Raw genomic sequence first — 72,089 nt, forward strand, 5'->3', positions numbered from 1 at the left:
ATATAAAGCCAATATTTGCAAGGATGCAAAAGGTCTAGTTCATATACATGATGCTGATCCAGCTGGGGCTCCCGAGTGGCTGAATGAATGTATTCTATTTAAGTAGGCATCTTATCTCTCTACACAACCTTAATTTCCCTAAATGAAGTATGAAATCTTATCCTACATTGCAGATTCTGTTGAATATGCTGATGGACAGGAAAGGTATCGAAATGACTTTCTATGGTGGCTCTCTCACCCTGTGCAGAGGAAGCCCTCAGAGGTAGAAACCATGGCTGACGGTTAAGGGGAAAAGCTGCATCTGGATTCAACCTCCCCTCGGACTCTCTCTGCCACTGAGGAAGCGCCATTTTAGGTTCTCTGAAGAACCCTTTGCAGAAGGTTGAACCTAGAACTTCTATGGAGGAGGGTTCTTCCTAAAAAACGTTTATGAACGTAACACAATTTCGCTTAGGGCCCCCAAAAGGCGAGGGCCACCGCAGCCTCTCGAGTTCAGATTTCTTTTGTGGTCTGCCTGTTTAAAAGCAGCCTCAGACCCCTTTCTATTGTACTCTCTGCTCAATGATATCACAGAAAGCACTGATTTGAAATGAATAAATATTAGCAGTACGGTAAATGTACAATTATTAATTAAGGGAATGCCAGATGTACAAATATTCCAATATAGGGAAAGTTTAAAACACACACCTATCTTGCTAAACCTCAACTCCTGTTAAAGTTTAAACACTAATGCTCAGGCACTATTTAAAAGAAAGGAAATGACAAAAAGGAATATTCAAATTCAGATGGGTTCTATGTACAACCCTTCTTGCCTAAAAAAACAACAAAGAACTTTGGTCTCCCAAAAAGGTGTCTTCAGATCAAAACAGTTCTTGGTAGAACCCTATACCTCAGCAAATAACCCTTTTTTTTCCTTAGTGTAGGGAAGTCCAAGGTAGCATAGAGCATAATCGCACTCAACGTTCAATCTCTAGCATACACAACACATAACACACACATTAATAATGACGAGAATCATCATGGTGACTCGTGTTTCATTACTACCACAGACAATTACATATAACCCCACAGCACAACCTAGTGGACAAAATGCAAACATGCAGAGCTTGAATTACAAAACATTCCACACTGTGCAACTCCAAAACCTAAAAATATCCCACATGTGCTGCTTTGCAAAAGACAGGATGAATTCCATGTTGAAAATGGAAGTCTTACTCACAGTCCACACAACACATCAAGATTAAAAAGAATGAAAAGCTTATTTTGCCAGGAAAATATGCATCTTAATTAAGGTATTCCAACTACAGCTTGGTATTTCTACTAAACGTTTCCCTCCTCAAGTTAAATAAGCAATACTGTGCTCACAGTGAAGCAATCACAGTGCTTTGGCTCTGTACTCCATTAGTTTAGATATGAGATCAGATGATGAATATGAGGCAAATGTACAAAATGTCAGCTTTTATTTGAGGTTAATAAAATGGCTTTGAACATTTTAGGGAACCAAAACTGTTTGCTGACAGGCTGACAGGTGTCTCTTGTTGGTAGGGTGTGTCCTGTTGCATTGATTGAGCATGCTTGGAAGAGGTGATAATGTTAACCTACTAAACTCAGCAAAAAAAAGAAATGTCCTCTCACTGTCAACTGCGTTTATTTTCAGCAAACTAAACGTGTAAATATTTGTATGAACAAAACAAGATTCAACAACTGAGACATAAACTGAACAAGTTCCACAGACATTTGACTAACAGAAACGGATTAATGTGTCCCTGAACAAAGGGGGGGAGGGGGTCAAAATCAAAAGTAACAGTCAGTATCTGGTGTGGGCACCAGCTGCATTAAGTACTGCAGTGTATCTCCTACTCATGGACTGCACCAAATGTGCCAGTTCTTGCTGTGAGATGTTACCCCACTCTCCCACCAAGGCACCTGCAAGTTCCCGGACATTTCTGGGGGGAATGGCCCTAACACTCACCCTCCGATCTAACAGGTCCCAGACGTGCTCAATGGGATTGAGATCCAGGCTCTTTGCTGGCCATGGCAGAACACTGACATTCCTGTCTTGCAGGAAATCACGTACAGAACGAGCAGTATGGCTGGTGGCATTGTCATGCTGGAGGGTCATGTCAGGATGAGCCTGCAGGAAGGGTACTACATGAGGGAGGAGGATATCTTCCCTGTAACGCACAGCATTGAGAGTGCGCCCGCAATGACAAGCTCAGTCCGATGATGCTGTAACACACCGCCCCAGACCATGACGGACCCTCCACCTCCAAATCGATCTCGATCCAGAGTACAGGCCTCGGTGAAACACTCATTCCTTCAATGATAAACGCGAATCCGACCATCACCCCATGGTGAGACAAAACCACGACTCGTCAGTGAAGAGTAGTTTTTGCCAGTCCTGTCTGGTCCAGCGACGGTGGGTTTGTGCCCATAGGCAACGTTGTTGCCAGTGATGTCTGGTGACGACCTGTCTTACAACAGGCCAACATGCCCTCAGTCCAGCCTCTCTGCCTATTGTGGACAGTCTGAGCACAGATGGAGGGATTGTGTGTTCCTGGTGTAACTCTTGCAGTTGTTGTTGTCATCCTGTACCTGTCCCGCAGTTGTGATGTTTGGATGTACCGATCCTGTGCAGGTGCTGTTACACGTGGTCTGCCACTGCGAGGACGATCAGCTGTCTGTCCTGTCTCCCTGTAGCGCTGTCTTAGGCGTCTCACAGTACAGACTTTGCAATTTATTACCCTGGCCACATCTGCAGTCCTCATGCCTCCTTGCAGCATGCCTAAGGCACGTTCACGCAGATGAGCAGGGACCCTGGGCATCTTTCTTTTGGTGTTTTTCAAAGTCAGTAGAAAGGCCTCTTTAGTGTCCTAAGTTTTCATAACTGTGTCCTTAATTTCCTACTGTCTGTAAGCTGTTAGTGTCTTAATGTTCATTAATTGTTTATGGTTCATTGAACAAGCATGGGAAACTGTGTTTAAACCCTTTACAATGAAGATCTGTGAAGTTATTTGGATTTTTACTAATTATATTTGAAAAACAGGGTCCTGAAAAAGGGACGTTTCTTTTTTTTGCTGAGTTTATGTGTAGACTAAAGGTGTCGTCAGCCAGGTCAACTGGGTGGGGATTCCAATGGGTTGGGAGCGATCAGCCAATAACCAGAGCATTGTCTTTTTCTTCAAATTACGTTGCCTATGTTTAGTAAATGGCTTTAAGCTATATCACCACCACCAGTGGCTACAATGAAAAAATGACACACAAAAAAATATCAGGACTCCAGCACTGCAGGTGGTGGTAAACCACCAATATTAGCTTTACGCTTTTTTTCAAACACAAAAGAAAAAGAAAACTGACTACTTTGAAATGGAGATGGAATCAATAGACTGGTGAGGAGGAGCTCCACGTTATATTAATCAAGTCAGATTTAATCAACACATATAATAGTCAGTTTTAAAAATGGTAAGGGTACAAGACTGTGTACATATCTGGCTGTTTTGGCAAAATCACTACATTTCCCATCGAGCCAAGCAGGGAGAGGCTGTCACAGTTCCAATCAGAAACATACAGTCTACCCTATGCTAGTGGATCTCAAAACAGAACTTGGATCCGCGTTAAGTAGCAATGATATCCTTCGCCACTACCGTATTACTTCAGATATCTCTAACCAGCCATGATTATTCAACAAAACCATGAAAGTTATTTGTTTTATGGTTTTGTTGAATTAACTTAGGACACTAAAGAGGCCTTTCTATTTCCAGATAATTTCTTAGTTACATGATTGTTTAACAAGCAAAGGAGTTTTAAAGTTGAAGGTCTTTAGGAAGTTTGGCAATGAGGACGAAAACAATACTGAACAAAAATATAAACTCAACATTTTCAAAGATTTTACTGAGTTACAGTTCATAGAAGGAAATCAGTCAACGTAAATAAATTCAGTAGGCCCTAATCTATGGATTTCACATGACTGGGCACAAAAGGGCTTTATTACAGACAGAAATACTCACTTGACCAGGCGAACATGACCAAAGACATGACTGAAACAGTAACCAACTTTGTTCCGATTCATGTATACAGCGGATATCACTGGAGGCTGCTGAGGGGAGGACGGCTCATCATAATGGCTGGAAGGGAGTGAATGGAATGGTATCAAATACATGTTTAATACTATTCAATTCCCTCCATTCCGGACATTATTATGAGCTATCCTCCCCTCATCAGCCTCCAGTGGTGGATATGAATGTGATATTTGAGTCAATTCAATTCAAGGGGCTTTATTGGCATGGGAAACACATGTCAACATTGCCAAAGCAAGTGAAGTAGATAATATACAAAAGTGAAATAAACAATAAAAATTAACAGTAGACATTACACTCACAGAAGTTCCAAAAGAATAAAGACATTCCTAATGTCATATTATGTACAGTGCCTTGCGAAAGTATTCGGCCCCCTTGAACTTTGCGACCTTTTGCCACATTTCAGGCTTCAAACATAAAGATATAAAACTGTATTTTTTTGTGAAGAATCAACAACAAGTGGGACACAATCATGAAGTGGAACAACATTTATTAGATATTTCAAACTTTTTTAACAAATCAAAAACTGAAAAATTGGGCGTGCAAAATTATTCAGCCCCCTTAAGTTAATACTTTGTAGCGCCACCTTTTGCTGCGATTACAGCTGTAAGTCGCTTGGGGTATGTCTCTATCAGTTTTGCACATCGAGAGACTGACATTTTTCCCATTCCTCCTTGCAAAACAGCTCGAGCTCAGTGAGGTTGGATGAGCATTTGTGAACAGCAGTTTTCAGTTCTTTCCACAGATTCTCGATTGGATTCAGGTCTGGACTTTGACTTGGCCATTCTAACACCTGGATATGTTTATTTTTGAACCATTCCATTGTAGATTTTGCTTTATGTTTTGGATCATTGTCTTGTTGGAAGACAAATCTCCATCCCAGTCTCAGGTCTTTTGCAGACTCCATCAGGTTTTCTTCCAGAATGGTCCTGTATTTGGCTCCATCCATCTTCCCATCAATTTTAACCATCTTCCCTGTCCCTGCTGAAGAAAAGCAGGCCCAAACCATGATGCTGCCACCACCATGTTTGACAGTGGGGATGGTGTGTTCAGCTGTGTTGCTTTTACGCCAAACATAACGTTTTGCATTGTTGCCAAAAAGTTCAATTTTGGTTTCATCTGACCAGAGCACCTTCTTCCACATGTTTGGTGTGTCTCCCAGGTGGCTTGTGGCAAACTTTAAACAACACTTTTTATGGATATCTTTAAGAAATGGCTTTCTTCTTGCCACTCTTCCATAAAGGCCAGATTTGTGCAATATACAACTGATTGTTGTCCTATGGACAGAGTCTCCCACCTCAGCTGTAGATCTCTGCAGTTCATCCAGAGTGATCATGGGCCTCTTGGCTGCATCTCTGATCAGTCTTCTCCTTGTATGAGCTGAAAGTTTAGAGGGACGGCCAGGTCTTGGTAGATTTGCAGTGGTCTGATACTCCTCCATTTCAATATTATCGCTTGCACAGTGCTCCTTGGGATGTTTAAAGCTTGGGAAATCGTTTTGTATCCAAATCCGGCTTTAAACTTATTCACAACAGTATCTCGGACCTGCCTGGTGTGTTCCTTGTTCTTCATGATGCTCTCTGCGCTTTTAACAGACCTCTGAGACTATCACAGTGCAGGTGCATTTATACGGAGACTTGATTACACACAGGTGGATTGTATTTATCATCATTAGTCATTTAGGTCAACATTGGATCATTCAGAGATCCTCACTGAACTTCTGGAGAGAGTTTGCTGCACTGAAAGTAAAGGGGCTGAATAATTTTGCACGCCCAATTTTTCAGTTTTTGATTTGTTAAAAAAGTTTGAAATATCCAATAAATGTCGTTCCACTTCATGATTGTGTCCCACTTGTTGTTGATTCTTCACAAAAAAATACAGTTTTATATCTTTATGTTTGAAGCCTGAAATGTGGCAAAAGGTCGCAAAGTTCAAGGGGGCCGAATACTTTCGCAAGGCACTGTACAGTGTTGTAACGATGTGCAAATGGTTAAAGTACAAAAGGGAAAATAAATAAACATAAATATGGGTTGTATTTACAACGGTGTTTGTTCTTCACTGGTTGCCCTTTTCTTGTGGCAACAGGTCACAAATCTTGCTGCTGTGATGACACACTGTGGTATAGCTACTGGGTGAAATGGGAGTTTATCAAAATCGGATTTGTTTTGAAATTCTTTGTGTATCTGTGTAATCTGAGGGAAATATGTGTCTCTAATATGGTCATACATTTGGCACGAGGTTAGGAAGTGCAGCTCAGTTTCCACCTTGTTTTGTGGGCAGTGTGCACATAACCTGTCTTCTCTTGAGAGCCATGTCTGCCTACGGCGGCCTTTCTCAATAGCAAGGCTATGCTCACTGAGTCTGTACATAGTCAAAGCTTTCCTTAAGTTTGGCTCAGTCACAGTGGTCAGGTGCACTGTGTACTCTCTGTTTAGGGCAAAATAGCATTCTAGTATGCTCTGTTTTTTTGTTAATTCTTTCCAATGTGTCAAGTAATTATCTTTTTGTTTTCTCATGATTTGGTTGGGTCTAATTGTCCTGTTTGTGAACAGAGCCCCAGGACTAGCTTGCTTAGGGGACTCTTCTCCAGGTTCATCTCTCTGTAGGTGATGGCTTTGTTATGGAAGGTTTGGGAATTGCTTCCTTTTAGGTGGTTGTAGTTGGTTATAGTTTTTTGTGTGCTCTATGGCAGTGGTTCTCAATCCTGGTCCTGGGGACCCAAAGGGGTGCACATTTTTGGTTTTGCCCTAGCATTACACTCCTGATTCAAATCATCAAAACCTTTTGATGAGTTAATCATTTGAATCAGCTGTGTAGTGTTAGGGCAAAAACAAAAATGTGTACCACTTTGGGTCCCCAGGACCAGGATTTAGAACCACTGCTCTTGTGCAACATTTCTAGATGGAATTTGTATTTGTGGTCCTGGCGACTGGACCTTTTTTGGAACACCATTATTTTGATTTACAGTCAGGGCCCAGGTCTGCCAAAATCTGTGCAGAAGATCTAGGTGCTGCTGTAGGCCCTCCTTGGTTGGTGACAGAAGCACCAGATCATCAGCAAACAGTAGACATTTGACTTCAGATTCTAGTAGGGTGAGACCGGGTGCTGCAGGCTGTTCTAGCGCTCTCGCTAATCCGTTTATACATAAGTTGAAGAGGGTGGATCTTAAGCTGCATCCCTGTCTCACCCCACAGCCATGTGGGAAGAAATGTGTGTTTTTTGCTAATTTTAACCGCACACTTTTTGTTTGTGTGCATGGATTTTATAATGTTGTATGTTTTTCCCCCAACACCACTTTCCATCAATTTGTACAGCAGACCCTCATGCCAAATTAAGTTGAAGGCTTTATTGAAATCAACAAAGCATGAGAAGACTTTGCCTTTGTTTTGGTTTGTTTGTTTGCCAATTAGGGTGTGCAGGGTGAATATGTGGTCTGTCGTACGATAATTTGATAAAAAGCCAATTTGACATTTGCTCAGTACATTGTTTTCACTGAGGAAATGTACGAGTCTGCTGCTAATGATAATGCAGAGGATTTTCCCAAGGTTGCTGTTGACGCATATCCCACGGTAGTTATTGGGGTCAAATTTGTCTCCACTTTTGTAGTTCCAAATATTGGGTTAAGATGCCAGATCTAAGGATGATGTTAAAAAGTTTTAGTATAGCCAATTGGAATTTGTTGTCTGTATATTCTATCATTTCATTGAGGATACCATCAACACCACAGGCCTTTTTGGGTTGGAGGGTTTTTATTTGTCCTGTATTTCATTCATGGTAATTGGAGAATCCAGTGAGTTAATGTATATGTTTTTGCTGTTTGTTCTTTGTTATAGACCCAAAAAGATTGGAGAAGTGGTTTATCCATACATCTCCATTCTGGATAGATAATTATTTGTGTTGTTTGTTTAGTGCTTTCCAATTTTCCCAGAAGTGGTTAGAATCTTCAATTTCATTGAGCTGATTTCTGACGTGCTGTTCCTTCTTTTTCCGTATTGTATTTCTGTATTGTTTTAGTGACTCACCATAGTGAAGGTGTAGACTCAGGTTTTCTGGGTCTCTATATTCTTGGTTGGACAGGTTTCTCAATTTCTTTCTTAGGTTTTTGCATTCTTCATCAAACCATTTATCATTGTTGTTCATTGTATTCGGTTTTCTGTTAGAAATGTTTAGATTTGATAGGGAAGCTGAGAGGTCAAATATACTGTTTAGATGTTCTACTGCCACGTTTACACCTTCACTATTACAGTGGAACCTTTTGTCCAGGAAGTTGTCTAAAAGGGATTGAATTTGTTGTTGCCTAATTGTTTTTTTTGGTAGGTTTCCACACTACATTCCTTCCATCTATAACATTTCTTAATATTACTCAGTTCCTTTGGCTGCCTCATGATTGAGTATTACACTGTTCAAGTAGACTGATTTTGCTGTGATCTGATAGTGGTGTCAGTGGGCTGACTGTGACCGCTCTGAGAGACTCTGGGTTGAGGTCAGTGATGAAGTAGTCTACAGTACTACAGACAATAGATGAGCTATAGGTGTACCTACCATAGGAGTCCCCTCGAAGCCTACCAATGACTATGTACATACCCAGCGTGCGACAGAGCTGCACGAGTTGTGACCCATTTTGTTGGTTATGTTGTCATAGTTGTGCCTAGGGGGGCATATGGGGGAGCGAATGCTGTCACCTCCCGGCAGGTGTTTGTCCCCCTGTGTGCTGAGGGTGTCAGGTTTTTGTCCAGTTCTGGCATTTAGGTCGCCAGACTAGTACATGTCCCTGGGCCTGGAAATTATTGATTTTCCCCCTCTAGGATGGAGAAGCTGTCATCGTTAAAGTATGGGGATTCTAGTGGGGGGGATATAGGTAGCACACAGGAAGACATGTTTCTCTGTTAAGATCATTTCCTTTTGAATTTCTAGCCAAATGTAAAATGTTCCTGTTTTGATTAATTTAATAGAGTGAGTTAGGTCTGGCCTATACCAAATGTTGTGTTTGATTGGTTGGGGTGTGGATGTATGTCCTCTCAGCGTGGGTCCTCTATGTGTAGGTCCAGGGGAGGGTCCCGCAAGTCTGGGAGAGTGTCTCGCTGGTCTGGGCAGGGTGTCTAATGATCTGTTGCTCCTGTGTGAAGTGTTGGGGCTGCGTTTGAGAGCGATATCTTTTAGGGTTCGGGCGAAGATGGGCACTGCTGCCTGGTATAGGTGGACCTGGTCGTAAAGTCCAGGGTGGAGTGGTGGGCCAAGAAAACATTTGGTTTTGAGGCAAAGTCAAGGGAACTACTTGGGTTTACCCGCTGTATGGGAGCAGGGTGGAAGTGCTGTGAGTGCTGTGGCCACCCTTTCCTGCTGTGTTCTCAGGTTGTTTGTGCCTGTGTATATTATTTTGTGGCTAGGTGACCCTAGTTGGTCCTCAGACAGAAGGTCTAGGGCGCGCTGGGTGTTTGGACACCAGAGTTTAGACACCAGAGTTTAGACACAAGTTTTTTTCTTATATATATTTCCCGTTTGAGTCCATAAGGAGTACAATCTGTGTCTTGTGTATGTCCTCAGTGGGTGTGTGTGTGTGTGTGGGGGGGGGGGGGGGGGGGGGTGCTCAGAGGGGGTGAGATCCCCTGGGCTTGGGGTTCTTAATTTGTCCGTCCCGTTGTGATTTTGACGCTATGGTCAGGGGTGGACTGTTCTGCCCTGGTGTCTAGACTTTTGTCGGGAGCTGAGGTGGGCTGTTCTGCTGGCTTCTCTGTGGGGGTGGCCACCTCTCTAGTAGGTTGTTCTCTGTCACACGCCATCCCCCTCAACCTCTCCTTCAGCAGTCTGATCCTCTCCTCTAGTGCTCTGTTCTGCTCCTGCTCTTTCTCCTGATTATGTTGTTTCACTACAGTCCAGGGTGTAGATATGTCTCTCTCCACCTCCAGCTTTCCAGGTCTAGCTAAAGGGGATGTTGTTGTGCTGGACTGTTGTCTGGGTCTGTGCTGACTGGAGTGTAATCACCTGCTGTTCCAGCTCCACCTGCCTTACCTCCAGCTGGGGGAATTTATCCTTCATTTCAATTAGGGAGTAGTACTCTGTGCTGGGAGGTTGACTTTCCGCTTGTTGTTGCTCGTCTGTGGGGTTATATAATGAAGAGGTCTGGTCTGACCCGCTCAGGGTAGGGGTATCTTTCTTTAGGGGTATCTTTCTCTTAACAGAGGGGTAGTGTGTTAATATAGCACTGTGCCATGCCAGGGGATGGTCTGTGTTAATATAGCACTGTGCCATGCCAGGGGATGGTCTGTGTTAATATAGCACTGTGCCATGCCAGGGGATGGTCTGTGTTAATATAGCACTGTGTCATGCCAGGGGATGGTCTGTGTTAATATAGCACTGTGCCAGGGGATGGTCTGTGTTAATATAGCACTGTGCCAGGGGATGGTCTGTGTTAATATAGCACTGTGCCATGCCAGGGGATGGTCTGTGTTAATATAGCACTGTGCCATGCCAGAGGATGGTCTGTGTTAATATAGCACTGTGCCATGCCAGGGGATGGTCTGTGTTAATATAGCACTGTGCCATGCCAGGGGATGGTCTGTGTTAATATAGCACTGTGCCATGCCAGGGGATGGTCTGTGTTAATATAGCACTGTGCCGTGCCAGGGGATGGTCTGTGTTAATATAGCACTGTGCCATGCCAGGGGATGGTCTGTGTTAATATAGCACTGTGCCATGCCAGGGGATGGTCTGTGTTAATATAGCACTGTGTCATGCCAGGGGATGGTCTGTGTTAATATAGCCCTGTGTCATGCCAGGGGATGGTCTGTGTTAATATAGCACTGTGCCATGCCAGAGGATGGTCTGTGTTAATATAGCACTGTGCCATGCCAGGGGATGGTCTGTGTTAATATAGCACTGTGCCGTGCCAGGGGATGGTCTGTGTTAATATAGCACTGTGCAATGCCAGGGGATGGTCTGTGTTAATATAGCACTGTGCCATGCCAGGGGATGGTCTGTGTTAATATAGCACTGTGCCATGCCAGGGGATGGTCTGTGTTAATATAGCACTGTGCCATGCCAGGGGATGGTCTGTGTTAATATAGCACTGTGCCATGCCAGGGGATGGTCTGTGTTAATATAGCACTGTGCCAGGGGATGGTCTGTGTTAATATAGCACTGTGCCATGCCAGGGGATGGTCTGTGTTAATATAGCCCTGTGCCAGGGGATGGTCTGTGTTAATATAGCACTGTGCCATGCCAGGGGATGGTCTGTGTTAATATAGCACTGTGCCATGCCAGGGGATGGTCTGTGTTAATATAGCACTGTGCCAGGGGATGGTCTGTGTTAATATAGCACTGTGCCATGCCAGGGGATGGTCTGTGTTAATATAGCACTGTGCCAGGGGATGGTCTGTGTTAATATAGCACTGTGCCATGCCAGGGGATGGTCTGTGTTAATATAGCACTGTGCCATGCCAGGGGATGGTCTGTGTTAATATAGCACTGTGCCATGCCAGGGGATGGTCTGTGTTAATATAGCCCTGTGCCAGGGGATGGTCTGTGTTAATATAGCACTGTGCCATGCCAGGGGATGGTCTGTGTTAATATAGCACTGTGCCATGCCAGGGGATGGTCTGTGTTAATATAGCACTGTGCCAGGGGATGGTCTGTGTTAATATAGCACTGTGCCATGCCAGGGGATGGTCTGTGTTAATATAGCACTGTGCCAGGGGATGGTCTGTGTTAATATAGCACTGTGCCAGGGGATGGTCTGTGTTAATATAGCACTGTGCCAGGGGATGGTCTGTGTTAATATAGCACTGTGCCATGCCAGGGGATGGTCTGTGTTAATATAGCACTGTGCCATGCCAGGGGATGGTCTGTGTTAATATAGCACTGTGCCATGCCAGGGGATGGTCTGTGTTAATATAGCACTGTGCCATGCCAGGGGATAGTCTGTGTTAATATAGCACTGTGCCATGCCAGGGGATGGTCTGTGTTAATATAGCACTGTGCCATGCCAGAGGATGGTCTGTGTTAATATAGCACTGTGCCGTGCCAGGGGATGGTCTGTGTTAATATAGCACTGTGCCATGCCAGGGGATGGTCTGTGTTAATATAGCACTGTGCCATGCCAGGGGATGGTCTGTGTTAATATAGCACTGTGTCATGCCAGGGGATGGTCTGTGTTAATATAGCCCTGTGTCATGCCAGGGGATGGTCTGTGTTAATATAGCACTGTGCCATGCCAGAGGATGGTCTGTGTTAATATAGCACTGTGCCATGCCAGGGGATGGTCTGTGTTAATATAGCACTGTGCCATGCCAGAGGATGGTCTGTGTTAATATAGCACTGTGCCGTGCCAGGGGATGGTCTGTGTTAATATAGCACTGTGCCATGCCAGGGGATGGTCTGTGTTAATATAGCACTGTGCCATGCCAGGGGATGGTCTGTGTTAATATAGCACTGTGCCATGCCAGGGGATGGTCTGTGTTAATATAGCACTGTGCCATGCCAGGGGATGGTCTGTGTTAATATAGCACTGTGCCATGCCAGGGGATGGTCTGTGTTAATATAGCACTGTGCCATGCCAGGGGATGGTCTGTGTTAATATAGCACTGTGCCATGCCAGGGGATGGTCTGTGTTAATATAGCACTGTGCCATGCCAGGGGATGGTCTGTGTTAATATAGCACTGTGCCATGCCAGGGGATGGTCTGTGTTAATATAGCACTGTGCCATGCCAGGGGATGGTCTGTGTTAATATAGCACTGTGCCATGCCAGGGGATAGTCTGTGTTAATATAGCACTGTGCCATGCCAGGGGATGGTCTGTGTTAATATAGCACTGTGCCATGCCAGGGGATGGTCTGTGTTAATATAGCACTGTGCCATGCCAGGGGATGGTCTGTGTTAATATAGCACTGTGCCATGCCAGGGGATGGTCTGTGTTAATATAGCACTGTGCCATGCCAGGGGATGGTCTGTGTGGAAGATTAAGTTCGTTATGTTCCCATTTTTATTACAGTCAGCAAAAAGTTTCTCTCGATTTTCCATAAGGAGCTCCATTTTGTACACTTTTCTTACCTTGTCATTTTTTTCATTCAGAGGGTACTGTATTTTATTTACCTTTGAACATTGGGAGACAGCTTCAAAGCTCTCTGCATTTGGTTGGAGTAGCCTGTTTTATTTTCCTGCCATTGTTGGGCTAAAGGGCTCTGACTCCTCTCACTTGACACGTCAGTGCTAATTGAAACTGTATCTCCTTGTCCTAGCAGGCTTGGTAGTCCAACTCCTTGCCCTAGCAGGCTTGGTAGTCCAACTCCTTGTCCTAGCAGGCTTGGTAGTCCAACTCCTTGTCCTAGCAGGCTTGGTAGTCCAACTCCTTGTCCTAGCAGGCTTGGTAGTCCAACTCCTTGTCCTAGCAGGCTTGGTAGTCCAACTCCTTGTCCTAGCAGGCTTGCTAGTCCAACTCCTTGTCCTAGCAGGTTTGCTAGTCCAACTCCTTGTCCTATCAGGCTTGCTAGTCCAACTCAGCATTCAGTCCTCATAATGTAAAATATATAATTGTAAGGTGTTTTTCTTCTTGCCTTTTGAATATAAAACATAGCTTCAGACTAAACATTACTCACTCAGTTCCAGGTTGGATGGTGTTTTCAGTTTGTTTACAAGAGCATTTGCTGTACAGCTTGGGCCTTCCAGGTAATTCCATGGAGTAAATGTTATGCTGTGGAGGGTATAATGCTGTACATGCCTCTGCCAAAAAATCCAAGTTTATCTAACTCCAAATCTATATTTTTCCAAGAACATGCTGAAAAATGCAGGAGCTCATCTGCTCATGACCTCTCTCTCTCTGTCTCTTATTAGCTAGTCTCTCTCTCTCTCTCTCTCTCTCTCTCTCTCTCTCTCTCTCTCTCTCTCTCTCTCTCTCTCTCTCTCTCTCTCTCTCTCTCTCTCTCTCTCAATGATTGATTGTACAATGTAGGCCTAAACACAAATTATTTCAGTTTGTGAGTGTGTGATATGGGGGCTGGAGCCATGTTTATTTAGACAGTATAAAAAAAACTTTTAGAAACATTGGCAACACTACCATGTTGATCTGAGCCTTGCTGTTGGAGTGTCCCGGCTTGCGTCTACAATCTGTTGCTTTCGCCTTGCCACTCAAACGCGCCCAATGTCTTCTGTCAAATGGGAATAGGGAGCTCGGCGGAAAATCTGTATTGCTCCAGTAGGTGGTGTTTTTTTGTTGTTTCGCCCACCAGGCAAGTTTTTGTGTCGAGGCAAATTAGTGTCAAATGTATGGCTTATTTGCTATGTGAGGTTTACTTGATCGAATATAAGTTTCGTAATGCATACGTTGTTATGTCTGTACTGATATAAGTAGGACACTTGACATCCCATTAACTTTGAGAAAAAAAACTTTATATAGTAGTTATCTCGAGATGGCTATGTGTAACGGTGTAAATAAATTGTTACATTTCTGCATAAAATTGATATTATGCCACCTCGTGGTGGATTAGTGTGTTTACATGGTCTAATACGCCCAGTGATAAAGGTATGGGATTCTGGGTGATCCACAGCAGATTTATGGTGAATTGCTGTGTGTGAGTTGAAAATTGAATGGTCCCGGGATAGAAATGTATAAAGTTGACATTACATCATAAAATACACCTTTTACATCGTACATTATCAATTTAGGTTATTAGTAATTACTGTTGTTGGTTTGGTGTCAAATAAACCACTCTATATGTTATTTGCCAAATCTCAGTTTGCCATGTGGGTTTTACGGCTAACTAAATGTCACTCTTTGAAGTTGGTAGCTAACTCAAAAATGCATCTTCTTTAGGAGTGCTATTTATATCCCATCACTTCTCATCATTCATCCATACTGTGTGTGTCCCACGATTGCAGGTAATTTATGACAAATGTATAAAGTATATGTTTTATAAATTCATGAGCACCAGCTAGCAGCATATTATCCTGGTTTTGTTAGTTTAGGAAAATATGTGGCACATTCTATGTGTAATATATTTCTTCGCCACAAGAGTGCAACTTTGAGTATTGTTTCAGGGTCATTTTATATATTTTGAATACTAAAATGGATGATAGTTTATTCTGATGTTGTGAATATAAGATTACACATGGAAACAATATATTTTTATTATAGTAAATGAGGAATTATTAGAAATGGTTAAATCCACCATAGGATCACAATGACTTTGATAGACAGATTTTTGGAGAATTGCTGTGGGAGTGCTATTTATATCCCGTCGACATCATCCATCCATACTGTGTGTGTCCCACGATTGCATCTTTGGAAATAAATTAACTATCCATCCATTACTCCTTCCTGTGTTGACTCACTATGACCAGGAAGGTCACATATGCATATTCTTGGAATGAAGCTAGTAGCATAGTGTCTCATTGAATACAGGCAAACAACCTTCATACAATATTTTTTTAAAGATTACAACAATGAGATGTATCCACCAATTCAAAGAAAGGATAGAAGAGCCTCATTGTGGACAAAGACTTACATTGTTAGGGCGGAGAGACATGTGTCTGGTCTGGTGTCCATAATCTTTTCCTTCGTGCTATCTGATGGTCATGTCTAGATGGGATACAGCTTTTGTCAAATTGACGTCAAAAGTATATATTTTGTCTGTGTAATTTAGCTATCCCTAGCCCTTTTCCGAACCTTAACCTTATTCGCTAAAACTGCAACGAAACCCTGTATCCATTTAGACCCTTTCTGACATGAGACAAATGCGGGGTTGACCACTGAGGTATAGGACCAGGTAGACGGGAAAGGTTTTTCGGACACGCCTGGTGCCCTGAATGATGAAGTATGTCACGAAGCGAGTCGAGACGAACGGATTCGGCTCAGTCGTCCTACTGCCCTTCCCAGCTAGCGAGTTTATGCTTGTGCCAAGAAACTTCAGCGGGAATGTGAAACTTGTCAGCCAAAATTGGGACTTGGGAGTATTCAGAATAATTGGTTGCATTATTATTATTATTTATTTTTGGTTACTACCAATATTACAAGTTATTTTTATCGTGTAGGCTGCTATCCTACTCGAAATAAAATCAAGTGGGATGGAACAAATTGACCACGTTAGCTACAGCCATCGATATGTGCTAGCCTACATCTCACTGAGGTATAATAATAATGGCTAACGCTAGCTAATTGGCATGTCACGGTGACATCCAGATGGTGACCAATACTACAATCGAGAAAAAAAAAACAGCATAAACTAGCTAGCTGAGTAAGGGCTCATCAGGCCGACGGCCAAATCCATTCGTCTCCACATTCTACTCTCAGCTGCTAGACATACATCATCAATTTGGGCACCATGCCACAGGGTTAGTTATAAATATCTTTGAAACAACGTTTCCTTATAGGCTCTCGCTGTGTGGACTCTTGGTGCTTTCATGACAACTGGGAACTCGGATTAAAACGAGGTCAAATCATTACGTCAGTGATCTTCATGTCGGAAAGTTTACGATTTGATATTTGGTCGTACAAAATATTTTTCCGACTCTGAGCTCGTCTTTTTTCCGAGTCTCCAGCTGCCTTGAATGCTCGGAATTCGGAAATTTCAGAGTTGTCAGTTGTTTTGTCTACCAATGTCGTTTCTCATTTGCTCAAACCGGCTCTATAGCTCAGTGGCAGAGCACTGTTCTTGTAAACCGGGGGTCGCCAGTTCGATCCTCGCTGGAGCCTAAAATAAAAAATAATCTCCCTCACACGGTCGCTGAGTTCTTGCAGAAGATAACCAATAAAATTACAATGGCATTTATCTGATGTATTTTGCACTCACTTTAGGTGTCATTTTAGATGGATGTCGTTTTAGACACGTGTGGACTGAATTGCAAGTGTAAGAATGATACTCACATTGTTTATACTCAGCCAAGTGTGAAATGTCTTCTCTGTTCAGCTATGATGTTACTATAGGCCAGTCAAAAGTTTATAAACAATGTATCCATTGTTTGAATTGGGTCAATATGCAAGTGTATGGATGAGTATAGCTATCATAATTTTCACATGGTAGTGAAGAAGATTTAATCAACATTTTAGTTGACTAAAAGCAAGCGAGTGCTTTATTATGGTGCAATAATAACATGTGTGTAGCCCTATGTATGCTATGACATGTATATAAGACGGTAATAACAGGTCACAGAGATAGAAATGATCATGTTTTGAGTCTTTTGTGAGAGGAGTTCAGAGGAGCTCCAAGGAGACACAAAACTGCACTACTGATAAAAAAAGGCCTTTTAAAAGCTTTGTTCCAACTTCCAGCTTAATCAATTGAGAGAAGAGAGTATGACTCATGTGAATGTACTGGGTGCTCAAATATAACCTAGGCTTAACTGATGTGTCATAGATACGTGACATGCACTTGCTGCATTGTAAAAATCTGCTCATGCATTTCCCTCTAATAGAGTGTTAAGAGAGGTGAATTATAATGTTCCATGTCTCTGAACTTCTCATTGAGTTAGACCTCCATATCCTCTCATCCACAGTTAGGCGTGTGGGTGTGCGTGTGTGTGTGTGTGTGTGTGTGTTTGCGCGCGCGCAGAGGTGTGTGTGGGTATCTTTTCTCTGCCCATACATTGCGTTGAAATCTCATCTGCTCCAATGAAGAGGCAAGGAATTCCTTCTTTGGCTCAAAATAGGAGCATTGTTATGATAGCCAGGCGTAGAAGGGTGTATGTAGAGCTAACTAATCCCACACTTCACTGCCTAAGAACACCTATCCCTCTCGGTTGCAGAGCAGAGCGGGCATCCCTTAGAAATACAATTACACCCTGATGATGGGGTAATTGTGGGAGTCATTTGTGGGAGTCAACTGATATCAAAGTGAGTTCAAAAGTGAATTCAAAATAGCAATTCACTGTGGAGGAGGAAGCAGTGATGCACATGAACATTGTCAATGTGAAGGTTGAATAGTTCTGTACGTTCCTCTGACTATGTTTATATCTCCTTGTTGAATGCATTATGAAGTGCTGTCTCAATGTGTGGTTGTGGGGAGAAGAGAGGCAGGGGCACAGACAGTGGATGACTATGGATCTGTTGACAGGATATCAGGAGAGTTCTTGCTGTTTGTGATTCTTCAAGGGAATGAAGTTGATCACTTCTAATGTCTTCGCGCACCAGATTAAGAAAGTCATTGTTCCACAAGAGAGGCTCTCTGTTTCATAATAAAACCTGTAGCCTACCTACGACAAGTCATGATTGGTCATGGAAATATAATTATCATCCTTGCTTAGGATGAACTCTATTTTAATTTGTCAGCCACACACCAGGCAGAACAGTCAATTCAGGTGAAAAAGAAGCACAGTGTTTTCAGTTCAGATCACTATTAATAAAGGAGAGGAGAGGAGGAATCCTCTCTAGACTATTGAGATGCTCCCGAGTGGCACTGCATCTCAGTGCTAGAGGCATCACTACAGACCTTGGTTCAATTCCAGGCTGTATCACAACTGGCCGTGATTGGGAGTCCCATAGGGCGGCGCAAACCCTAACCAGCGTCGTCCAGGTTAGGGTTTGGCTGGGGTTGGCTGTCATTGTAAACAAGAATTTGTTCTTAACGGACTTGCCGAGTTAAATAAAAGTTCAATTAAAAAATAAATAATAATAATAAAAAAGATGCAGCCCATGGCTCAGTGATGCATTGAGGTATGTCCAACAGAGGACGCCTCACTAGACTATTGAGATGCAGCCCATGGCTCAGTGATGCATTGAGGTATGTCCAACAGAGGACGCCTCACTAGACTATTGAGATGCAGCCCATGGCTCAGTGATGCATTGAGGTATGTCCAACAGAGGACGCCTCACTAGACTATTGAGATGCAGCCCATGGCTCAGTGATGCATTGAGGTATGTCCAACAGAGGGCGCCTCACTAGACTATTGAGATGCAGCCCATGAGTCAGTGACGTATTGAGGTATGTCCAACAGAGGACGCCTATCTAAACTATTGAGATGCAGCCCATGAGTCAGTGACGTATTGAGGTATGTCCAACAGAGGATGCCTATCTAGACTATTGAGATGCAGCCCATGAGTCAGCGATGTATTGAGGTATGTCCAACAGCAGGGGTCACTCTATGTTAGGTTTTGAAGATCCTTCCTTCCTAGTGTCATGCTGAGGGCACTGCTTCACTTACATAGGTTAGTTAAGGCAGTGATTCTCAACCGTACCCTGGGGGGTACTTGGCCTATCCACAGGGGGTACTTGAGAAGACTCATTAGACCATAGGCCTACTGCTAAATTGCACATGAGGGGGTACTTCAGGGGTACTTCAAATGTACTTGGTGGTACAGTAACCAAAAAAGGTTGAGAACCACCGAGGTAAGGAATAGGATGAAGCTGCTCCCAGATCTAAGGTCAATTTCTCAATCACACAACTTCAATCAATCAGTAGCCTTGTCCCCAGGCTCAATTGAGTGAGCTGGCTGTTGAACGAGATTAACCAATGAGTTATTACCATATTTATTCATGTTTTATCAATCTTTTACAACCTCCCATAGATTGTAGATTTCCCCTCTCTGAAGAACTGTTTGTGTGTTGACATATCAATGATACGTTATCGGCCATACCCGCCATACAGGCTACTGGGTAGATCAAATGAAATCCAAAATTAACTCAGGCAGTATGTAGGTTATACTTCACCTTGAACTACTAAATCTCATTCTCCTCTATGCCAACTTCACACCTGTACATATTGTTCCCAATAACTTCAGTGGTACTCCGCTTTCTTTATTCACAGAGGGGAAAAAAGGAGCAATCATATTTTTGAACTGGTCCTTGGCTCAGTGTAAGGCTGTAAGCACCGGAGGCTGTTCAATGTTGTTATTGTTATGGCTGGCTCACTGCCGTCCCAGTAGTATCACTAGGCTGGCTTCTCTTCTCTAGGCAAGGCTGAGGCTCATCATGTTGCAGGGTATTGTCTTGGCTCGTCTTGTGGTTACGTTAACAGCCGACAGAGAGAGGCGGGGAGAGAGAGGAAGAGATAGAGAGAGACAGAGCAGATAACACTAAAGAGAGAGAGACACACAGAGAGAAAATGTATTAATCCCCCTGGAAAACAGCATCAAAACAAACGTTTCTGGAGTCTGATTCCACAGAGGAATTTGTTGGTCCTTTTTTGGGGGACTTTTTTAAGGAGGATATTGCGGTCCTCTATTGGGATCATCGTGCTGAAAATTGCTCAAACAATGTATTGGAATCACGCCACTGTAGGAAGTAATGCCACTATGTAGGTATGTCAATGTCAACCACAATTGCTTTACCAACTTCTCCAGAACTCATAGAATACATGGAATAGAATACAACTGTATTATCCATTGGTTAGAAAGGACACACGTTGAAAGGCACAGGATCAGCAGCAGTGCAGTGCCCCTGGATGGAGAGCAATTGTGGGGGGTTAAGTGCCTTGCCCAAGAGCACAATGGCAGGAGATGGTACATTGGATCAGAGACCATGTGCAATCATCTACCAACTTTGTCTGTTGGAAATGTGACCACAAGAGAGACCTCACACATACTCAACTACAACATTCTAACAACATGCAGGTTAAAAGGGATGTGAACCATTTTTATTTAAAAAAACAACCCCTGTTTCCTGTCTTTCTGTGTACCTTTGATTGACTGTGTGCGTTGCTATGTTTGTTTGTTAAATGCATGTAAATCATAAATCACTGCTCACAAGAAAGAAAGCATGTGACCGCCTCAGAGGCACACAGATGTTTACAGGTCTCCTGGGGTTACATATTAGCTGGAGTAGATCACTTCTGTATGACAGTCTCCAATGGCGTCAGTTCTAGTAATTGATCCGTATTTGTGTCTAAGTGTGTGTGCATGTGTGGCCTGTGTACTACTCTCATATAGGCGGGCTACTCACATAGGCGGGCCACAGTGTGTGTTGGGGGTTGGGGATTCTGTTGGGGATATAGGGAGTGTAGTGGTGGAGAACTTAGTCCACTATATGCCGGTCCTGGTCCACTGCGGTGCACTTAACATGCTGAGGAAATCTCATATTCCTGTCAGCCTAGCAGAGTTAACAGGAGCGTAACCACCAAGTCCTGGCTCTGGGCCTGGCCAGCCATGACTAAGACTGCATCCATATACTTTCACGTCATCCATCTGCACAGCTTCCTCTCCGATGCCTCACCTACTGTAACGTCGCTTTTACTAGTAGCCTTTTCTATTCCCCCTTATTCTTCGTCCACCCTTTGCTTCACAAGGATTTATCATGCGTGGTATTGTAAGATTGCATTACAGTGTACAGCAACTGCATAGTGAATTGTGTATTCTGAACTCAAGATCCATAAACGAATGTCTAGTTCTGTTATGAACATCTGTTTTTTGGTGAAATGTGGAAATGATAGAACCATGCCGTGAGATGATGTGCGTGTCGCGCTCATGTTGAGTTGAGCAAATATATGCAGCTCATTGAAAAACACCTCTTTCTTGCATGATTCAAGATTTCAGATAACATTTTTAGTCAGTCCCAAAAATGTCTCCAATCCTTTTTATGCTCTTTCCTTGAGCATTTTCTTTCTCCTTCTCTGTAGACCTGGGTTCAAATACTATTCAAAATCGTTCAAATACGTTGTGCGTTTGTTTTAGCCTGCCTAGAGTACCAGATGGGCAGGGATTACACTTGTGGGACTATTCTATTGGTCCATTAAACCAGGCAACCTCAGTCAAGCACAGATCAAGTATTTGAAATGATTTCAAAGAGTATTTGAAGCCATGTCTTCTTCTCTGTTCTGTCTTCACATCTGTGGATATTTATCTATTATTCAGAGAACAAACGTGGTCAGCATCTGTCTGGACGCATTCCACAGACAGCTCATCTTTAGTCAACTTAGAACTAGAACTAACTGTAAAATGCTATTTCTTTATAGTTAGACGATTCTACCGGCAGCTCAAATACATACAAATCTTCACATACTGCATTTATGTGTGCAAACTTTCACATACCAATTTTGGGTACAGCCGGAAAGGGACTGGTTCCTCTCTAGGTTTCTTTCTAGGTTTCTATGGTGTTTTTCCTAGCCACTGTGCTTCTGCCTCTGCATTACTTTCTGTTTACGGTTTTACGTTAGGTATCTGTAATACACTTTGTGACAACTGCTGCCATAGAAAGGGCTTTATAAATTAAAGTTGACTGATTGAATTTAGAAACTTGGAACAATATAACTGTAGAACACACACACACGCACGCACGCACGCACGCACGCACGCACGCACGCACGCACGCACGCACGCACGCACGCACGCACGCACGCACACACACACACACACACACACACACACACACACACACACACACACACACACACACACACACACACACACACACACACACACACACACACACACACACACACACACACACACACACACACACACACACACACACACACACTCAACTCCTTATTAACCAGTCCTGCATTTGTGTGAATGAGCAAACCAACACTGGTGTTTCTTCTTTACACTTTTCCTGCTTTTAATTATACATATTTAAAATCAGTATAGACTCAATTGCCACCCTGACCCATGAGCAACCTGATGTTCCGTTCTAGAAGTATCAGTGTTCCTCTGGTGTTCTCGTTTCTTACAGGTGACAGAGAGGCAGGAAAAAATGCTATGCTATGAATTATGGTGAGGACCTATAGGAATTAAGATAATCTAAAAATTGTTTTAAAAAAAAGAAATAATGTATACTTGAGGTACACTAGACAGACAAAAAAGTAGACGTAACAGAAAGTTCAAGACTGTTCCTTCCTTTAGAGAAGGAATGATACGCCTATGGATCTGCACTGCCCTGACCTCTGAATCTCCATTATTTAACCCCCCTGTAAGAGTATACGGAGTTACGGACAGACATGATTATGTACAGATTAGAGAACCGAGAACAACCCAGAAAACAGATGAGATTGTTGTCTATGATGCCATCTGTGAGTTATAGAATCAACAATCAATGCGGATTTGATGTGCCTTCCTCACCCTGTAACAAGTGAAACCACATTTTCATCCCTGCACTTGATACTTCCTTGTGTCAATAAGAAAGAGAACGAGGTTACTGTGATTTCTATAGTAATTAATAGGTCATCATGTTTTGGTCTAAGAAGCGTTCGTTCCGTTATTAACTCCGGCTTCTCCAAAATCTGGGTTGGGACTTTGAAAACAAATTGATGCCATCTGGAGAACACAGTCGACAAAGCAAATTGAGTGTGATTCTGTTGATGCATGGTGTTTCACTACGGTAATATAATAACGTAACCAGTCCGAGCACTCTTCATCCATATGTGATTGAATCAGGGTGCAAAGTTCAACCCTGCTTCTCATCATTTCAGTATAGAGTCAATAGTCACGACTAACGTGGCACAGAACTAACGCTTCATTTTGTTTCCAAAGAGGATCATTGAACTACATAATAAAGATGCATTTATGAGCCAATGTTGCTTCGTGTCTTGCAGCTCAAGTTCAGGATTTGGAGGTGGAGAATAGAACTCACCTCAATGGTCTACTCAATCATTCTCCAATCCCCCACTTACTGACAAAATCAACAACGACAGACAAAAGCCTCTTTGATCCTGCCTTTTTGTTTGCAGCCAACAGAACATAGAGGAGCTCGCTCCGAGAATAACCAAGATGTAAAAAACAAAACATTCTGCCTGTCCTAAAATGTATAACGTTTCAGGCCGTTTGGTCTCCAAGTGAAAGCAGATTGCTCCACACATGCGGAGGCTGGGGTTCAGCCTTGTAAGATCAGTCAGCAGGCCATGCCTGGACGACCCTGGTTAAGGCACAGCAAGTGGAAAAACAAAGACATCAAAACGCAGTCAGCTTCTCTTCTTCTCTGCCTGCCTGAGACCCTGGGAGAGAGAGAGGGCATGCTCCACAGATCAGGTTCTTGTGAAAACGTTCAATTTGGAAGTGATACTACTGAGTAAAACACAGGGCCGTTAAAAGTTCACCGATCTCGACTTTTTTTTTTTGGGGGGGGGGGTAGTCAACAGCCTTTTCTGATGAAGACCTTGGGCCAAAACATCAGTAAACTTAAGCACCTCTAGAAAGAAAGATTTGCGGCCAACTTTCCCTATGCTTTACTGTGTTTTGAAATCTAGTAGATGAGTTGTGGCTTTGTGTATGATGAGGAAGTCAACTACACAGAGAAACTACGCAGATTTCAAAGACATCTGATAGTATACAGAAGGACAGAACAAGGACAATTATGAGCCAGACAATCAATGCAAACGTCTTTATATTCCTCATTGTATTTGTCACAACATATTTTCATAGCACAGAAGTACAATAAAATGATAAAACGATACAGACACTTGATGGAGTTGCTGTTGGAGTGGTCATATCATGTGAGGCAGGTCGTTTCCCTTCTGACGTCACCGTGGAGTCAGAGTGTCTCAGTCCGAAGTAGGTTTTAAAGATTCCAGAACCTTTCCCGAAACAATTCCAGGAGTTTTCCAGAAATCCCAGTTGAAGAACTCCAGGTTGGATGATTCCCTCGCAGGTTATGCCCTGCTGATTCCACAAATATTCCAGCCAGGATTTTCTTTACCTGGGTATTTTGGGAAAGTGAATGTTGTGAATTTTGCATTCCTAGTAGCGCACCATGTGGGTTTTAGTAGAGTCATTTCAAAGCTTTAGCAGACTTAAAAAAACGGACAATAAATACTGTACAAGACAATATGGTACACTCTTAGACAAAAGGGTTACAAAAGGGTTCTTCAGCTGTCCCCATAGGACAATCCTTTTTGGCTCCAGGTAAAACCCTTTTTTTGTTCCAGGTAGAACCATTTTGGGTTCCACGTAGAACCCTCTGTTGAAAAGGTTCTATATGGAACCCAAAACCGTTCAACTTGGAACCAAAAGGATTCTACCTGGAACGAACAAGGGTTGTTCTGAGAGTTCTCCTAAGGGGACAGCCGAAGAACCCTTTTAGGTTCTAGATAGCACCTTTTTTCTATGAGTATAGTTATACTAGTTTAAGAAATCACAAAATATCAACCATGCTTTTAAAACAGAAACTCACATGATAATATACTTTACAAATGAACAATGCAGCATTTCTGGCAAGTTACCCTTTCACAATTATAACATTATAACATATAAACATTTGATTTTCATACATGCCATCGTTTGTATATATATATATATATATATATATATATATATACCTTAAATAAAGTGCCTTCCTTTAAAAAAACAACAACATGTGATTTCAAAATGTAATGCATGTTTGCACACATTAAAAAAAAAACTGAATTCCTGAAAGAGGTTTGGAGCATAAATGTTAAGACTTCAAGCCAACAGTTCCCACTCCTATGAAGTCTTTGCAAAAACAATGCAACATATCGCAATGGAATAGAACAGCTATTCAACTTTAATTACATTGACAGAAAAAATGGCTTGCCAAAAACCGCACAAAGAGCATCATTTCATAACTTTATCTGAATTAATACTGTATTTATCCGCTCTTCATCCATTTACACTGTAGATCCAACTTTTTCGTTTCCGTAACAGGTACCATTCTCATCTTTAATGTGCGCTCTGAAGTACAGTCCGAAGTGCACTCTGAAGTGCACTCTGAAGTAGTGGTTCCCAATGCTGCTCCACTGTTGAGGTACATATGGGCTATAATCTCTAACAATATGAGTCCCCCTGAGAAAACTGTAGAAACATCCATGATTGAAGGTTCTCAAACTGTCAATGTTGAAACAGAGGACGAGAAGTTCAGTCCAGACCAGAAGACTGTCTCCACCTCCAAGCTTCAGAGGATGAGAAGTTCAGTCCAGACCAGAAGACTGTCTCCACCTCCAAGCTTCTAAGAAGTTGTTCTGTTGGCATGTTATCAAGAATGAGCATGAGGTGCTGGGTGTGGTTGTTCGTGCTTGTAAACTTCTTTCTTTAGACCAAATTCTCTCCTCAGCTTTAGATTATATTTTTTAAGAATAACCTTTCAGCAAATTCATGTTTGTTGAATCATATATCCCCCTCCAGTACCTATTTAACTTCATCTTCTCATAGCAGCATAGTTATGACTATATTCATGTGTTGGGCATGACACATTCCACAATCCCCTTTTCAAAACAAGACTTACTACAGTATCAAACATCTCACACAGCAAAATCAAATCAGGAAGTACATTTGGGATGTTTATGTTGCCTTTGTCAGTCACACAGAGCCACAACACCTACAACAAGCCACCAACAGGCTAGACGACAATGTCATGGACAGACAGCGAGAGAGAGAGACAGAGAGCTTGGTACCATGCTGGATGCGAAACACGTCGGCAAGCATTGACAGGACTGCGTCTTTTTTAGTTGTTGTTCAGTTCAATGAAGTTCAGTTCTGTTCTGTTGGGTCTGGTCACAGGGTGTTTAATGTGCCAAATCCTAACTTGAAATCAACTTGCACCTCAACCTTGCAACCGCCATACCTCCTTATATGCAAAATGCAAAAAGCTATGCAAAACAGTCCTACAAGCGCTCCCTTCTCAAGTTAGGATTGGGCCCCACTGTACGGGTGAATTCTGGTTAGTGTAGTTTTGGCTGCTGTGTGTGTTCTCAGTATTCCCGGGCCTCCTCCAGCTCGTTCATGAACACGTCATGGTGGGGGTTCTCCGGGCAGACCAGGCCGTTGTTGGGCGGCCGCACCGCGTGGAAGCGGCTCCAGTCCCCTTTACACAGGATCCAGGGAAGCACGTCCACCTTGAAGTGGAGCTCCGGGGAGAAATCCGTGCTGATCAGGTTGGGCGTTCCTGCACCCTTACCCCGTGTGATCAGACAGCCACGGTCGTCGTAGCAACAGTGCTGGGCGCCGAGCGTAGCGACATCGCTGGAGAGGGCAGAGCGGATGCAAGTCCTCGCAGAGGGTTTGTAGATGTCCAGGCGTTCTTTAGGGCCACTGGCGTCATGCCAACGGAAGGTCCGGTCGTGTCCCTCGTCGAAAGCGCTGACCACGGTGTAGGCGGCGGCCGAGGGGTAGGCACAGGGGCAGCTGGGTAGTTCTGAAAGGACCTGGTTGAGGTATCTCTGGAGGAAGTCGCTCTTACAGTTCAGCCACTTCTCACATGTGTCCACATCTAGAGGGAGAGGAGAGAGAGACCATGTTAGATGTAATTCGATTAGTAGGTGCATTCTAACTGCCCATGTTTGCTAGTTTGACTAACCTATTTGCTTGACCATTTGCTAAGTGTACATTGATTCGACATACCTGTGCCAAACGGTTCAGTGCCGTTCTCCATCTCGAAGGGGAAAGGTTCAGCCACTGTGTTGACAGCGTCTGCAGAGATAGGAACGGTACCATTTAGTTAGGTCACGTCTCTAGCTCACATTCACAGATGATTCAGCTAATCGACTAGTCGACCAACTAACTTAAATTAGCTGGATTGGGTGTGTAAGTGCTGGGCTGGAGCAAAAGCCTGTACATCCTGTGGCTCGGGACTAGGAGTTTGTGACCGGAATCTAGAATAAACGTTGTGTGTGAAGTTCACCTGGACAAGGCTCCATGTCACATTTGGTGGCCTCTGTCAGGGTGCAGCTGTAACCACAGGACCGTGTTCTCTTCCTCTCTCCATGACCACAGGTGACTGAGCACAGAGACCAGGCACTCCACTCCTCCGTCCCCTCCTCTGTACGGGGGGAAGACAAGACAGCAAAACTGAAAAACTCATTAATGATAAGGATTTGGATTTACATAGTGGTTTCCATGTTGTGGGGTAACTGTAACTCATTAGCCTGGGAACAGACTAATACTTGTCTTTGTTTCACCTTTGGTTTAGCTAGCAAAACTTCTGTCTGGTCACAGTAAGCTAGTATCTCACGCCTTCCATAACGGATGTGTAGGAACCACAACTACACACCCCTAGAATCCCCCTAATGCTCACTCTCTAATCAGAGAGTTGAATTCCTCTCCCAGCTGTAGGGTTCCCTAACTAGGTTCCGTAACTGTGTAGAACTCCCATTAAAAGCATTTGGTTTGTTCACCACATACATTTAACAAGCTATCACGGAAAAGGAAAACAACAACTTGAAAGGATTGATTAGGAGTGGGCACGAAGGAAACTCTGCATAGTAAATAATGCTGCTGGGAAAGAATGCTAGATTAGGTTTAGATGCCTTTCCTGAACCGAAGTATAAGTCGGAACATACTGTAGACTCTTACACAGGAGTAGCGTTTCCCTCTCAAAGACCCCTTAATTAGCAGTTTTTCTAAAATAATATTATCTGCAAAAAAAATCTATGGACTAAATGTTAATATTTGCTATTATAGCTAAGCCATAACAAGCCCTGTATATACGTTTTCTATCTCAGGCAACAGTATAATTTTCCTCGGGTCTAACCTTCTCCCAGCCCCATAGTCCTGTAATGTAGACTCTGCCAAATTAGAGACAAGTCTCCGCAATGAGGCTGAAGTTCTCCATCTGCTTCTGAGAGGTTTGAGTCTGGTGTTAATGATATCGAAAACATGTCCGCCCTCGATTACAGACAAGATGAGGTGGGCGCAGAAATGGCAGCTTTGTTGGTGGTGCAGCTTGGGCCTTTGTGGCGCTGCCAGCTCACCATGTGGCCAGAACACAGGAATAGACTCTTCTCAGTACAGGAGCGTTTTAATTACAGAAGGGAAGCCCCAATGTTACATTACGCTAGTCTGGCATACATACTTTATATTCACTAGAATCTTATTTTATATATGACCACTTAATAGACATGGTCGCCTTGTTCCTAACCAACATACACCTCATTTAGCAACGTTCAAGCCAGATGCACATGCGCATACACATCCTATACTCAGTGAAATTGTTCAACTGACTTTGTTATCGGAATGTACTGTGTTTTGGTTCATTGAGGTTTGAGGTTAAGAGCTCAAGAGTTAACAGTCCGTCTCTTTTGTCTGAAATCAATCCCTTTGTCTGATCTGAAGGGTAGAGGCAAAGGGCACACTGGCTAAAATGAGTGACTTAGAATTAAACAGGGAGCTCCTCTGCCTGTGCACTATCAACGTAAACATTCATCAAACTACGAAGTTGTAACCCCTCTCTGCCTATCCTCCTAGGCCGGATTCTCCCATCCCACTGTCTTTTCCATTCCTTTAAAGTTTCCACATCCATACTCTTCCCTTCTCTTTTCATTGGCTCTGCTCTGCGGGGCTGAATAAAGCTATCTGCCTGTGCAACCAGAAGGCATGCTGCTCTTTTCCCACCATGCAGAAGGAGAAAACAGACTGAGGAGAATTAAGAGAAACAAAAAACAATAGAGGAGTAAATGTTCTGCACAGCCCTGAAAGCCCCCGAATTCTTGAACTGTCTCAAAAGGCCTTGCCGCCTAGGGCCCAGGGCAGAGGGCCGAGCCAGGGTCTGGGGGCCTGGGGTCCCGGAGGGGGGATGAAAGACCCAGCCGAATGGCCCCTGTCATCCCCTCTTCCCAATCTGCCCTCTAATTGTTCACAAGCAGTGAGCTGTTTTGTCTGTCAGGGGGAACAGGCTCACGCTGCCATTAGCGAGTGCATCGGGCCCATCTTCAAAAGACAGCAGGCCTCCACAGTGAGCTGCGAGCTGGGACCCAGTGTCCACTTCAAAGGCTTGGGCTCCACAATGGGCCTGACGGTCGAGTGCTCGCAGAGTGGAGAGCTCTCTTGCTCGCATGCTCAGTCAATACTTCGGTCTCTCTATCTCTCTCAATTCTGTGTGCTATCTGTCTATATTGTACCACTTTTCTACATTAACTTCCTATAAATCTCTTTGTTTCTCTTTCTCGCCCACCATTTTATCTCCCACCATTTCAAAACATCCTCAACTTTTGGATGCCATTTTGTCAACTAGTCTCAGAGAGGCATGCCAAAGACCAGTGGATCAAAGATGAAAGTTTTTCCAATTAGAACGATTTTTGGAAAGACTTGGGTCCAGAACCGTTGCCTGGAAGCCAAAATGATTGCCTAGATTATCAGTTGCTACTGGCATGTAGAGAAATGCCAGTAGCAACTGAAATGTCTACTGTACTCAAAGTGATCCCAAGTTAGGTGTTAACTAAGATGGCTGGTGTGACATCTAGACAGACACTGTGCCACTTAGGAGTTTACACAGGCACCCCAATTCTGTTTTTTTCCCCAATTATTGGCAAAAGATCTGATCTGATTGGTAAAAAAAAACTATTATTGGCAAAAGATCAGAATTTGGCTGCCTGTGTAAACTCAGTCTTAGCGAAGACAAGAAGCCTCACCATAGTAGCTATGAGTGGCGTCCCAACCCTCGTTCCAGCGACTGTCCCAGTCTCCCCCCACTCCACTTGGGAGGGGCTCCTCACTACCATACTCCAACAGGTAATCGTCCTCCTCCTCCTCTTCAGTCTCCTCCAGCCCTGAGCGGCCAGTTCCATCCTCACTGGAGTCAGCATCTGTGTAGCCCCAGAACAGGGGCCAGAACAGCTTCTTACCGCCCAGCCAGTCTACAGTGGAAGGGGAGGAAGGAGGGATCCAGTCCTTGTCCGTTACCAGATCCATCTCCACTTCTATGTTAGGGTCATCCACCACCTCAATGGTCACCTGGGACAGGTTGAGAGGAAAGAGGGTGTTAGTAAATGTTATTACAAAACGTGCAAGCCTGGTATCAAAGGTCTGCGCATGCTAAACTGGCAACCTCTACATACTCAGGTGTATTCGTGCACACAAAGTCTGTACAAAATAAATAAATAAATAACATTTAAAAAAGACAAGCTCTTTAAATTATATAAAGCGGGTGTATTCGAAAGCCACAATGAAACCAAGATATGACTGAGCAGACTCCTTGGAAATAATCCCAACCTCCAGAAGTACCAGGGAAACTGACCTGCCTAATTTATAGCTCTGACTTGGCCAGGTAGAAACAAGATATGCATTGAGCACTCAATCAGATGATCCTACTTCCTGAGCATTTGTTAGGATTTAACTCCTCATTAGACTGGTAGGTGACTACTCATTAGACTGGTAGGTGACTCCTCATTAGACTGGTGGGTGACTCATTAGACTGGTAGGTAACTCCTCATTAGACTGGTAGGTGACTCCTCATTAGACTGGTAGATGACTACTCATTAGACTGGTAGGTGACTCCTCATTAGACTGGTAGGTGACTCCTCATTAGACTGGTAGGTGACTCCTCATTAGACTGGTAGGTGACTCCTCATTAGACTGGTAGGTGACTCCTCATTAGACTGGTGGGTGACTCATTAGACTGGTAGGTAACTCCTCATTAGACTGGTAGGTGACTCCTCATTAGACTGGTAGGTAACTCCTCATTAGACTGGTAGGTGACTCCTCATTAGACTGGTAGGTGACTCCTCATTAGACTGGTAGGTGACTCCTCATTAGACTGGTGGGTGACTCATTAGACTGGTAGGTAACTCCTCATTAGACTGGTAGGTGACTCCTCATTAGACTGGTAGATGACTACTCATTAGACTGGTAGGTGACTCCTCATTAGACTGGTAGGTGACTCCTCATTAGACTGGTAGGTGACTCCTCATTAGACTGGTAGGTGACTCCTCATTAGACTGGTAGGTGACTCCTCATTAGACTGGTAGGTGACTCCTCATTAGACTGGTGGGTGACTCATTAGACTGGTAGGTAACTCCTCATTAGACTGGTAGGTGACTCCTCATTAGACTGGTAGGTAACTCCTCATTAGACTGGTAGGTGACTCCTCATTAGACTGGTAGGTGACTCCTCATTAGACTGGTAGGTGACTCCTCATTAGACTGGTAGGTGACTCCTCATTAGACTGGTAGGTGACTACTCATTAGACTGGTAGGTGACTCCTCATTAGACTGGTAGGTAACTCCTCATTAGACTGGTAGGTGACTCCTCATTAGACTGGTAGATGACTACTCATTAGACTGGTAGGTGACTCCTCATTAGACTGGTAGGTGACTCCTCATTAGACTGGTAGGTGACTCCTCATTAGACTGGTAGGTGACTCCTCATTAGACTGGTAGGTGACTACTCATTAGACTGGTAGGTGACTCCTCATTAGACTGGTAGGTGACTCCTCATTAGACTGGTAGGTGACTCCTCATTAGACTGGTAGGTGACTCCTCATTATACTGGTAGGTGACTCCTCATTAGACTGGTAGGTGACTCCTCATTAGACTGGTAGGTGACTCCTCATTAGACTGGTAGGTGACTCCTCAGACTGGTAGGTGACTCCTCATTAGACCGGTGGGCGACTCCTCATTAGACCGGTAGGTGACTACTCATTAGACTGGTAGGTGACTCCTCATTAGACTGGTAGATGACTACTCATTAGACTGGTAGGTGACTCCTCATTAGACTGGTAGGTGACTCCTCATTAGACTGGTAGGTGACTACTCATTAGACTGGTAGGTGACTCCTCATTAGACTGGTAGGTGACTCCTCATTAGACTGGTAGGTGACTCCTCATTAGACTGGTAGGTGACTCCTCATTAGACTGGTAGGTGACTCCTCATTAGACTAGTAGGTGACTCCTCATTAGACTGGTAGGTGACTCCTCATTAGACTGGTAGGTGACTCCTCAGACTGGTAGGTGACTCCTCATTAGACCGGTGGGCGACTCCTCATTAGACTTGTAGGTGACTCCTCATTAGACTGGTAGGTGACTCCTCATTAGACTGGTAGGTGACTCCTCATTAGACTGGTAGGTGACTCCTCATTAGACTAGTAGGTGACTCCTCATTAGACTGGTAGGTGACTCCTCATTAGACTGGTAGGTGACTCCTCAGACTGTTAGGTGACTCCTCATTAGACCGGTGGGCGACTCCTCATTAGACTGGTAGGTGACTCCTCATTAGACTGGTAGGTGACTACTCCTCAGACTGGTAGGTGACTCCTCATTAGACTGGTAGGTGACTCCTCATTAGACTGGTAGGTGACTCCTCATTAGACTGGTGGGTGACTCATTAGACTGGTAGGTGACTACTCATTAGACTGCTTGATGACTACTCATTAGACTGGTAGGTGACTCCTCATTAGACTGGTAGGTGACTCCTCATTAGACTGGTAGGTGACTACTCCTCAGACTGGTAGGTGACTCCTCATTAGACTGGTAGGTGACTCCTCATTAGACTGGTAGGTGACTCCTCATTAGACTGGTAGGTGACTACTCATTAGACTGCTTGATGACTACTCATTAGACTGGTAGATGACTCCTCATTATACTGGTGGGTGACTCCTCATTAGACTGGTAGATGACTCCTCATTAGACTGGTAGATGACTCCTCATTAGACTGGTGGGTGACTCATTAGACTGGTGGGTGACTACTCATTAGACTGGTGGGTGACTCCTCATTAGACTGGTAGATGACTCCTCATTAGACTGGTAGGTGACTCCTCAGACTGGTAGGTGACTCCTCATTAGACTGGTAGGTGACTCGTCATTAGACTGGTAGGTGACTCCTCATTAGACTGGTAGGCGACTCCTCATTAGACTGGTAGGTGACTACTCATTAGACTGGTAGGTGACTCCTCAGACTGGTAGGTGACTCCTCATTAGACTGGTAGGTGACTCGTCATTAGACTGGTAGGTGACTCCTCATTAGACTGGTAGGTGACTCCTCATTAGACTGGTAGGTGACTCCTCATTAGACTGGTAGGTAACTCCTCATTAGACCGGTAGGCGACTCCTCATTAGACCGGTGGGCGACTCCTCATTAGACTGGTAAGTAACTCCTCATTAGACTGGTAGGTGACTACTGTAAGACTCATCCTGTATGTTAAAGCTCCAATTGGCAGCCTAATTCTCTATATAGTGCACTACTTTTGAGCCCCAGGGAATAGGGTGCTATTCAGGCCACAGTCTACATAGTAGAGAATGTCAGGACCAGGCAACTGGGGGGCTATAGTGAGGGACTTCCATCCCCAGTAGAGGGCAGAGCCAGCCTGAGGTCATTACATGCAGCTCCAGCTAACCACATCCTGGAATCAACCAGAAGATGTAACCAACTACTGTGAGATTGAGATGAGTTGAATGGAAGTGCATGCTGAAGACATTGAGGCTAATCGCTTGAGAAATCACAGGAAATGGGAGGAATGAAGCAGATTTTCTACTAGAGGTAGATTTATGTTATGTGGAGCTGAGTTGTCCTTCTGCTGAAATTTTATGAAATATCCCACTCATCATGCCACAGAGAAAATCAACACAATAGAAATGAATGAAGGTAACAGATCTCTCTCTATACTGCCTAACCAAGTGGGCACACTCTGCCACACATTGGTATAGGATGAGTTTCCCAACCCTACAATGCAAAGAGATCTCTGTAAAGAAATATCTGAGAGTGAGAATTTTTTTCAAATATCCAATCAATAATCATCACCACTCACCTGGATGTTGGGGTTCTGAGAGCTGATATCTGCATTGGCGAGCTCGGGGAAGTTCTTGAGGTCCAGAACGAAGGGTTTCATCTCCTCCTCCGGCTCAGGCTGGGGCAGAACCCCTACGGAGCGATGCTGAGAGTGAGACCACCTCCTCTTGTGGCGGTGCTCCGTGTCAGGGGGGAGGAGGCTCTGGACCTGGTTCTGCTGCTCCAGGGCCTCCGGTCCACGATGGACCCCACTGGCGGGCGACTGAGCACGAGCCTAAGTAAAAAGATAGGAGACCTCAATTAAGCATCATGATGAAACACAGTGGACTGGACCATTCTAAAGACTTGGATGAAATGAATAACACACAGTAAGTACATTTGCTACTGGCTGGTTTAAAGCCACATAGGTTAAACTTGCTAGTTTAATTTAGCAGGTTGTTATATGAAAGCTTAAAAACATTGGGGATTTCATTGTCAACCCCCTATAACATTTCCACCATGTTACTATCATGTTTCCACTGTCCATGCTGTTAGACCGTTCTGAAAACCATGAGGGCAACAAACCAACCAACCAACAAACCAACCAACCAACCAACCAACCAACAAACCAACCTACCAACCAACCCATCCTAGTCCATCCATTTCTCTTTTTTCCCACAGCAGCCAAAGCCCTGGCATCCAGGCCTTTGACAAAGAGGAGACTGTGCCAGATTCTCTAGTTTTAATGAGAGAGCCTCGGAGTCGTGGGACCCCTGGGACGGTGGGCAGGCTGGCCTTGTGTGTCTCAACCTGCCGTGCCGCCACACAGCTACCCGCTATACACAGACACAAGTTGTAGGGGTCCTCCTCAGTCAGATTCCAACCATCAGACACATGTCAATGTCTTTTTCTAAATTGAAGCTCATCAGAGAGTAGGATGAAGTTCTCCCCTAATTCTGAGCTAAGATCAGTTTGACGTTTCTCCACTCTTACAGTTAAAGTTCAAATTTAGGGAGGGTGAGCTGATCTAAGGGTAACTTCCACTACTCTAAGCTTTTAATTCAGCCAGCATCTATAAATAAATAGCCCAAACATCTGACGGGGCCTCAGTGTCTGGAGCCGTGCCAGTTTGCGGTCGAAAATGTGGTGCCATTTAAAACAATGAGGGGGAAAAAAATCTGGAGCCATGACAAAACGGTTGAGCAATTGTGGTTATGGGGCCGAAAACAGACCATACTTTTTCAGTGGCTGCAATTGTCCCATAAAAAAAAGTCCATCAGATCAGATCCAACCATGAGAACACATGGCCACCATTTAGAGGTAACCCCTGTCAAACAGCATGAGGACGGGAGAGGAAGATGGGGAGAGAGAAAGGGGAATTAGAAAGAGTAAACAGAGGATTCTGACGAAGAGAGAGAGGCAGAGGGGGATCAGAAAGGCTTCCCCTGGGGTCTAGGCAGGTCCCTATGAGGCTTAGCATTAAAAGATCTTCAATGCATGGTTTCTACCACTTGTATCATGGTCTGACTAGAGAAGTATTGTCAGAAGTTAGATCTAGTTAAAGGAGCTCATATAAGATACTCCTGACACACAAAGATATACACCGACAAGACTTTAAGATTGGAATCATGAAGGGCCACATATTTTCACACCTTCCTCATCTTGTCTTTTTCACATCTGGATTCTGTATTCAGTCTCCTCCTCCTCTCTCTCTCTCCTCTCTCTCTCTCTGCAGAGGGGCTCCCCTGATGATCAAAGGCCTATTGGTTGATGGTATGCGGTCTGTCTTTACGAGCCACTATGGATGTGCAGCAGTGGGAGCCCTGGCCTTTCCGACACACAACAAAGGAATTACCATTAAATTCCTCTTCCGTCATGAAACAAAGCTTAGTGTCCTTTGTAGGGGGTGGCTGGGGGGACACTGGAGCCATTTAGGCCGGCCGGCCTAGTAGTCGGTGGTGACACACATTCAGCGGGGACAGAAGAGGAAAGGAGGGGAGGTGGATGTACAGTACTGTATGGATGATGAAGCAGAGGAGAGGCAGGCGGGCGGGCAGGCAGGCAGGCAGGCAGGCGGGTGGGCGGGTGGTGTGGCAGGCAGGCCTGATTTATGTGTCCACAGATATCAAAGGCCTCTGCACTTGGCCATTTTCTAACCATTACAGAAGAACAATAAACTATGGGGTCCTTTGATCGCCTCTTTGAAAATGTGGAAAAGAAAAAAGAAAAAACAAGTGCAAGCGCTTGAAAGAGGGAGAGAGGAAAGGAGGGGAGGGGGGTGAAACCGAACAGATAAATAAAGCAAACAGGTCTCAATATTTGGGAATGAGGCCATGCACACTTCACACCCCTCCTCTGCCCCCCATGATGAGGGGGAAACCAAAAACAGGAAATTCCACATTAACTCAGTAAAGAGCCAACATAAACAATCAACCAGCCTGACCTCTGACCTTATTCCAGTGCGAGAGAGAGCTGCTGAGGGTTCCTTTTAACCCACTTGGTTATGTAAGCCCTTGTTATTGTGCCTCTCATTCCTCTACTGTACAAACCAGCCCCTCCTCTATCCGCTTACACTGGCGTCTAACAGGTCACCAAGAAAGGTGACATAGGGTCATACTCGCTGGTGCCCAAAACGCGCATTCAGCACCACCAGTCACACTCTTCCTCTCTGTCTCTCACTCCCTCCCTCTCAGTTCCTCTCTCCCTAACTGTTTGACGTCCAACTGACATGAATCATCCATCAGTTATAGGCCATGGGCATCGGGACATCAATAGGGCACCCACTGGAGGAGAGCCAGGGGAGAGAAAGTACAAAGGAACGACTTCATAACACAGATCTGGAATCTGTCTGTTTGCACCTTTCTTTCATTCGTACATCTGATTCTGTTCACGGTGACCTTCAAGCCCTCTATACACACACGTCCATGAGCGGCACAAATACCCCTATTGGATCCGGTTACAGATGTGAGCTAGGTATGTGTGTTCAAAGGGAATACAGCCTTTGAATGTATTGTAGCTGCTGTGTAATGCTATGCTGCTTAGCTCAGGCTGACCTTCTCTGGATGCTCAGATACCTTACTATACATGGAGAAACACAGAACAACACTTTGCCCCAAGGCCCCAGAGCTTCATTGAAACAAGTTTCCTTTGGTTCATGAACAGGGAATGGGCAATGACAGTCTGCTATGAGTGCACAGCATTGTAAGTCAGTCTGTGATGCTGGTGATTATGGTTTGCTATCAAGTAAACATTTGAATGATGTGAATGACAATGCAGAATGTTTTTGGCAGGAAGAGCAGTAGTTATTTTCTGGAAACTAATTCAGTTATCACAATTAATTTGACTTAAATAAACAATTGGCATAATGGCATCAAAATAACTCATACTGTAATTTGCACGTAGACATGTGTGTAATATATTCAAATATTGTAGTCATTAAATATTAAATAATTTACATATGCGCAATTCATTTAAATACAATTTGCATCACATTTCACTCGTTACATTTGGAACGCATTGCACGGAATTGGACAAATCTTTGTAGATGAAAATAATCAAGAAAATAAATGTGCCTACCTCCAAAGACACGCCGTTATGCAGTTTGTTGTGCTGTTTGGTGGGAAAGCCCATCACCAATCCAACGAAAAGTACTAAAAAGATCATCAATATTGTCAGACATCTCCCTCCGACTTGAATCATTTTCTCCATTGAAGTGACAACTAACAAGTAATTTGAAGTCCCCAATCTATCCCTAACTTGTATATTCTTTACGTAGCGAGAGAAACGTTGTTTTCTGTCCTCATCCGAGCTTCTCTTTTCCAGAACTTGTTTCCTTACGAGCAGGTCACCTATTCGACCAGCAGCAACAGCTTTAGAGTCTTCCTCTTGATAGAGATGCGCGCTGATGTCCGATGGCATTCGACGCACAATCCATATCCCTCTGCCGCACTTCGACGCAACTCTGACCACTCAGACTCTCAAAGCGACTGATTTCTCCTTTCACTGTCTGCCTGCCTGCCTGCCTATATGTTGCGTCTAGGTCAATGTCTAGGTTCTTCAAGCCTCCCCATTTAACCAGACCAACTTGGGCTATAAGTACAAAAGACACACACACAACCACGCACTCTCTCAGTGCGCACCGGTGAACGGTTTATTCAACTAGGTTAAAATAGTTGGGTACACTTCCTTATGGATGGGTGAGTGTTTTCTTCCAATACATTGACATCTGGAGTTGAGAATAGCCTGTTTGCGTTATCTCTGACGCGTTAATCCATTATCCAATTGAAGTCAGTCGATTATCTACAACGCAGGTTTGTCCAAATCAATCAGTGTCTGAGTCGCACTGGTTCGGATACGCACGTCTTCACACCTTCCACACTGTTGAAGAGAGGGGTGATGCTTAAGAGGGGGTGTCTCGCGGATCTAGTTATCCAAATAGAGAGGGAGAGAGCCCTTTGGAGATGTGACCGGGACACAGAAACGACTGATAATTGGCACGCGCATAATGGGAGAGGAGATAAGTGACTTTGTAGACTGGATTAAATGGATTACCAGGGAGCCAACACCATTAGGCACATTAGGTGTCACACGTCAAGAAAACATTCCCCCTGAGCAAAGGCGCTGATCATAGGTCTACTTTCACACTACCCTTCATGTAAAAATATGGTGCGTCAATGCAAACTTCACGGCAAGAGGCGTCACTCTCCAGTAACAGATACAGTTTTACATGCCGATATTGGCCCCAGTTATTCACCTATTTAACTATATGAATATATTTCAGAGATCGGCTTGTGTGTCCACTCTCTCCCTACCGCTCTTTGCTGCGTGTGTACTTTTATATAAACAGGATAAACTATATGCTTTCTTTAAGATAGAAAGTTGGAAGTCATTTAATGCTATTCATTGTGTAAAGTCTTCCCGATAGATTATGTTACACATTGTATGCAGATAGACCTTTGTAGAAGACAAATCTAACCAAGAGCTTGACACAAACAAAAATGGATTTAATCTCAGCACTGTTTCCAACAGCAGTCAACACAAACCATAGTTTCAAAAACCCCATCAAGTGGTTTCTCTCCAAACATTGAACTTGCCAAGAGTAAAAGCCTACTGATAACATACAGGTGTATATGCATTTACAGAGTAGGTCAGATCACATCTCTCTTTCCATTGCAAGTTAAACGATGTAATGTTACATCAAAGGGCCTTTGAATCTTTTAATTTAAAAAACATTTACTTTGAGTTAGATAAATGATTAATCACATATGTTTATAGTATTATTGAAATCTAAACAGCCTTCCTGAGATAAATGGTCATGTTACTGGATGTCAGCAATCACATCATGCCTCAATAGAAAGGAGATGGGAACAGGATACAGAGGGTGATCCCAAATAGCACCCTATTCCCTAGATAGTGCACCATCTTGACAAGGGCTCTGGTCAAGAGTAGTGCACTATAGGGAATATGGTGCCATTTGGAATGAAGACAGACTACATGGGCCCACCCAGATTTAACTAAACACAACAGAAAAGTAGCAAGTTTAAAATGTTACGTCTGGACAAATTATAGACACTTTAAAATCTCAGCCATAGTGTAATAAGGAGTTTGTAGTAGTGGAATGATCACAGTGCTAACCGCAGCTCTCTTCCACATATTTCTACTTCCAATACAAATAAAAAATATGTACACTCACACACACTACAAACTGGATATTTGACTAAAGACAATATTATACTTGAACTGACCCATAAATTGAGCCATGGAAAGTCAAACATAACATTTAAACAAAACAAACTCAAATTAAAACACAAAATCAGCCAATTCTGGAATGCCATATTAGAGAAGAATCGTTGTGAGAGACCGCTGGCGGGAAAATATGCTTTGTTTAAACCAAGCGTCAGTTAGCCAGCCGTAAAGCCTGTCATTTCAGTGAGGCTACATCATCTGTATGTTACCAATGCCTGTCAGTAGTACTAGCACTGAAGATGTGGTCCGTCTGACATGAAGACATACTCCATCAAAAGTCTTCCTAAAAGGTTTCTTTTGCTGTCCCTGTAGAACCGTTTTGCTTCCAGGCAGAACTATTTCACCCAACAAAGAACCCGCAAAATAACCTTTTGGTTAAAGGTTCTGGACCCCCCCCCCCCAAAAAAAAGGGTTCTACCTGGAACCAAAAAAGGATTATACAGAAATAACCAAAGAACCCTTTAGGTGTCTTCATTTAGAGCTGCCACAGAGACATTATATTAGAAACATCTTCCACAAAATAGAGCAGATTGAAAAAAAATAGGACATTTGTAATAAATAAAGGCGTAACACTTCCTGTATGTCTATGTCGTGCATTATATATAGGCACTATAAATGCACTTATAATGCACTGTGAAGAAGGTATCAATAGGAAGTTTTACCAAATAAGGACATATCTGTACATCAGAGAAGCATGGCTAGGATGCATCATCTTCATACATACAGATAAACAGGTGGGTCATATTATGACCAGGGTGTCATAGTTTACGAAGACATCAACGCTGGTTATTAAGATAAGCACTTAGAAGATATACAGTTAGAGACTCAAACCACGTGGTTCTTCGGTAACGGTCAGTTTCCCGGACACAGATTAAGCCAAGAATCTCCATTCAAATCGTTTTTTCAGTCCAGGACTAGCCTAAAAATCGGTGTCCATGATACCAACCCCAAGAGAAACACTTCACACGACATGGCTCTTATGAAGCTTATAGAAATATTAAAGACTCTTCAGCGATAGACATGTTAAATACGCTAGAGAGTATAGACATGTTTAAGACATTTGGGCTTAAGTCATTCGAGTGCAGGCATAAACACTAAATATTAAAGGCTGAAGAAAAAAAGCTGTAATATATATATATATATACACACACACATGCATATATATATTACAGCTTTTTTTTCTCTTTATATATATATATGAAATATTCACAACATGGCAGCTCTTCAAAAGGGTTCTTACCCTATTCTTCTAAACTGGTGAAATATGTAGCTTACACACAGAGAGAGATAGAGAGAGCGAGAGAGGATTAGCTCTGATAATAGGTCCAAGACATTGAGATTTTACCTGTTCATTTACTGTGTAAACAGCAGATAATGTCAACATTGGTCAGGGAAAGAACCCCCATGACAATATTAAAGCCTAACACACCGATCAGAGTGGAAAGTTCAATAATAAGCTACACTTGACGGTGTACCTCATTTGATATGAAGCCTATATGTTGCCCTATTAGTCATGAATGCTATATATTATTTATTTACTTCTTTCTTGCATTATAACTTCTGCTGTTATCCTAGAAATATAATCCCTAGAACAAAATGTAGATCGCGGTTCTAGGGATTCCATTTCTCTGATTCGTTAACTCCATTGGTACAACCAAACAAATTGTATATTTTAATGGCAATAGAAAAACTCTTCCTCCCCATCTTGTTATTATTGCACTAGAAGCCCCCATAATGCAGTTGGAACACGGAAATAAGATTCAACATTTAGGTCCAACACAAAAAAATGAATTCACAATAAGTTAAGATACATTAAGACAACGATAGGGGCTTACACACTTCGAAACGAACACACACGATAGGACCTTGGTGACTTTTTTTTTATCCCTACCCCACTGTAGTGTAGGTCAAGAGATACTCAAATCCCCTAAGTTCCACTTCTACATTTCCATTCTTTAGTCAGGGACTTATTTAGGGCCGGTGCACCAGGTAAGTGCAAAAACAAACAACGGTGCAAGTATGCCTGGTGTAGCTGGTTCAGTTAGTTATATGACAAGAAGGCTTGACGTGGCTGGGCTCCAGGAGCAGACTCTCCGCAGAGGACCATGGATCCAGGGACGAGGGGAAATCATGATGTCTGGAGTACTTCAGCTGCAACACATCCCCAACCTCACTGATGGCCTCCAATGCCTGGGGGGGGGGGGGGGGGGGGGGGGGGGAGGAAGGAGAGATAACAACAGGAGACCTTATGTTTACTACACATGGAGTCAGAAGTGGGATTCTATACTGAGGAAAGAGGGGAGAGTTGAGTAGCTCACAACAGCAGCATATTGTGAGTATTAAGAACCATGAGTATTTCCTGCTGATCATAGAGACTGAATGGGGAGAGGTGTGCTTCTTACACCATCGTGAGGGTTGCTGAACCATGACATTCACCTGAGGAAATTGTTAGTGAAGAAAAACAGAGTCTACTTGCGTAAAACTAAAACACAACTGAGCACAAAAAAATCAAAATAAATTGGCCTACACCACTTTCCACAAGAGACTTTCTGTGTTGCGATACCATCGGTCCGCAACCCACCTGGAAACAATTTACCTTCCTTGATTTTCTCTTTTTCACAACACCTTCTCTGAACTTTGAGTAAAGAGGGAGAAGAGATTTCCAAAGACGAAAAAAAGTGGCTTCATGCATTTTAACAAAGTGAAGCTGATGTGCTTTAAAAATTGAGCATTAAAAACAGTGTTGACATGCTCTTCCAAAACATAAATGACTGTCCTTGGACAGACAACGCACATGCCCAAAGAAAACTAAATCTGAGCTTGCTGCTCCACCATAGTTATGGCACTGTGCGGTCTTCCTTCCAAGACTCCCACACCAGAGTTCAAATAGTATTTGTGTTCTTCCAAATACTTAACACATAATTGAGCCTCCCTGGGATTGCCAGATGGGTGGGGTTAGCACTTATGGGATGATTTTGTTGGTTCTGTTGCGCCAGGCGAGCTCAGCTTAAGTATTTGAAGAAAACAAACACTTGCTGAACCCAGGTGTTCTCTCACACCCCCGCCCCTCTAATAAAGCATGTATTGAAATGCCTTTCCTGTCCTCCATGCCTGCAGCACATCAGCCCTGACAGTCAGAAGCCAGGCATGACTGACTCACTGCTGGGAGACAGTCAGTCAAGTCACTAACTACTTTGAGGAGACGAAGAGATGTGGAGGAATTCCATCAGCTATCAAAGGATGATGGTGATGTCTCAAGGGAAAAATAAAGTCTTCACCATACATTCTAACAATGCACCTACTATTGTAACTAACCATAACCATTCACATCAATTGGACTGGACCCAATTCTAGGACCACATAGAAACTTTGGGTACATCTCAATACATAAATGTAGTCTCCTCAGTATCCTTCCTCCTCCGTTCATCCTATACGAAGATAAAAGAGAGTTGAATAGAATATAAATAATTCTGAACACAAATCCTATGGAGTGAGACAGACTGACAAAACAAGGCTACACTTTTGAAAAAGTACCAGCGAGAGCCAGATAGAGATGGCTCCATGGAGAGAGGGAGGAGTCCTTTGACTACTCTGTACTGTGATTAGTTGACTCACTGTGTCAAGCATGTCTGGTGCATGTGTGTGTGCGTCTCTGATCGGTGACTCACCGTGTCCAGCATGTCCCTGGTGTGTGCGGCAGACACACAGAACCTGGCCCTGGACTCTATGATGGGTGTGGCAGGGAAGCCAACCACCACCGTCCCAATGTTCCTCTTCAGCATCTCCCTGCCAAACGCCCTGAGAGCGAACCAATCAGAGATCAGGATTATGGACCACGTGACCAATGTGTTAACAATCTGCTTATTCTATGGCTGGCTGGCTGACTGAGCAATGTCATGTTGATCGTGTGAGAGAAAAGTGAATACAACATAAACAATCTGATCATGTTCACTGTGGTTATTTACTCAACAACTGGTGTTAGTTGACCAAGATGTGTGACTTGGCTGACTGATCAAACCTACTCCATCTTAGCTGAGGTTTGTGTTTTTGTAAACATCACGAACTAGCGGTTACCAGACCTACCCTATTTTGGCGGGCATGTAGAGCATCATGGGTACGACAGGAGAGTCATTGTTTCCGTAGATGATGAATCCCATCTCTCGGAGTTTCCTTCGGAAGTATGTGGTATTTTCTGACAACTGCTTTAGACGCTCCGCCCCTGAAACCATTAACAACCAATTAAACCATTAGCTAATTCATCTATTAACCTGTTAAACCATTAGCTAATTCATCTATTAACCTGTTAAACCATTAGCTAATTAATCTATTAACCTGTTAAACCATTAGTGATTACAACCATTAACTAGTAAGAACATGAACAGGTAAACCACAACCATTGAAAGGACTGTGGCATTTACACACTACTTCAGCCCACCACCTTAGGCCTAACTTCCTTGTTGACTGAAAGGAAGGGATACATCTAGGTGCTCAAACTCAGAAAAACAGCATCTGCCATTTCATTTTGAAACACAGAGCTGAAAACGTAAAGCATTCCAGGCTTAAGTCTGAAATGAAATTAATTTCACTCAGACAGTCGTTTCCCCTGGGCCCTGGCTTTGGAATTCAAAGCCATTCTGAGAGAATGATAAACGTATAGGCTGAAAAAAAAAAGAGAGTGGTGCTTTCAGGAGAAGGAATTGCGTTCCACTTGTTTGAAATTCCTTTCATATCGAGGGGCTCCATGGTAGGAATGTCCTGTCTGTCTCCGGTCTCATCCACATATTTGATTTGAGCTTCAAACCAGAGAAAGTAATTCTGGTTGTGTTAGGGAGGTGGTTCCCTGAACCACACTCGATATGATGAGCAACCTTGCCTGAGACACTCAAGACTTATTAAGTCTCCAAGCATCGAACCCCAGTCAGTCATTCTGGCACATGACACACCGGCCAAAACGTTAGCAGCCTCGATGCCACTACTAGTTATGCAGCTATTGGCAGTGACTACACTTCAAAGGCTTGAATCTCAAACCCACATGGAGCTGGGAATCATCGAACTGTCAATGTTACTCTTTCCTGAAAAACTGTCAAGTGATTCAGACAAGGCCGTGAGATCAGCCATTTCCATCCATCTGCTTGTCAGAGAATGGTATGGAGCATTGTGATGGTTTCAACATATCTGCTAGATCAGGCTCATATTCATTGAGGACCAAACAGAAGTAAGTGGACTGAAACTGTGAGGCCCTATTTGGACTTGATCCAATAAGAAATGGTTCATTTTCCGTTGTAAAACGTTTCCCCATTGCATGCCCTAATGAATACAACCTTGCTGTTCTGTGGCCCACCTGGGAGGGACCTATCCACTGATACCGGGCGAGATATATGTTTTCATCCCTCAAATGGGTAATGTTGGGCTATAGAGTAATCTGATCCTAGATCTGTGGTTAAACGCAACTTCTACCTTGGTGGGAGACGGGAGGAACCTCCCTGTTAGAGTAACAACCCTGGAGTGACCCGGACCACCGTTGGGCTGTGTGTGTGTTTGTTTGAATCTGTTTTACCACAGCTCGTTCTCTGAAGCCCTGAAGGTCAGGGGAGACACCTAGAACGCTAACCCCCCCAGCGGCAGGCCGCTTTGTACCCAGCTAGAAGGTGCAAAGACAAACACTCCAACACACAGACATCTGAAACCTATAAAAGCTCTATGTGGGGAAAGTCCATGCTACCACTTCACAGGCTTCAATCACCCAGAGCCCTCTGAGGGATGCAGGGGACTGTCCAGAGGTTTTAACCCAGCCTGGTGCTACTGAGAGGGGGATGTGCTCTGCTGTGCGTGTAGGAGTGACTGTCAACACAGTTGATCTCCTTAACTCCACTCCTTTTAACATGCATTGCCTTTAGTTTTTGAGTGATAGTTGGTGGTCGTAGCCCTTTACACTCGTACCTGTATGTGAGTTGAAAATGGCAGATTTGGACACTGATAAGCGCCTCAGTTGGAATGCAGTGGCTTCACAGTAACATGCTATACATGACGTCAGACCTCAGGCTCCACGCTTCACAGCGCTTGAGCACCGCGCGTGACAAGAAGTAGCCCAAATCTCTCCCGCTAATTGGGCAACTTTTGCTAATGTTTTGTTGTCTGAGTCAGGGAAATTCTGTACATTGAGGACTCGATGTACAGTATTTTGAAAGATGACATGTTGAGGATTATAATAAATACTGCTTTGACGTCATACAAGCAAGCCAAAGACCCATGAGTTCAAATGTGCACTTCACCTTTCCATTTCACAAAACACATGTCCATATACCGTGTCAACGTTTATGATCACCATGTTTAGATGTCCTGTTACAAGACAACATGGCGTTATACACTGGGTTGTGTTGACAGTTGTCCTGAACAGAATGAATCTGTGAAACAGGCATCTGAATGCACTCGCGACTCCATTCTACACGCACCAACATTAAACTGAACAAAATTATAAAACGCAACATGTAAAGTGTCGTTTCATGAGCTGAAATAAAAAAGATCCCAGAAATGTTTCATACGCACAAAAAAGCTCATTTCAAATTGAGCACAAATTTGTTTACATCCCTGATCATTACACAGGTGCACCTTGTGCTGTAACTCAGTAAAATCTTTGAAATAGTTGCATGTTGTATTTATATTTTTGTTCAGTATACAATTTGGTACTCTGAATTGCCTTGTCATGTTGGCAATAGAACAAACTTTCAAATTATGCCCACCCTGACCCAGACTGCGATTTATAATGCACAGTTTTTGGATAGCGTAAACAACGGTAATTATGTTAAGGCGGGGATGCAGGGCTGTGTTCCAAACAAAACAACTACAAGTGTGCTTGATCTACTTCCTTAACGACAGAGCTAGGAGAGCTAAAAAAATGTAAGTAAAAAAAGTACCTTATAGTTAAACTTCTTTGAGTCAAAAGTGTATTGGAATGACTTAGGAACTGCTCACACTTTGGAGAGGTGGGTGGCCACTTGGAGACACCAGTTAGACCTCTCACTCAAACCTTTTTTTACCTTGTGTGACACCTACCCCAAAATTCTCCAAGAATATTCTTATCATTTTACTGAACTCATCTTCAGTATTTTCAGATTTCGTTATCAAATGAGGCAAAAAGTACAGTAAATGTAAAATGTGCATCAAATCAATAGTGTAATGTTTGGATTCAGTCTTGTGACAGGTGGACTGGTGGGTCCTCACCTTTAGTCTAATCATTTTCCAAAGAATTCCCTTTTAATTGCTACCATGTAATCTTATTAAAATCTGTTCCTATACACACACACCCCAGGGATAATAAAAAATCCTAGAATGTTTGGGAATGATGCATAGTCAGGCATTTGTGAAAATTCTATAGCTATATGGAGTGGGAAAGCGGCGTTGCGTTTGGACAATTAATAGACACTGCAGTAAATTAAACGAAATGAAAAAATCTGTCTTGTCCAGGACCAGCACGTCATAACCAATCAGAGCTACAGTAGGCCTATATGCAAATAATCCGTTTTCCTGACATTTTACAGGCAGCAGCAAGAGCACGACTTTAAATCATTAGAAAGCAATCGCCAAAACACACCTGAAAATATGAAAATACCAATACAGTCCTCTTTACATTAGGGAACTTCACAATCCTATGGATCAAACAACAATGAACAGGTCGGCGCTCTCTCCCTCAGTTGCCTATGCACATAAACAACAACAAGATCAACAACTAATGCCTGCCTGAGTGAGATGAGCTAAAAATCTGCTGTTATTGAACAGGGAAATTGATTCTTTTACTTTTAGTCACCAATAAGGCTGTGTGTATGTGTGTCGGGGGAGTCCAAACAGAAATAGTGCCATGGCAACTATATGTGCCATAGTAGAATGATTATTATCCAGACTCTCCTTTGTTTACCTTTCTCTGTTCGCCACTTAGAAATGTATTATGCAGCCTTCATCACTTGGCTGTAGGTGAGTAATTGCCACTCCTTGAGTCAAAGTACAGATCAGACCAGTTCAAAGCTGGTGAGGAAAATCTATACAAACCCTACATGACATTAAGCTCCCACCTCTGAGCTGTCATCTGTTGGAGAGGGCAATGACTTCACGAGACAAGATTAACCAAGCAGCAGGGTTTAGGTCAACTCAACAGTGGGCAAAACAGCTCCTAAGCTTTCCAGGTCTTTACTGCCATCTTGTGGCTACTGATGGTAATGACACTGTGGTGTCAGTTACTGCCTAATGCTAGCGAAATACTTTTTGTACTGTATAGCAGTCATCAACCCTTTGGCTTAGATTCAACACATCAAACGTTTGATGATTGAATCATGTTTTTCAGTGCCAGGCAAGAACACGCGCCTATAATAAAAATAAAAGTTGTCACACCCGTGGTATACCATGGTCGTCAGCCAATCAGCATTCAATGCTCAAACTACCCAGTTTATAATACCCTGTAGCTCTCCAGGACCAGAGATGAAAATAACTACCTAAACAGACACTAAACTAGTTTTCAATCAACAACACAGTGTGGTACCAGCTGAAGTGGAGACTTGCTGTGTAAACTCACCCAGAGTGGTGTTGTCCTCTCCCATGATGATCTTCATAGAGGTGATGATCTGTTGTGACACGGGAGGGGACATGGCCGTGGCATAGATTGAACTGTGGGAGTGGGACCGCAGGTAGTCTATCAACTCCTATGGGGGAGAGATACAATAAAACACCATTGTCAATATAAATGGGTTTCGTAGTTACAATAATACTACATAAAGGTTGAACTTCAGATCGTGAAAGTCTCCTATTGATGTGAAAGCATGATATATGTGACAATCTGAGTTAGGATCTCAAGACAGGATTTAGCCCTTAGATAATTTCCCACATCATGGGGCAATGATAAAACCAGTTCGTCTTGTTGATGACTAAACCTCCACACCTAAACTGTCCTAGTAAACTGTATCAGAAACCATCCCCGGAAATCTTATCATTATAAATATGATGTCCCATGTCAGTGCCTATTATCCACACACACACACACACACACACACACACACACACACACACACACAGCTTTGTTATAATGGAATGTTTTAAAACATTTACTGCCCTGAACATAGCTTTGGGGACCTTGGTACCCTGCCAAGAACATTTCTCCTAACCCGTGACCATTTGGAGAGAGTCACAGGCTGCCTTACTTCCTAGTCTCGTATTCACTCCGTTACCAGAATTGGCAGGTGTGAAGACAGCAGGAAATCAAGGTTGCTTTAGAGCAGACAACAAACTCACCCTCTTCCCTCCGATGTATCCTCCAGCAGCACCAAAGCTCTTCGTGAATGTTCCCATCATGATGTCAACGTCTTTGGGGTCCAGACCAAAGTAGTCCACCACCCCTCCACCTCGTGGTCCGAGAGCTCCGATGCTATGGGCCTCATCCAGGTACAGATAGGCCTTATAATGCTTCTTCAGGGCTATCACCTCAGGCAGACGTACTATAGAGCCCTCCATACTGGGGAGGAGAGGAGAATGGTGAGAGGTGGAGGGAGGAGAGAGAGAGAGACACATACACGTTCAAGACTGACACATGCACACTAAAACGATGGGTCAGTTAACTGTACTTTTCACCTTATGTTACTTCACCTAGAAATACAGATGATTAGTTCACCCTAGGTATAATCTCTGCCCACTGAGTGTACACTACATTGTTTAGTTTATTAGGTATACCCATCTAGTACTGGGTCAGACCCCCCTTTGACTCCAGAACAGCCTGAATTATGTTCCTAACGTGTGGCAGGATGTTTATTCCCCACACCGTTAACACCACCGCTACGAGGCTGTACCGGTTGACCTCAGGCAGGATGGGGCCATTGACTCATGCTGCTTACGCCAAATCCTGACTGCCATCAGCATGACGCAACAGGAACGGGGATTTGTCGGACCAGGCAATGTTTTTCCACTCCTCAATTGTCCAGTGTTGGTGATTGCGCGCCCACTGGAGCCCCGCTTCTTGTTTTTAGCTGATAGGAGTGAAACCTCGTGTGGTCATCTGCTGCAATAGTCCATCCGTGACAAGGAGTGACATCCGTGACGAGTTGTGCGTTCGGAGATGTTGTTCTGTACACCACTGTTGTACTGTGCCGTTATTTGTCTGTTTGTGGCCCGTTTGTTAGCTTGCACGATTCTTGCCATTCTGATTCGACCGCTCATCAACAAGCTGTTTTCAGGCACAGGACTGCCACTGACAGGATGCGTTTTGGTTTGTCGCACCATTCTCGGTAAACCCTAGACACTGTCGTGCGTGAAAAGCCCAGGAGGCCGTTTCTGAGATACTGGAACCGACGCGCCTGGCACAGACTATCATACCACGGTTAAAGTCACTTGTTCCAACGAACAGTAACTGAATGCCTCCATGCCTGTTTGCCTGCTTTATATACCAAGCCTCAGCCACAATGACTCCTTCTGTAGGAACGGCGTGGTGTACCAAATAAATTAGCCACCGAGTGCATCTTATTTGCAGCTCCTTGATCTTTGTTTGCAGTGGGAAGACAATGACTGTTTATCTTAAGTTCCCTAAGGGTGTGTCAGACCATTTTAACTACACATTAGTGAATTATATTGATTAGGGAGAGGCAGCTTTACTAACAACCATATTGATCATTATGGATTGGTTGACTTTTTACGGTAAGTACCTTACGAAGAACTCAAGCCAGACACTTTTTATGTCCACTTCTATGCGAAGTCTGAATGCACCGCAGTATGATTCACTCTACATCAATCCATTCAGGGTGCTAGAAACAGCGTATCCGCATAAAATCGGTTTGATTAATTTCATCTGGATTTAAAAAAAATTTTTTTTTTTTTTTTAAATAACATGCCTCCACAGAATCCATCTTGCCCTACATATGAGAGTTCAAAGGGTTAGAATCTGTTAGTCTTTCTAAAAAATAAAAAAAAAGGTAGACTACCTGTAGATTCCCTCGACCAGAATGAGCATCTTCTTCCAGGGCCTGTGTGTTCTAGGCTGGCCGTGAACAATGGCATCTCTCAACAGCTTCTCTAGACTCACCATATCTGGGAGCAGAGACCGACAGAACGGTGTTAGAGAAGACTAGGACATAGACAGGGTGTGAATAATGCAGCTGGGAAATACCTGAATGTTTTTTTTGACGTTCAACAACGCTACATTGTATCCGTGATAAGACAACCAGCTGACAAACACAGACTGACACCCAGTCTCAGAGGAGTCGAAAACAAAAACCTTGGCATGAACAAGGAGCAGACTATTGGTAATGCTTCTATTACGTGACACACCGAACTGATTACCAAGGGAGGAACAGTAGATTATGGAACGGTAAACGTGTGTGACAGGTGTCGCCGACGGGCACACCCACTACTGGTGCCAGGTAAAAACACACCAAAAACACAGCCTTTGTGGAATTCTTATTGTCTAGTTTCCCCCCAGTGTGTAGTGGCCTTAGTTGAGTGGAACTAGTTTTAAGTGTACTCACTGTTGTGTTTGAAGACGCGGATGGTGGCGCCAGAGAGCCGCGCCCCCAGCGCCAGAGAGGCGTGGTTCAACTCATCACTCAGAATCAAACAGCCCTGGAAATAACAAATAAATTTACAGAAGGTATTTTCATACAACATATTCAAACTTGCCCCTTACAGAGCGATGGAGGACATTCAATGGCGTAGACTCCTTATAGGAGCCATTGTCTTAAATCAAGTAACTCATACAATATATTACATCAAACAGCCCTAGAATCACTTAATATCAATCAAATGTATTTACACAGCAATATAATATACTGAAGAACTAAAGTGGTATACAGGACAGCTTCCCTGAAGGGGAGGGCTTTACAGACAGTCTCACAGTCAGTGACACCTCGGCCATCACATGACACCACACACCGTTGCATAGTTACCGCAGGACAGGTTACACAATTTAATCATCTAGTGAATGAATGATTGAGCAGAATGAGCTCATTATTCAATGACACAATTTACAAGAAGAAGTGAGGAAAGGAGGAAGAACGAGAGAGAGAGACCGACTGGGTTTAAGAATTCTGGACCTTTACCTCCTCTCTAACCAGTGGTTCCGATGTCCGTCAGGACAGGAAATGTGTGTTCTTACTCTCACGAGGACGACCACGTGTGTGTAAGAGAGGGTACAACACATTCTATTTACACACTCAAATGCCCACGTGGGCTTGTTCACATTAGTCAGACAAAACGCGCACTTGAAGAGTAGCTGAACACAAAACAGCTATACGCACCAAAAATATGGACTGCGCGATCGCGCGGCACTACATCCCTGGATGGGAGACCAGATGCTGCTGGAAATGGTGTTGGAGGGCCAGTAGGAGTCACTTTTTCCTCTGGTCCAAAAATAAATAATAATATCCCAATGCCCCAGGGCAGTGATTGGGGACATTGCCTTATGTAGGTTGTGGTCTTTTAGATGGGACGTTAGACAGGTGTCCTGACTCTCTGTGGTCACTAAAAATCCCATGACACTTATCATAAGAATAGGGGTGTTAACACCGGGGTCCTGGCTAAATTCCCAAACTGGCCCTCATACCATCACGGCCACCTAACCATCCCCAGCTTCCCTTCCAATTGGCTCATGGTAAAACGTAAGCCTATTGTTTGTTTGTCCCGTTCATACATCTATCAGCTTTACACAGAAACAGTGTTCATTTTTTCTTTAGTCTCCCGAAAAGTCAACAGTTAAAGTACCCTGGGGTAATTTCATTTTACTTTCTGTCAACACACTCACACACACACACACACACACACTCACACACGCACGCACACACACACACACAGAGCGAGAGAGTGAATGTGTCTGACACAGAGCGCTTCCTACTTTTCACATTGTAGTCATTTTGCAGACACTTACAATTAGTGTATTCATCTTAAGATAGCTAGGTGGGACAACCACTTATCACAGGCACATAAAGTACATTTTTTCCTCAATAACGTAGCTAGCAGTAGTCAGAGCAAGGAGGTAGGGTTCAGCGATGTCAACCTTTGTCCTATGATGATTATGTACCATAAAAATCAGTGATATACGATGCTATCGCCCCCATTGGCCATTTAAATACAACAACTCAAACATAACCTAAAAGCTCTGCTAAAAAGACAGTTAGGCTGTAGCGCAAAATCAAATTTAACTGGACAAATCATGGCGAAAGATGATGTTGAAAGCTTGGGAAGAGGCTAAGTGCAGGCAATAGCAAATGTTTTCGAATATTCCTTTCTGGTGGAATTGCAGAACAGGTGTGTGTGTGCGTGGCACGCACATGATGGAGCAGTGACTGTCTGATGAGGAACAGTCTTACCGTAGCGAGTTAAGTTATACATCATGGCCTTTAATTGTTTGTGCCATCTCTCATAAAGCTGTGATTGAGAAGCCTAGGCTATAGCCCTTCATTCTTGAAAGCCACAACAACTCTAGGGCAACGCCTTCGTAGCCTAGAAAATTGGGGAAATGAGCTACTGTTCATAACTTTAAGTTGTCTTAAGGCTTTTATGATAGGCCTAGTAGGAGATACAGTTGAAGCCGGAAGTTTACGTACACCTTAGCCAAATACATTTAAAAACTCTGTTTTTCACAATTCCTAACATTTAAATTCCCTGTCTTAATCCTATAGAACATTTGTGTGCAGAACTGAAAAAGCGTGTGCGAGAAAGGAGGCCTACAAACCCGACTCAGTTACACCAGCTCTGTCAGGAGGAATGGGCCAACATTCACCCAACATATTGTGGGAAGCTTGTGGAAGGCTACCCGAAACGTTTGACCCAAGTTAAACAATTTATAGGCAATGCTACCAATTACTAATTGAGTGTATGTAAACTTCTGACCCACTGTGAATGTAATGAAATAAATAAAAGCTGAAAGAAATAATTCTCTCTACTATTATTCTGACTAGAGGTCGACAATCGGAAATCTGTATTTTTGGGCGCCGATTTAAAAAAAATGGTTTAAAAAATATATACCTTTATTTAACTAGGCAAGTCAGTTAGAAACACATTCTTATTTTCAATGACGGCCTAGGAACGGTGGGTTAACTGCCTCGTTCAGGGGCAGAACGACAGATTTTCACCTCGTCAGCTCGGGGCAACCTTACAGTTAACTAGTCCAACGCAATAACGACCTGCCTCTCTCTCGCTGCACTCCACAAGGAGACTACCTGCTACGCGAATGCAGTAAGCAAAGGTAAGTTGCTAGCTAGAATTAAACTTATCTTATAAAAACAATCAATCATAATCACTAGTTAACTACACATGGTTGATGATATTACTAGATATTATCTAGCGTATCCTGCGTTGCATATAATCTGACTGAGCATACAAGCATACAAGTATCTAAGTATCTGACTGAGCGGTGGTAGGCAGAAGCAGGCGCGTAAACATTCATTCAAACAGCACTTTCGTGCGTTTTGCCAGCAGCTCTTCGTTGTGCATCAAGCATTGCGCTGTTTATGACTTCAAGCCTATCAATTCCTGAGATGATGCTGGTGTAACCGAAGTGAAATGGCTAGCTAGTTAGCGTGCGCTAATAGCGTTTCAAACGTCACTCGCTCTGAGCCTTCTAGCAGTTGTTCCCCTTGCTCTGCATGGGTAACGCTGCTTTGAGGGTGGCTGTTGTCGTTGTGTTGCTGGTTCGAGCCCAGGGAGGAGCGAAGAGAGGGACGGAAGCTATACTGTTACACTGGCAATACTAAAGTGCCTATAAGAACATCCAATAGTCAAAGGTTAATGAAATACAAATAGTATAGAGGGAAATAGTTATACAATTCCTATAATAACTACAACCTAAAACTTATTACATGGGAATATTGAAGACTCATGTTAAAAGGAACCACCAGCTTTCATATGTGCTCATGTTCTGAGCAAGGAACGTTAGCTTTTTTACATAGCACATATTGCACTTTTACTTTCTTCTCCAACACTTTGTTTTTGCATTATTTAAACATGTTTCATTATTTACTTGAGGCTAAATTGATTTTATTGATGTATTATATTAAGTTAAAATAAGTGTTCATTCAGTATTGTTGTAATTGTCATTATTACAAATAAATAAATAAAATAAAAAACGGCCGATTAATCGGCATCGGCATTGAAAAATCATAATCGGTCGACCTCTAATTCCACATAAAGTGGTGATCCTAACTGACCTAAAACAGGGAATTTTTACTAGGATTAAATGTCAGGAATTGTGAAAAACTGAGATTAAATATATTTGGCTAAGGTGTGTAAACTTCGACTTCAACTGTATCTTGTGTACTGCCCTGCTGTGCAATCCGAGACTCCGTTTTTTACTGAGCAGCGCCAGTCAAGTTCAAATAGGCTAAACTATTGTCTGTCACATCACAAAGTCGTCACCGTCGACAATGGCTGTCAATCATCGTTGATCGACGATGCTATCATAAAGTCTCCCGACACTACTTCATATGCTACTACCCTCAGGGCCATTGGTGTCGTCAGGCATTATGACAATTGACTACCCCGTATCTCAATGTTTTGAGAACACATGGAGGAAACTAGATTGTTTTGGAATGGCGTTAACCCTTTAAGACCAACGTACAACTGGTGAATGAAAACATAACATGTTTTCACCACCAAAAGGAAATACGCTGTGTGCCCAACAGCGATCATTTCAGGGAAGGAAAAGTTACTTTAATACATTGACTTACAGAAAGTGAGAGGAAAGAGGGAGAGAGAAAGTGAGAAAGGCACACACACACACGGATAAAAGTGATACATAAGCTAAGTTTACATCCAATTGGCGACAGATTTTCATGCAAATATCCTACAATCCGCATAAAGAAATATGCACGTTTCAACCATACTGATAGATTTGTCACAAAAACTGTGGCGTTAATTAGCAACTGTGTCTACTCCGGCCTTGGTAACGTCACTCGAGCCAACAGCTTGCAGTTACAGTGCGGATAGGCTGTGGGCGGATAGGCTGTGGGCGGATAGGCTGTGGGCGGATAGGCTGTGGGCGGATAGGCTGTGGGCGGATAGGCTGTGGGCGGAGTCTACATGATGAGATTATTATGGAAAAGCATTGATCATCATGTCACCAGAATAAAACCTTCGATATTTATTGGAAAGGAGCATCAAGCTCATCACCTTGCACTTTCACCACCCCGTGAAGTTCATCAAAATGTATTTAATCTGTAGCCTAATAAACTGCATGCTTTCCTGAATCGTAGTAAGCGTACTACACACCAGATCGCGTGACTCAAAGTTTACTTCGATTTGATGGTCATTAAATAAATATTTGAGCATAAAGGCGCTTACGTCGCTATTTCTCGCATAATGAATGTTACCGACATAAAAAGAGTGTACCAAAACTTCCATCACAGCTTTCGTGTTTTTAAAAGTTTTTTTATATGGTTGTACTTTACTTGCATTAAAACTGTGGATGGAAATGTGGCGAGGCATTCCTGCAGAATTCCTACCTTCCCAGCGAGAGCAGGAATGTTCATGGAGTTGGTAGCGAAGCCCATCCCAAACGCCATGGATGACTCCACCCCCAGGAACCTAGCAACCAGCTGCTCCAACTCCTCATGGATGTCCAGGTTACCTTGAGACAGCAGAACATGCCAATAGAATAAGGCCTTACTGTAAAAAGGTCAACTCAGCTAAATGACATTGCCACCAGCAGCACCGCAGATATTGAGATAAGTGAGATGCAAGACTTCTCTCTCACACAGTATCTACGCACGTGCACAGGTTCACAGTGTGGTAGCCAGGGCACCAGGAGAAGTTGAGCCTCCCACGTTGAAATTGACCCACTATGCTGTTTACTTACTGCATCTACATCCTATCGCTGAGTCTATGAACAAGTGTTCATGTCAATGTAAAGTGCATGACGTCAATAAAGATGCACGAACATAACTATCCATATCAGTAACAGTGATGCTCTATGGGCGTTTTCACACTTGGACCCTTTCAGACAATTTTTATGCAGTGTGTACACTTCAAAATGAACTCGGATCACTCAAAAGAGCCCAAACGGAGACCATCTCGGAGGTGGTCGGATTTCAGTTTGCGGTCCGATTCCCTTTTTAGGGCAATGTGAACACAAAGCTCTCCAGAGTCGCTTGTCATTATTCCCACACCACACACTAGACTAACGCAACACCGTTTCCCCTGCCAAAAGAGAGAAGATGAGGTGCAAGTTCAAGGGGGGGAAAAAAAAAAGTGTGCGGTTTTTGGATATTGATTAGCGGTTGTCAAGGATGCACAGAAATTCCAAAATATGTGTGCTTTTCAGTTCAGATTATTGGTCTCATCCCCTTCATCTACACTGATTGAAGTGGATTTAAAAAATGACATCAATAAGGGATCATAGCTTTCCCCTGGTCAGACGCTCATGGAAAGAGCAAGTGTTCCTAATGTTTTGTACACTCAGTGTATGTCCAACATGTCATTATATTCGGTGCTCTGTCATTGTGTGGTACATAATAACAGAGGACGTGCCTTTTGTTTCCTTGTTTCTTTAAAAATGACAAAACCACAAAGAATATGGGAGAAACAAGACCAACAACAAATTGAGCGGAGCAGCTTGTCTGTACTAGTGCATGCTTCATATCTGTGCTTCGTTTTAGATAGCATATGCCATTTAGCACACGCGTGAATAGACTCCAGTATTTATGCTGCAGTAGTTTGTGTCGGGGGGCTAGGGTCAGTTTGTTATATCTGGAGTACTTCTCCTGTCCTATTTGGTGTCCTGTGTGAATCTAAGTGTGCGTTCTCTAATTCTCTCCTCTCTTTCTCTCTCTCGGAGGACCTGAGCCCTAGGACCATGCCCCAGGACTACTTGACATGATGACTCCTTGCTGTCCCCAGTCCACCTGGCTGTGCTGCTGCTCCAGTTTCAACTGTTCTGCCTTATTATTATTCGACCATGCTGGTCATTTATGAACATTTGAACATCTTGGCCATGTTCTGTTATAATCTCCACCCGGCACAGCCAGAAGAGGACTGGCCATCCCACATATGCTCTCTCTAATTCTCTCTTTCTTTCTCTCTCTCGGAGGACCTAAGCCCTAGGACCATGCCCCAGGAATACCTGACATGATGACTCCTTGCTGTCCCCAGTCCACCTGGCTGTGCTGCTGCTCCAGTTTCAACTGTTCTGCCTTATTATTATTCGACCATGCTGGTCATTTATGAACATTTGAACATCTTGACCATGTTTTGTTATAATCTCCACCCGGCACAGCCAGAAGAGGACTGGCCACCCCACATAGCCTGGTTCCTCTCTAGGTTTCTTCCTAGGTTTTGGCCTTTCTAGGGAGTTTTTCCTAGCCACCGTGCTTCTACACCTGCATTGCTTGCTGTTTGGGGTTTTAGGCTGGGTTTCTGTACAGCACTTTGAGATATCAGCTGATGTACGAAGGGCTATATAAATAAATTTGATTTGACTGTTCGGGCGGTATCGGGAATCGAACCCACCATACAGCCATTGCAAGGACCATGCTATACCGGAGCTACAGAGGTCCACAGATATGAGTGTATCAAAGCAAATGTCCCCCCCCCCACAAGAAGGTTATTATAACCAGGTCTTACCCATCTCAGAGCGGGTGCTGCCCACTCCCACACCGTACTTGTGTGTTGACCCTGTGGCATTGTCAGCACAGCTCCCAGTGTTCTCAGCAAAGCCCAGGTAGTTATAAGAACCCATGTTGATCACGTCTTTCACCACCTTGCCTGTGTGTCTGGCAGACAAAGAGACAACTTTGAGCAACTCTGACAAGACATGGAAGTATTAAACAAACCAGTGTCAAAAAGAGAACAAACCCATGACAATATGAAGGGGTTTCCTTTGTTTTTTTGGTTTTATACAGTACTTCTCATTTTTGCCAGGCAGCTAAATTAAATACCCTACTGGCTAAACGTGTTTGAATAGGTTTTGTTTTTGAACTGCATCTTGACGTGATGGGTTCCCTAACACTTACATTTGGTTGTGGAAAATAAGCTAATAAAATCAAATAGGGCCTAGCTAAGAGTGAAAGAGGTCAACATGTGCTGGATAGAAACCACCAACTGTATTCATCACATCTGTCCCGACAGTCTCCCCTCACAAAAAGAGGAAAAATATATATTTTGATATTTCTTTCCATTAGTCTTTTGATACGGTCCTAAAATGTTTGGCATTTCAGCAGTCAAGTTAAAATAGTCTCACCAGTGAAACTTACCAAAAAATTTTTTTTTTTTTTTTTTTGACGTAGGTAGGTAAGGACACACACATTTTGGTATTCTATCCTCGTGGGGACCTAAAATGTGTTTCCATTCAAAATTCTATTTTCCCTAACTCTAAACTTTAACCAGTAACCCAACCCATGACCACTATTCTTCCTCTCACCCTGACCATAATTGTAACCCTAATTGTAACCCTAATTGTAACCCTAATTGTAACCCTAAATCTAAGCTTAAAATAGCCTTTATCCTCATGGGGATGTGGGAAATGTCCCCACAAGGGAGAATTTTCCTTGTTTTTCTTTTGGGGGATTTTAGGTACCCACAAGGATAGAAGAACCAACCCATCCATCCACACACATCTTGTCTCCCGAGCTACTCCCATGATTTTCTAGGGCTGGGCCCTAGGCTACAGCGCCAAACAAATGGTCTCGTAGTAGCCCCCCCCACACACACTATAAGTAAGCCCTGTTAGGGTGCGCGACTCACTCGAACGTCCAGTTGTAGTCTTTGGAGGTTCTCTCCACCAGGTCCATCTTGGCTCCAGGGACACTGCAGATAGGCCTGTTCCAGTTGTCACGGATACGCATGTATAGATTCCTGGTGTAGAAGTTCTCAAAGTCCTGGTACAGCGGAACAAAGTCCTACAACACAGACAGAGAGAGAGAGATCACTGTCATACGTTAGAATGATTAGCTAGGTCTGGATCAATCCAAGCAACACAGGTGTGTCTTTCTTTCAAGCTTTCAGAGAGCTCGTTTGACATAGCTTGCACTGAGCATTGCTGTTTACAAATAACAGGTTTGGGAAACGCTTACTCTGTTCTGGAACCTTCCTTGAGTAATTGTTAGGACATAACGGTTGCACTGAGCATAAAGGTTGTGAAAAAGATATTGTGGAATCTGCCTTGAGTTAGCTTTTTCACACATTCCTGTGTTACATGGCAACATTTCCTTTCGTAGGATAGCCGGAAGAAAAGCCATTATCCATCGGGTGATTGGTTGAGAATTCTTGGGTGCGTGACATCACTCAGAGCCCTTACCAGAACACAAAACATGGCAGACAATTTCTCTCGTGTTGAGATCTGAAACCAGTAGTAATCACCAACTTCAATGAAGTTCAAATTGAAAGACGTCTAATATTCCTACATCCGAATAAGATTGTCGCCAAGGAGACGCACCTTATTCACACAGCGCTTGAGTAAATATTAGAATTGTAATAGTTGGGTCTACATCAAAGCAACAAATCCAGTAAAAGTCAGTTTGGGTGGGAGCAGAGTGAGAGTGGTGAGCAGGGAGTCTGTAGAAGTTATCCCTATCCACTGATACAGGGTCAGATCTTAATGATTAGGTTAGGATTGGGAAGGTGGGCCGGTGAGGTGGTTAGTGGCAAATACCTTATTCTTTAGAAAAATACAGACAAACAAAATGTATAGACACTCTGGATACGAGTGTCTGCTAAATGACCAAAACGCAACAGTAAATATAACAAAAGTACTGTCTGCATCTCTTACCTTCTGTTCGTCCCTCTCTCTGGCCACGTGGCAGTTCTCGACACCCCAGTTGCGGAGGAAGTCTCTGAGGTACCCGAAGATGGTGAGGATGCCGTAGCCCACGTAGGTGAGAACCGCCACAAGCAGAGGAGTCTCCTCAAACTGCTCCACAAACGGCCGGTTGTACAGGCTGGTGTTACGCACAACATGGTTGTTCTGGAGAAGAAGAAATACACAGACAACAGAAGACGGTGGGTGATGTTACTACCTCAAAGTGATTTTGTGTTGATCTTTGCACGAAGATTTTGTGTTGATCTTTGCACGAAATTCGGTTAACGCCAAACAAGGTGACACGGAACCGCCATTGTTTTTGGGGTAGGCCTAGTCGTTGCTTAGCAAAGCGTACCCTAATGGCAGTTGAAGTTACTTCTGTCCCATGGGTGACAGCCAAGGTGAGAAAAATATTAACGAGTGACATTTGAGTGAACTTATTATCTCGTTGATTACATAGGCCAGGGATAGAATCTAGGGTGATTTGTGAGAGTGAACATTTAAAAAAAAAGGTGTTTAGCTTGGCTTCCAGATCAAGAGAGTCTAACAACTACATTTAAGAGGCTTGCCGAGCCTTTCTATGGACATTAAAACAACTCAGAGGGAAACATGAGGAAATATAGGCCCAGGTCTTCTTTATTCAGAGATTGTTTGTTAAAAACACAGAGGGACTAAAAACAGACCCAAGACCATTTCAAGTTATACAATAAAACATTTTTTGAAACATAAAAACATAAGTGCGGTTGTTCCCCCCCATAAAAAGCCAGATTACATAGCCCCTAGGCTCAGAGGGTTATCCATAGGTTTCCAATTGAGGCTGAGCTGAACTGTGGTTTATTGTCCTGAAAACTATACTCTGAAATCAAATGACCTGAAGTCAGTCAGCCTCGTCCCCCATTAAACCCCTGGCTGCTTAGCAACCACACGTGACCCAGTCATGCTCCTCTCTGAAATACCTTTGTGGTGTATGTGTTTGCACGCATACAGGCTGTTCTGAACTGAGCTCAGAACTGGTCAAACCGGCTACCAGGGTCTGTCTCCCACGGGGAACAAACATGAGGAAATAGCCCTCTAACTTGTCCACTAATCAACATACACCCTGAGGTCTGACTGCTAACAACTAGACCTTTAGGCTAACTGAAATGCACAGAGAGAGAGTTGCTTCATGTTTAAAGTGAAAAATGCCTTTCAGAGAAAGCAGTTAGTGTCCTAGGCCCTACGTCCACTACCACAGACTACTAAAAACAGACCGATCTTATTTGAGCACCATTTATAGCTGTGCATTAGAAACGGTCCTAAGACCAACTGTCATGTGAGAAGAGACTGCTTTGAACCTGGGGTGGAAACTGGAAATGTAGCCTACAGTACAGTATGTTAGAAACAGATAAGATTAGCATTCCTGAAACATTATTTTGCCTCTGAGAAATTAAGCTAACTGACTGCACCCAAATTGGACATTTTAATTTAGAGGATTCATATAATATTCAATAACTATTCTCCATAGCAGTGTCAGTGTAAACAGAGACCAGCCCTTCTACAACCTGACGTACAATTTGATGTTTTTTTTAAACAATGAGTTAGAAACAAGGAATCCAAAGACACGGTCAAAAGAGACTTGCATTGGATTTGTGCCACACATGCTTAAAAGTTAGCTTTATAAACAGTGTCCAGGTAAACAAAACCAAAGCATAGGTCGCTGTCATACCTTGTCCATAAACTGCTTACAGGGTAAGGAAACCAATGTCATTTTGTAATTTGGGTGAACTATACTGATAACAAATATCACCTAAAAGTAGGAACAGCACCATTTAGTGGTCAGAACCTGGTAATATCAGGATATAGGATGGGACACAAACCTAACAACTTCAATGACTAATTTGGCTCAACTGCCACCACGTCCCTCTCTTCCATATCTTTCTCCTCAGAGACATTCCTGCACTGCCAGGGCCCACTCCCATAGCCAGCAGCCATTCTCCCCAGGTGCAGGCTTGTGTGCTGCCCGGGGAGGGGTGTGTGTGCGTTTCTGGGAGACAAAGTACTCCTGTCTAGTTGTTACACAACAAAAGCTCTGCCTCCCCATGCTGACTGGTATTCTCCATAGTAGTGTCAGTGTAAACAGAGACCAGCCCTTCTACAATCTCTCTCTCTCACACACACACACACACACACACACACACAGTTATTGCTAAATGCTGTTCTACTACACACATACCAGCATTATCACGTCATCAGGTAAAAAAACAAACATTATAGGTGTTTTGAGTTTAAAAGAGTGAATTTATGATGTCAATGATTAGTTTAAAAGTGTCTGAGGAAAACTAAAAAAAAACAATGTTCAAAATGAGTCAAGGATGTGGTCGATTGTGTACTGTAAACTTTCCTATTCACTTTCACCAATGAAACATAGCCTAATCATAGGCTGCTATCTGACAACACCCATAACCTATCCCTCAGTACACAAATTATGAGGCTTGATCGTTTAGTAAGAAAACATCCACCCTGTCAAACTTATAATAATACAACTACGACTAGGTAATAAAAGCTACACAATGAAGCGAATTATTCAACTGTTTGATACTTCGTCGGGCTGTGGTTATTCAATCTACTTGTGAACAAAGGCAAGTGTTTCTTCCCTATTCCTATGTAGCGGTAGCGTTGACGGGTGGGCCTCACCTTCTCACTCGGGCGCCGATACTTCTTCTGTTGCGGTTGTTGGAACAAACAATGATTCTTCACGAAACCGTTCCTTCCCGAAGATTTTTTACCGTTTGCGGTCCGGTGGCAAACATCTCCATTTATCAACTTATTCGCCGAGCTCTCAGTCATACTTGGTGGCATTTATTCGCTTGAATATCCCGGTTGTATACTTGTTCACCAAGGGACTCTTCTCTTCTCAGTTAATGCCGGAACTAGCATTCTGCCAGCAGCACAAACAACGACGTCACATTCGTATGGTAATGAAGAAGCCTTCAAAATAAAAGGCCGCATTTCAAAACATTGCAAAGTGGATAACTCATTCAAAATCCAATAAGTCATTTATGAAGAAAAAAATGTATTAACACCAATAATGAAAATGAAAAAATACAATGTTGACACTGGTATGTTGAGAATATTGGGCTGTAAGAGAGAAAAAGATTTTACCTGTCTCAGCTAAATACAGCTAAATACTTATTTTCCACCATAATTTGCAAATAAAATCATAACAAAATCCTACAATGTGATTTTTTTGATTTTTTTTCCTAATTTTGTCTGTCATAGTTCAAGTGTACCTATGATGAAAATTACAGGCCTCTCTCATCTTTTTAAGTGGGAGAACTTGCACAATTGGTGGCTGACTAAATACTTTTTTGCCCCACTGTATATGTAGTTTTGCAGGACGATTGTGTCGTACATATCCAGCAGCACTTCGTTCTCCACCCCCTCCATAGCCCCCAATGCAATACACCATAATACACGGTACAGTACATGGGTTACATATTGGCTTGTAGAGAGAAAACTTTTCTACCCGTTTTAGCTAAAGTTGGTAGTTCTCTCTAAAACACGATGTGTATCGTGTTGTATTGGTGGGTGGGTGGAGAACGAAGTGCTAGGTACATACAACAGTCCCCCTCCAAAACGACACATATTTGCTTAGTAGAGACCCTACTGAGTATTTCCCACCTGACTTTAGCTGAGACAGGTAGAAAAGTTCTCTCTCTGCAACCAGTATGTATCCCATTCCCATGTACATTCTATTAAAGTGGATTGCTTTGGAGGCTATGGAGGTGGCTGGGTGAAAAACCAGCAGCAGCCTGTGCGATGCAGTCTCCCTAAAAAATTTACCATATTTGGTTAGCGGAGACCCTACTGAGTATTTCCCTCCCCACTTTAGCTGAAATAAGCAGAAAAGTTCTCTCTTCAACCTAATATGTATCCCATATTATAGTGTAGTGCATTGTAGGCTATGGAGGGGGTGGAGATTGAAGTGCTGCTGGATATGCACGACAGTCCCTCTTAAAAAACTAACCATATGAGTATTTTTAATCCCACTTTAGCTGAGACAGGTTGAAAAGTTCTACAAGCTAATATGTATCCCATATACAGTCTAAAACAGTGAATTGCATTGTGGGTTATGGAGGGGGCGGAGCGAAAAGCCAGCAGTGGGCCGTGCGACACAATCCCCGTCAAAAACTAAAGGTATTTGGTTAGTGGAGACCCGACTGAGTGTTTCCCAACCCAGTTTATATGAGGTAGTAGTTTCTTTACAACTCAATACATTTCCCATATAGAGTGTATTGTATTGCAGTGAATGAATGGGTTGAGTAAGGAGTCACCAGCATTCTCTATTAAACCCGTTGCCCAGCACAAGACAGCAATTTAAGTTTTGCAGACTATCGAGTAGGTTAATTCCAAGAACATATATTTGTATTGTTTTAAAAGCTAATTTCTTTAAATATAGCCTACACAATAGTTTTCAACATACTGTACCATTATTTGTGTAAACTTTCAAAAGAAAGGCTCATACAAATAATACAATATAAAAAAAAAATGCTGCTAAGAGAACGGTAATCTCGGGGCTGGGGAAACTAATCTAAACTTGATGCTCTCAATCTCACACAAATGATCAATGAACCCACCAGGTACAACCCCAAATCCGTAAACACGGGCACCCTCATGGATATCATCCTAACCAACCTGCCCTCCAAATACAGCTCTGCTGTCTTCAACCAGGACCTCAGCGATCACTGTCTCATTGCCTGCGTCCATAATGGGTCTGCGGTCAAGCGACTTCCCCTCATCACTGTCAAACGCTCCCTAAAACACTTCAGCGAGCAGGCCCTTCTAATCGACCTGGCCCGGGTATCCTAGAAGGATATTGACCTCATTCCGTCAGTAGAGGATCCCTGTTTATTCTTTAAAAGTGCTTTCCTCACCATCTTAAATAAGCATGCACCATTCAAAAAAATTTAGAACCAGGAACAGATATAGCCCTTGGTTCACTCCAGACCTGATTGCCCTTGACCAGCACAAATCATACTGAGGCGTACTGCATTAGCATCGAATAGCCCCCCGATATGCAACTTTTCAGGGAAGTTAGGACCCAATATACACAGGCAGTTAGGAAAGCTAAGGCTAGCTTTTTCAAACAGAAATTTGAATCCTGTCGCACTAACTCCAAAAAGTTCTGGGACACTGTAAAGTCCATGGACACTGTAAAGACCATTTCGAATCTCACCGTACCTTCTCCGCTATGCAATCTGGTTTCCGAGCTGGTCATCGGTGCACCTCAGCCACGCTTAAGGTCCTAAACGATATCATAACCGCTATCGATAATAGACAATACTGTGCAGCTGTATTCATTGACCTGGCCAAGGCTTTCGACTCTGTCAATCACCACATTCTTATCGGCAGACTCAACAGCCTTGGTTTCTCAAATGACTGCCTCAACTACTTCCATGACAGAGTTCAGTGTGTCAAATAGGAGGGCCTGTTGTCCGGACCTCTGGCAGTCTCTATGGGGGTGCCACAGGGTTCAATCCTCGGGCCGACTCTTTTCTCAGTATACATCAATGATGTCGCTCTTGCTGCTGGTGAGTCTCTGATCCACCTCTACGCAGACGACACCGTTCTGTATACTTCTGGCCCTTCTTTGGACACTGTTAACAAACCTCCAGACGAGCTTCAATGCCATACAACTCTCCTTCCGTGGCCTCCAACTGCTCTTAAATGCAAACAAAGCTAAATGCATGTTCTTCAACCGATCGCTGCCCACACCTACCCATCCATCCATAATCACTACTCTGGAGGGTTCTGACTTAGAATATGTGGACTACTGCAAATACCTAGGTGTCTGGTTAGACTGTAAACTCTCCTTCCAGACTCACATTAAGCATCTCCAATCCAAAATTAAATCTAGAATCAGCTTCCTATTTCGCAACAAAGCATCCTTCACTCATGCTGCCAAACATACCCTCGTAAAACTGACTCTTCTACTGATCCTTGACTTCGGCGATGTCATTTACAAAATAGCCTCCAACACTCAGCAAATTGGATGCAGTCTATCACAGTGCCATCCGATTTGTCACCAAAGCCCCATATACTACCCGCCACTGCGACCTGTATGCTCTCGTTGGCTGGCCCTCGCTTCATATCCATCGCCAAACCCACTGGCTCCAGGTCATCTATAAGTCGTTGCTAGGTAAAGCTCCGCCTTATCTCAGCTCACTGGTCACCATAGCAGCACCCACCCGTAGCATGCGCTCCAGCAGGTATATTTCACTGGTCACCCCCAGAGCCAATTCCTCCTTCGGTCGCCTTTCCTTACAGTTCTCTGCTGCCAATGACTGGAACGAACTGTAAAAATCACTGAAGTTGGAGACTAATATCTCCCTCACTAACTTTAAGCACCAGCTGTCAGAGCAGCTCACAGATCACTGCACCTGTACATAGCCCATCTGTAAATAGCCCATCCAACTTCCCTCATCACCATACTGTTATTTATTTTGCTCCTTTGCACCCCAGTACCGATACTTGCACACTCATCTTCTGTACATCTACCACCCCAGTGTTTAATTTGCCATACTGTAATAATTTCGCCACTATGGCCTATTTATTGCCTTACCTCCCTTATCCTACCTCATTTGCACACGCTGTATATAGACGTTCTCTATTGTATTATTGACTGTATGTTTGTTTATTCCATGTGTAACTGTGTTGTTGTTTGTGCCACACTGCTTTGCTTTATCTTGGCCAGTTCGCAGTTGTAAATGACAACTTGTTCTCAACTAGCCTACCTGGTTAAATAAAGGTGAAATAAAAAAATAAATAAAAAAGTGGCCCACTGCAAATGATGCAATATGAGATTACCATAGAGAATGATACAGGTCATATTGTGGCAAAACAATCGTTTTAGTATGGTCAGCATCATTGACAGCTTCCAGTCATTTGAAAGTATTCAAAGTAGTCAACTGGTTGGGGATTTCTTTGGGTTGTAGCCTCAATGGCGCTACCCATGCTGTCATTGACGCTGTAAGGAGTGACTACTCTAACAATGGAAATGCATTTCCTCACAGATAAAAGGAGGCGAGATCAGGTGGGACCATAATAGCCAATGAGAGGGCAGATACCCGCGTCAACAACAGGCACAACTTTGATAGTCTTTTTTTGTTGTTGACGAAATGCCACGTGCTTCCACTTACAGTGTATCACTGCATTAGTAACAACCTAACCATTACGAAACTACTATTCGATCAAATAAGCCTCACGTAGCAAATTAGCAATTACATTTTTTGTTGACCAGATTTGACACTCTCATTGACCTCCATACAAAAATCCCTAAATTTGTGGTTTTATTTTCATGGACAGATTATGGGAGGAATAAACCCTCTTGCTTCGCCTCTTCCTCTCTCCCTGTAGTGGGTGAAACCGTGACGACTTCTTTCCCCATGACCTATTATTACCTTACCTGTGTATAGAGGACTTTGGCCTTGAGTAATTAGCAAAAAGGAAAAGTGTCAAGGATTTTTCCAAGAAGACTCATACAGGCAGTTCCTATTTGAATTAGAAAAAAAGATTCCCTTACATCCACTCACTGAGCAAGTTGTCCCTGAATAGGATGCTTGTGTAAAGAGTATTTTGGGGAAACTGAATAGAAATACATGAATAAAATACATAGGGAGTACTGTTCTAATGAATGACTCACATTGGGTGTGTTCGAGTAGTAAGGCTAACAAAGCTGACTTTAGACTAAAGTCGACCAGGGAAGTCGGGGGAGGTGCATCTGCAGATAGCTGAAAGGCGGACCCTGTAGTGGTTTTCCAACAGCAAAACTCAGATCAACATGGCAGTGTTAACAGCGAAATGATTGTTTTTGACTTTGTTGTTATAATTCTAATGGGCAGATTCTGGATGTAGATCGAGAGAATCTGCCTGGACTGAATGGGAATATGTGAGATCTGAGCACTATTAGTTCCGTTTTTGGGGTTTTCATCACTGTTAGTTGGATGTATCAGGATTGGGCAAAGGTGGTACTTAAACTTCTTCGCCTGGTGTGCTTCCTGCCTTTACCCACATGGATCATAAGGGGGGACTGGGAATTTCCTCTTGCCAGGGTGGAACTCTCAAATTCTAACACATATGAACACAGAAATTCATCACACATTTTGGCATGGAATTATTTATGTTAACAACAATTCAGTGACTGCACACACAATCCAGCTGCATATTGAACGTTGAGAATACCGAAAGGTCAGTCTCTTGGGCACATGACATGCAGTACAAGGAGTGGAATGTTAACGAAACAGACTGGCAACCAGTTCAACAAGGAGTGGAATGTTACAGAGACTGGCAACCAGGGCTAAGCTAGCTAGGTAGTTTGCTAGCAAACGTAACTAAACACAATAATACCAAAGTCAATATCAGCATGTGTAGTAGCTAGCTAGCTGTAAATTCTCTTAAACAAACTGCACTATCAATTTACGAGTCTACAATCTCACCATGTTCAATCTGCAGATTGTCTGCCTGAGTTAAGTACTTTTAAATTCCTTGAGTGGAGTCTCTGATGTTGCTGTGGCAACAGCACTTTGGCCATACCACAGAGATTCTGTTTGGGCCACACACAATACACACCAGGGGAGAACGACTGCCCTCTGTCATTGAAGCCACGTAAATTTAAGGCCGATCGCAGTACCGCATTGTTGGCAGAAAACGGAATCCTCCATTATATGGAATGGCAAAGTAGCCATCTTCGTGGTCAATCTTCGTGTAAATAAATACAAATTCAGAAGACAATGGTGTATTAGATGCAATAATTGGTACCACATGTATGTGCTTGAAACAATGATTTTATTTAAATCGCACACAGAAGTTGGAAGGCTAATGTAGTTGCTAATTGCAGCCTGCAATACCCTATTTGGCATTCAACTTGAGTTACTCAATGAGAGGTGGCAGCACTGAGCTAGCCTGCAGCGTCACTTCCTGAAGTAGCTCAAACTGAGCATGTTACCACAGTCACAAAGTGGCTATATTAGCTTTTTGGTCTTCATTTAACGTTAGGGTTATGCATAAGGTTAGCAGTGTGGTTAAAGTTAGGGATAGGGTTAGGTTTAAACTGCAGAAATGGAAGAAATAGGCAGGGTTTATGACTTTGTGGCTGTAGTAACTAGTGACGACCATGTTGTGTCTCCATGTTACGCCATCTTAACCAACCTCATTAGGCTTCAATGCGCTATTGAATCTTCACATAGGAATGAATGGTGTCACATGATCAATTGCTTTGTCCATTCATATACACTGAGTGTACAAAGCATTATGAACACCTGTTCTTTCCATGACATACACTGACTAGGTGAAAGCTATGATCCGTTATTGATGTCACTTGTAAAATCCACTTCAATCAGTGTAGATGAAGAGGAGAAGACATGTTGATTAAAATGGGATTTGTAAGCCTTGAGACAATTGAGACATGGATTGTGTATATGGGCCATTCAGAGGGTGAATGGGCAAGACAAAATATTTAAGTGCCTTTGAACAGGGTATGGCAGTAGGTTTGAGTGTGTCAAGAACTGCAATAATACTCGGCTTTTCATGCACAACAGTATTCCATTTGTATCAACAATGGTCCACCACCCAAAGGACATCCAGCCAACTTGACACAACTGTGAGAAGCATTGGAGTCAACATGGGCCAACATCACTGTGGAATGCTTCAGACACTTTGTAGAGCCACGAATTGAGGCTTTTCTAAGGGCAAAAGGAGGTGCAACCCTAAAGTAGGAGGTTGTTCCTAATGTTTTGTCCACTCAATGTATACAGTCATTGGCACACACACGCACAGAGCGAGAAGGGAGAGGAGAAAATCGTGTTGCATGATGGTAGTTGAATAAAAAATAAAACGTTTGAATAATTTGGTCCACTGTTTAGTTTGAGCACATCCAGGTCCGTAGCCAGGGTCTGAGATTTGGTGAGGTCCCTGGCTATTTGGAGAACAGCAAAAAACAAGCAAAAATGACTCCAGCCAGTATCACACCGGTTCCTGTAGCTTCCTTCACCTCAGTCAATCTACAAACTGTCACGGCTGTCAAATGAACTGGACCAAGGTGCAGCGTGGTGCGTGTACATATTCCTTTATTTCATATGACGCCGACAAAAACAATAAACCAGCCAAAACAACCATGAAGCTAAAGGCTATAGTGCCAACAAACACAGACAACTTCCCACAAAGAAAGGAGGGAAAACGGGCTACCTAAGTATGGTTCCCAATCAGAGACAACGATAGAAGGCTGTCCCTGATTGAGAACCATGCCCTGCCATAACATAGAAATACAAAATCATAGATAACAAAACATAGGATGCCCACCCCAAATCACACCCTGACCAAACCAAATAGAGACATTAAAAGGCTCTCTAAGGTCAGGGCGTGACAGTACCCCCCCCCCCCAAAAAAAAAGGTGTTGACTCCGGCCGCAAAACCTGAACCTATAGGGGAGGGTCTGGGTGACAGTTGGCATTCCAATTCATCCCAAAGGTGCTTGATGGGGTTGAGGGTAGGGCTCTGTGCAGGCCAGTCTAGTTCTTCCACACCGATCTCAACAAACAATTTCTGTATGTACCTTGCTTTTAGCACAGGGACATTGTCATAACAGAAAAGGGCCTTCCCCAAACTGTTGCCACAATGTTGGAAGCACAGAATCGTCTAGAATGTCATTGTATGCTGCAGCATTAATATTTCCCTTCACTGGAACTAAGGAGCCTGAAGCATGAAAAACAACCCTAGACCATTAAGACATCCACCAAACTTTACAGTAGGCACTAAGCATTGGGGCAGATAGCGTTCCCCTGGTGTTCTCCTTACACCACTCTCAGCCTACGCTTGGCATTGCGCATGGTGGTCTTAGGCTTGAGTGCAGATGCTCGGCCACGGAAACCCATTTCATGAAGCTCCCAACAAACAGTTATTTTGCTGATGTTGCTTCCATAGGCAGTTTGGAACTCAGAAGGGAATATTGCAACTAATGATAGACAATTTTTACAGGATACGCGCTTCAGCACTTAGCAGTCCCGTTCTGTGAGCTTGTGTGGCCTACCACTTCATGGCTGAGCATTTGTTGCTCCTGGATGTTTCCAATTCACAATAACAGCATTTACAGTTGAACGGTGCCACATTGAAAGTCACTGAGCTCTTCAAGAAGGCCACTATACTGCCAATGTTTGTCTAGGGATATTGCAGGGCTGTGTGCTCTACTTTATACACCAGTCAG

General features: G+C 43.4%; 2 protein-coding genes across 2 annotated transcripts; both read right to left on the bottom strand.

Annotated features, from left to right (window-relative positions):
- Window positions 1-24,296: 24,296 nt before the first annotated feature.
- On the bottom strand, window positions 24,297-38,857 carry LOC110529757 (isthmin-2). Its single transcript, XM_036985241.2, has 6 exons — window positions 37,933-38,857; window positions 34,397-34,651; window positions 30,289-30,610; window positions 27,564-27,701; window positions 27,284-27,352; window positions 24,297-27,152 (listed from the first exon to the last, which is right to left on the bottom strand). Exons 1-6 carry the CDS (start codon window positions 38,272-38,274, stop codon window positions 26,635-26,637), a joined length of 1,644 nt encoding a protein of 547 aa, XP_036841136.2. The 5' UTR covers window positions 38,275-38,857; the 3' UTR covers window positions 24,297-26,634.
- A 20,478-nt stretch (window positions 38,858-59,335) lies between these two features.
- lcb2 (Serine palmitoyltransferase 2) lies at window positions 59,336-63,769 on the bottom strand. Its single transcript, NM_001165131.2, is given in 3 exon segments — window positions 59,336-59,954; window positions 60,824-61,018; window positions 63,527-63,769. Coding segments are annotated over 3 exon segments (519 nt in total). The 5' UTR covers window positions 63,692-63,769; the 3' UTR covers window positions 59,336-59,795.
- Between the last annotated feature and the right edge of the window lie 8,320 nt (window positions 63,770-72,089).

The sequence above is a fragment of the Oncorhynchus mykiss genome, chromosome 8 (assembly GCF_057628025.1).
Source record: "Oncorhynchus mykiss isolate SJ-2025 chromosome 8, ASM5762802v1, whole genome shotgun sequence".
NCBI classification, from domain to species: domain Eukaryota; kingdom Metazoa; phylum Chordata; class Actinopteri; order Salmoniformes; family Salmonidae; genus Oncorhynchus; species Oncorhynchus mykiss.

Bases quoted from the DNA above. Each gene is read 5' to 3' on its own strand.
- LOC110529757 (XM_036985241.2), bottom strand. From the start codon at position 38,274: ATGCCATCGGACATCAGCGCGCATCTCTATCAAGAGGAAGACTCTAAA. The intron at 34,652-37,932 runs GTAGGCACATTT...CTTTTTACTTAG, and splicing joins ATAACGGCGTGTCTTTGGAG to GCTCGTGCTCAGTCGCCCGC. The intron at 27,153-27,283 runs GTATGTCGAATC...CTCTCCCTCTAG, and splicing joins CACTGAACCGTTTGGCACAG to ATGTGGACACATGTGAGAAG.